Raw genomic sequence first — 72,089 nt, forward strand, 5'->3', positions numbered from 1 at the left:
ATATAAAAAATTATATTCCAAATTATTGTATTATTCAGTACAAAATATATTGCTTTTAGTTGTCTCATAATGTCCCTAAATAGGACATCTGACTGTACAAGGACAGCTACCATATCTCTTCCTCAGACTGAATTTGCCCTGCTCTGCTTCAGGAAAATAACTTTCCACCTTGAAGCTTCCCCAGCCACCTAACTTATATTCCCACCATCATGTATGGGCCATTCACTCACTGGCGTTCAAGGTGTCAGAACACTTCTTTTCTAGAATTTTTGTATTCTGACCTATGTGATTCTGACCTATGTGTTTATTCCTCAAAGTTGTGAGTGCATCTCCTGGAGACATGTTCAGTCTTGCTTTAAGCTAAACCAAATCTGTCTTAACTGAATCAACAGAATTAGTTAGGCAGGTGTACTTGGGAACACTGTTCTGTCATGAGAATGACACGTGCTGATATCCTGGTGTGCTGCACCCCAGGAATGTTACTAGAGGGGCAGCTCAGGGGAGCATAGCTTGTGTCCTTAGAACCATGGAGTAGAATTATAGAATAGAATCATAAAATCATTAAGGTTGGAAAAGACCTCCAAGATGGAGTCCTCCTCATGGAGTCTAACCTTTGAACACCACCATGCCAAGTAGACCATAGCACTAAGTGGTACATCCAGGCATTTCCTGAATGCTTCCAGTGATGCCACCACCTCCCTGGGCAGCCCATTCCAATGTCTAACCTCTCTTTCTGTGACAAAATTCTGCCCAGCCTGAACCTCCCCTGGCTCAGCTTGGTGCTATGTTCTCTTGACCTGTTGGTGACTGCCTGGAAGAAGAGGCTGAGCCCTGTCTTGCCACAATCTCCTTTCAGGCAGTTGTAGAGAGGGATAAGGTCCCTGAGCCTCTTCTTTTCCAGACTAAACACCTCCAGATCCCTCATCTGCTCCTCATAGGACTTGTGCTCCAGACCCTTCACCACCTCCTTTGCCCTTCTCTGGACACCCTCCAGCACCTCAATGTCTTTCTAGCAGTGAAGGCTCAAGAACTAAACACAGCACTCAAAATGTGCCCTCACCAGTGCTGAGTACAGGGGGACAATCACTGCCCTGGTCCTGCTGGCCACACCATTGCTGATACAGGCCAGGATGCCATTGGCCTTCTTGGCCACCTGGGCACACACTGCCTCATGCTCAGCCAGCTCTTGACCAGCACCCCCAGATCCTTTTCCACCAGGCAGCTTTCCAGCCACTCTGCCCCAAGCCTGTAGCACTGCATGGGGAGGGCAGGCACAAGGGCAGGCAGTGCCAGTGGCACCCTACAGCTGCCTTCCCTGACCAAGTACAGACCACGTGTGCCTTCTTGCTGCCTCTGTTTCAGCAGCCTCATAATTCACCGCAGCCTTTTGGGTTGCAGAAGGGACAGAAAAGGCTTCTGGGTCCTGAATGTAGCTCACTTGTTTTCTCTTATTCAAGTTATCACCCTTGAATAGCTGCCCCTATGAATACTAGTCACCTTCAGCTTAAATCCTGCTGGTTTACAGAAACCTTCTTTAGACTTTATTTTTGGTTATCTTAAAATCGTTGGTTCATGGTGAATGAAGGATATCTACATATTTGCACTCTGTTAGCATCAGGAAGCCTAACACAGCACCTATAATTTCTGAATGTTTAACATTACCACAAAAAGAAGGCAGAGGAACATTGTACTGGAAAGAGGTGATCCTGAAAAACCTTACTGTGTTTCATATAACTTTCGACTGTTTAAACAGCTCTCCAACATTTCTCCATAAAATGAGGAGCTGTGTTCAACATGATTATCATGAAAGAAATCTTGCCCTGAAGAGGAGCTCATGCTTATCCAACTGAAGTCTTCTCTTAGGGCTGATATATGAAGTTGATGTTTGACAAGTTAAGCTGTAGCCTTGGCACAGCCTTTTGCTGGTTTTTAAATTCAGCTTTTCTACTCCAATAGAAATATAGAAACAGAATTATCCTGAACATTTAGTTTGTGGAATACTCATTCAGGTTCTCTGAAATGATTGTCCTCTCAACTTGGTTGCTTCGCCATTTCCTCCTTGTCTGTATTTACCACAGATTTACTTATTTAAACTGTTTATTGGAACCACCAACATGCATAACGCTCCTACTCTATCACATTGCTATTTTTGTTAAATTCATAATTCTTCTGCCTGTGTTATTTATTTAGGACTTTTAAACTCTCTTTTAAATCATGGACTATCCAAAAAATGGCTCATGTACCCAGCTTGCTAAGGATTAAGGGCTGTGAAAATTACTGTACAGACTTGTTATCTGAAGAAAAAAAAAAAATTGAAATCACAGATTTTAGGAAGATCTGCAATGAAGGAAGAGTAATAGGGGCACCAGACAGTTCCTTTTCCATTCCAAATACTTTTTAACTGTTACTACAGCCACTATTTTATTCCCTCTACCTTAAAGAGAAAATGGGTGTGAATAAAACCCACAATCAGACATTTCTGGTGTCTAGTAACAGTCATTTCCCTTCTGCGGGTAAACACAGCACCACTAAAACTGCCTAGCCTGTTGTCCCAACAAAACCAATCTGCTATTCTCCTTTGTTAACAGCTTGTCACAAGCTGCCTCTTATAGGTCAAATACCAAACAGGTCCCCAGCCATGCACTCTGTTAGTGAAAATAACATTTGCACTAATAAGTAGTAATTTATCTGGTGGTCAAGTGTAATTGCCTCATTTTTCCTGTGCACAACTGGCATTGTACATGTAAATAAGAACAAGAGCAATGTTGACAACACAAAATCAGAAACAATCTGAAGAATGGTCACTCGTAGTTCAAATTCTTTCCTCCAGAGATGCAACCCCATGTGGCCTAAAATCACTGTCAGAGCCTCTGTCAGGAAGAAAGGTGATATCTCCATCCTCCCAAGGCTAGTATTCACAATAAAAATATGGAGGTATTTAGTAAGCACCGTAGTGAATGAACCAATTCCCCTCTTTAAAGTAGCTTTATTTTCCTTAATTCTTCAATAAAAAAGCCATCATAATGTACTGCATTTTCTTGGACGAAAAGAATACAGAATTTCAGAATTCTTAATCCTCCCTATTTTTCAGCCTTACAATAAGAAAGCAGTCCAGAATAATAAGATATATACTGGATAGCTTCTGCTGCAAACCCATGACACTCTAGAAGGAAGTTCAGTGTCTGACTTACATAAAGAAAGAACTGAACTATGGATTGAAAAAGAAGAAGTATGCATATTTCTCATTCAGGCCCTGAAAGTCTCAGGTCTAGGATTCAAGGTCGTATCTGAGATAAAAAAAGCTCTTGACACTACTGGTAGTTCACAAGTGCTTAGTGGCATCCTAGGCACACGGAGGAATGGAACCAACACTCAAGATGCCCTCCAACCCCAGGTACGTGCCCAAAGGTGTCTGAGACCTGTGAGCAGGCAGCTGAAGTCCATGCTTAGGAATGGAAACTTCAAATACCATGGGATACAGGCTGCTATGGTTGCTCCCAAACTGTTTTTCAAGAGGGCAGGTTGTTAGTGGGTATCATCCAAGTGACTTTGAAAATGCAGCTCTAGGACCTCCGGACTATTCAGGCATCAAACTCCTTCAAACTTCACTCAGATCCCTAATTCCTTATTCCTATTTTCATGTTGCTGCAGTAGAGCTTGAAGGGACTGGGGTAAGGACGAGCTGAAAACTGATACCCAGATTGAGGTATGGTACTGGAAACCTACAAAAGAGGAAATGTATGTAGAGAGGAAAGACAGGTTGGGCATTTTTCCTCTGAAGGATGGAGTACTCTGGGTACTTGCACCCAATGTACTGTTCACAGGTAAGTCAACAAAGGCTATGTTTATACAGTAAATATCCAAGTGTGTGACTCACCATGGATCAGAGTAGAAATAATATAAGAGAAAAACCACAAAAACCTAATGTAATATGAAAACAAGCTTTTTCTTTCAGTACAATACCAATTATTTACCTGAGGCAGAAATGATTAGAGGAAGCAATTATCAACATCCTTTAACACAATATAGATACAAAAGAAATGTCAATACAACACTGATTTTACTCTCTTCAAGAAGATCTCGATGTTGTATTGGAGAAGGATATTCTCCATCAAGTAGAACTTGCTACTATTTATAGTATTGCAGTTTTACATTTCAGTTTGATCACAAACACCTTTCCCAGGCACTGCTGGAGGCTAAGAAATGACTCAAAGGAAATTTTTGAAGCTGATCCTCTGCAGGCTGTCAGCGCACACTGTAGTGTTTTGAAATGTGCATGTGTGAGCACAAATGGACATGTGGTTATCGGTGTGAATATCATTCCTTGCAATGCCTCTCTCTTCTTCTAAAGCTATCTGACAAAGGACAGACACACTTAATAATAACTTTTGTTGCCAACATCATTTTACACCTCTTCTATTTCAGGGTATGCACAACGTGTTGCTGTTATGCTGCCTGATGGATTTCAGAATGGTTCCACTTTGGAAAAGAGGCAAAAGAAACAAAACCACTTTACTACTTTCACTTGGCTGCCAGAGGGTATTTTGAGACATTTTGTAACCAGATAGTCTAGGAGGTTTCAATGAGGGCAAGAAAGAAAATAGATCTTTAGTGAAATGTAAGGATTGAAATATCATTCAGGGTGCTTCATACATCGACTTAGTTCCTACGCACAGGTGACTGAAAAAGTCATTAAAAAGGGGCCTCAACTGCAATATGAAGTCGATTTTTTTTTCTGTCCATATGTTTTTGAAGATAATAACAGGATTTTCACTGTGGTTTCAATTCTCTCCAGCTGGGTAATTTGTGTGACACACTTTCAAGGCACCTACCAGCTAAATAGCTGTAACTTCTGGGTTTTACTGCATCCATCACAGTTTATGTGCTAGAGCTGGAGAAAAATATTTTCATTTGACAAATTAGGCACTGCCTCCTCAAAACAATCTAGTATTTATAGACATTCTGACAGATTAATGAATAGATAGATACATTTGCATAGAAGGACAAGTACTAGCTTCTAGATGAAAGAACAGAGCGGTGTGATAAAATGTTAAAGACAGACAAATATGTCATGTAGGTTTTGATTATACCATCTGACTGTCAGGAGAAAAAGCAGTAACTTGCTAGCCACATCTCAAGAAGACAATTCAGCAAGCAAAAAGGCTTTGAACATTTCACCACAGCTTGAAGAATTTTGATTTTTGGACTCTGTTGGTACTAGTTATATTTTGTTGCTGTTGGAATGGTACCTTTGAAATGATCTCTGAAAACTATCTGCATGTATCCAAGTAATCTAGCATCCCTGGACGAGGGCAATACATTTTAAACAGTAGCAAAGAAGGATATCTAACATCTTATCTTTGCTATATTATTACATAGAAGAAATCTGACCTTATTTTTTATTCAGCAGGCTCATCATTCCACCCCACATCACACACATTTTTACTGTCATCATCAACAGGAAACTAGTAGAATGGAAACTGTAAGAAGAGATAATTTAGTTTTTAAAAATCCATCATCTAATCAGTAGTAAATAAATAATGGAATATTTTAAAGTCTGGCAGGGTACTGTGAGGACTAAGGCATCACTATGTTTATGTGACGTGAGTTAGAACAACTTTTTTACTGATAGATCTTTTTATGAGCTCTAAAAAAATACAACAAAGTGAAAATAACTTCATAGAGAATATGTCTATAAGATGCCTTGGGGACCCTGGCTGTGAATAAAGATAGGAAGTATGTAGAGACAGCAGCTTAGGTATTTGGTCTGTAGGGATCCCAAAGGGTTTTGATTAGCACCATAAATAGGAGATTCTGCCATAGATGTTATTAAGCTGTTTGAGAATCTTAAGGAACCTTGTTTATCAAAGAGAAATCACAGCTTTATAGATATGACTAGGCTATCTTTGGACAAAGATAAAAATACAACATGAAAGAGTCTTTGAAGACTATTCTGCAACCCTTACTTGCACTAAGTTGCACTTAGCCTTCAAGGAGGTCACAGTGGAGCAAACTTAATGTAAGAACATTGCAGTTGTAGAAATATGCTTAATAACACAACAAAGTAGAACAGGGGCTTCCCCCTTGGCTTAGGGCAACCATTTGGAGTTGCCAACAAAGTGGAGAGAATGAACTAGGAGAGGAGCTGGCCAGGTAATGCACTGAGCCATTACTCCTTCTCCTTAATCTCTGACAGGGGACAAAACACTAGACTAAAGCCAGTGCTTAGTTCTCAGCATGTAAGTCAGGAGTCCCGAAGGAGGGGGTGATATTATTCCCTCAGAAGTGTAGCATTCCTTAAACGCTTTGCCAACCGTAGGGAGCTGTGGAGGCACAGAGGAAGAGTATGTCAGCAGTGACTGGGTTTGCCAAGGTTATTCACCCTTACAGCTGCAGTGGAAGGGAGATATATCTGGCCCAGTCAGGTCTCAGAGTAGAGCAGAACTTTAACGCAGCCCCTAGAGCCGACTCGCACTTCCAAGAATAGAAAGCAATTCTGTCTTGATGGCAAGATAGGGTATTGCTCATATAACACACAGAATCACAAGAAAATAATACAGCAATTATTTGCTTTAAATTACCAGGACAGATGCTGCACATACAATGCTTTCCCCATGAGTATCTTAGGCCAGAAGAGCATGGGACATCCCTAGGAGAGAAGTGGGAGCTAGCACCAGACTGCCCTTCCACAAGAGTATGGAGCAAGTGTTATACTTAGGGACTGACCTGTGCTTGCTACATGCATTTGAATGAAAATCATCCTGCAGACTTGTTCTTAGACTATCCCAGTGACTCAGTGTCTCTGGACTTCCCTTTAGTGAAGCCCTCACTTTCCTGTACTGCTGACTGAAGTTTTTCTGGTGCTTATCATGGGCTCACCACGTGAACAGCCCCAGCACAACTTCTGAGTTACTGACATAATTCACTCTCTTTCTTATTCTTTTCCCCATAGTGAACTTTACAGAAAATAGTATAAACATCTCTTCAATTACTAGTTTGTTAATACACCCTCCTACATTGTCTATCTTGCTATTTTACCTATACTTTATCTTCTCTTCCTGGTTAATCTCTTATCTGCCTAAAACATCCCTGAGACCTTCTGCCTCTCAAGCACAGGCTCTATCGCTGGAGCTTTTGTAATTAGACCTTATCTGTTAACTAAGACAGGATTTATGGTTGAATATTCTTGAGCAGCTCAAACATCCAGAGATCACAGAGGTGCATTACTGGCTTTCACTTCCAGAGGCTCTTCAGTAGAATTACCTTCTGAATTGAATTTCCAGAACAAGTGAAGATGGAGATGAGCACCTCTGAGATGCCAGCAATTTAAAATACCAGCAAAAGAGAAGAGCAGAAAAAGAAGGTGTTTGATTTTTCCAACTTTGCTGTTGTTGATGTAACTTTGTAGCAAAACAGAACTGAGATCCATGTGTAAATATTACACTGAATAAGTTATGGGAGTCACTGTGACTTTCAAGAGTGGAGAGTACTGCAGGTCTGAAGAGGAGGCAGGGCATCATTCTGGACATAGTTCCTTCCCACTCGTATAGATATTCATTGCAAAGACACTACAGACATACTAAAGCAGAACATGACACTAGGTTATGGGTGACAAAGGTTCTGGCTTCAGCACAGAAGATTCCTTTCAAATTCAAGAACTGAAAACTCCTCCAAACCTGGCCTGCCAGCTTTTATTTAATTACTGCTCTACATTTTGAAAATCCATATCTCTACTCTCCTATTCCAAATAATTTAATTGTTTTCAGCTTGCTACTTATTTTAGTTTATTACATCCTTCAAGACTGGTAAAGTGATCAGAAGTCCAAGCCAGAAAAAGGTCATGGATACAATTAGCCTCGATGTTCTGTGGAAGAAAGAGCTGGCCTTGCTCCAGAAAAAAACTCCACATTTACTTCACCTTCTTAGCTACACAACAAGCAAAACACCGTAAGTGTAGGGCCTACAGTAAACTGTGGTGCTGGCAGGGCTGACATGGGGGCAAGCATTTCATCCTGCCCCTCAAAACCTCCTTAGCTCCCAGACTGTCAAATTGCCTGTATCAGCCTAAACTATTGCCTGTCTGAAGCTCCTCTTCCATCCCTGTCAGTTGTATTCAATCCTCCACTGATGTGAAGAGTATGAACAGATCTGGAAACTAATTGGATAAGAAGTGAATCATATTTTCTTTCTCTGTATACTTGAGGATTTTTGCGTCTGCCTTTTGGCCTTCATTTTCTCCGAAACCCAGAGGAAAAAAAAATAAATCAGTAGAATAGCAAGTACAATGGAAATCTAAATTGCTTAACTCGAAATTTGACACATATTAATGTCTTGACAGAAGTTTCACACCACTACAACTCAGGATATAGAAATAAATATCACATACACACAAACAGGTCTTGAATGCCTGCCAAAATATTGGTTATCTTGCAGATTCAAAAACTTCTGGGAACAATCCTGTGAATGCTGACTGAGGTCAGTGTCTCAGCACACAGAGGGCAGTTTGTAACTCAGCCAAGAACCAGCACTACAGGACTGGAGCGAGTTTTTAATTACTCTCTATAGGCACCCCTTTGAATCCTGAGAGCTGTTTGGCTGCAGCCTCAAAGCACCCCTGGTCAGGCAGGGCCTTTTGGGTCTGCCTGAGCCTTATTTTTGATTTGGGTCTTCTCTATTTCTGGTGATGTGGGCATAGCCCACATACACAATGTTGCTTGCAAGCATGAGGTAAGCCTCCATGTAGTTGCCTTCCTCTCCCATGGGTGTAGCAACATCTTCTTGAAGACAAAGGCAGCAGATCAAGGTGGGATGAGCTTGGGATCACCCTCTCTCTCACCCCACACTGGGTCCTTAAGGAATTTTCATCTTTCCTTAGGCGTATAGGTAGTGTCTCCTGGATCACTGTGTTCATGGCAGCATTTCGGGGGCAAAACTTAGCTTCCATGCATGTGGCTTAGTACCCAAAAGCTACACCCTTTCATCAAAATCTCCAAATTCTCAAGAAAAATTGGTCAGCTAAGTAGCACCAAGTGAATCTGTTTCTCTAGCACAGGGTGAACACATGGTTGTTACAATCCCAAGATGATATCTCATATTCCATCTCAAACACAATGGGTTTGAGACCAATATGCAGTGCTGTGTTCTGATTATAAACACACAGGCAACAACTAACCTACTAATTAGCCTTTCTATAGCTTTAATTTAATATCTAGCATATAAGGTTGAGCTTGTGAACATGCTGTTCTTAGGAGGAGCCACAGATGCAAAAGCCTGCAAGGCTACATCATCAGATGCTATTCCAATATTGCTGCTGACCCTAAGTGATTCATTGTCTTTGACAGTACAAAATGCATACAAGCTATAAGCTCCAAGAAAGAATCTGCTTATTTCTGTAAAAATCTCCAGCAACTCTGCATATGTTAAAAAGAAACAAAAAACCCCAAAACCCAACAAAACAAAAGTACTTTAAGAGGTTGCATACACATCTTTGGAAGTAGGTTGGCAAAAAGCAAGAAAATATCTACTTTGGCTTTTATGTTGAAAATGCAACTATCCCTCAAATCACTCTCTTCTGATTCAGCATACAACTTTGTTTGAATAAAGACTGGTTAATTAGTCCTGGTGATTAATTTAAAAATCTGCCATTATCACACATATAGAGAACTTCAGAACTAAATGAACTATCATTCTGGAGTAAATATCCCATTTCTCACATGTACATGATACCCAATCCTGTCTTCAGGGGGTGCTGACAGATCCCAAGGACATTTTACAAAACTTTATTAAATTCTGAAGAAAACAAGGTTGCAAAGTGTTCATTCTCCACTATAAAATAGCATAGTCTTTAGCAAAGATGAGACAGGCATCTCACCATTATTTTTTTCCCTTAAGCAAACTTTAGTATTTTTTAATAAATTAATTGTTAATTAAGGATTAAGATCACTGTCTTTCATGAGGCACCTCAGCTGCTAGCAGATATGTCCCTAAATCTAGATGTATTTGGTGAACTGACCTGTTCATTGTAAACTTTTCCCTAATTTTTGTGTATATTGCATTAATTCCTACCACTTAGGATTTCTGTTGCTCTGCAGTTTAAACTCATGAGATTTTGTAAGTTCCTGCTGAATTTCAAGCTGGCAAAAAGAACAAAATTATCCATTATGAGCAGTATATAAGACATACATTACATATGTAAATATCACTCCATAAAGATAGAAACAACACCCACATTTATGAAGAGATGCTGATGATAGTTATTAATGATACAGCCAGTTGACACTCAATCTGACTGCCTTCTATGGACTCATAAGAATTTGAAAAGAGCAAGGCAGACTGAAACAAACTCTGTGGCTATTTTAGCATTTTAAATAATTGTTTATCAAAAAACCCAAATAAGTTTCATTGTCTGGCTGGATTAAATGTTTGGGATGTTTGGGTTCACTTTCCAGGTTGTGTGCTTGCTTTAAACCCCTATAGGAGCCAAAGTAATATCACAGATGGAACTGGTGGTGAAAAAAGTAAGGATTCACAGGCAATCTGTTGGAAATGAGACGTTTCAAGAGAGTCAGCCCATCATTATTGCAGAAAGCAGGTGACCAAAAGAAAAAAAAAGGCTCATGACAGGGCTGTGAACAGGAAATTTGCTGAGGTAAAAGAGGTAAGTACACAGGCTTCTTTCATAGGAACACAAGAGAATAACTTCCACATTCTTTTCTTGATGCTATTAAATGCATTTAAGGTAGCCGTACAGACAATTAGTAAGAACCCAAACCAGAATGCAGAGAGCTCAGCCAAGCTGACTGCACACAGACTGTGGGTAGCTTGCATAGAGCTGCTTGTGGAAAACAAAAGTCAAAGTAAGGCAAACATTGCTCTATTTTAGCATGAAGGTTGCAAAAATTGAAAATATAAAGCTCCTGACTCTTCATAGCTCTGTGCTACTCTAAAAAAAAACGATTTTAAAGTACTCTAAAAGTCCCCTTTTATTTCTAAAGATGAAAAGTAAAGTTACTTTTCTTATATATGGAAACACCAGCAGAGAGAGCAGAAACATGATGCCCACTGCTGACTCCCTGATATGTACCATGCTTTGGACAGGTGATGGCAGGCAAATGTTGGATGACAATAACTTCCAATTCCTAAATATGTTTCATTCCTCAAAATGATATATTGCTGTGTGCTTGTATTCCACAGTGGCCCTATACAAACATACACTGTTTGTTTTTCAACTACTTTCAAATCCCATGCACTCCAGCTAACAACACTGATACCCCAATGGACTTAGCCAACAGTACTGAATTTGTAAAATAAAAATTTATTTGTTTTCCTTTTTTCCCCCTTTTCTCTCACTCTCTTTTTTCTACCCTCTTCCTCAGGAGGCAGATATGAGAGTCTGCATTTTTAAATTCTAAATGAAGAACTCAATTTTCACACTGAAACCATTTTTCATGCTGAGGTTTTGTATTCACTTCAGTAGCTGTGTTGAGTATAAAATAGAAGATCAAAGTAGAAGAATCAGTAGAGTACAGCAGTAAGTCTGAGTTCAGTTCACAGGGATGGAGCTACAAGACTCTGACAAACCCACCCATAAAAGCAGAGTTTTTCTGCCCTATGACCATGACATTACAGTGAAACATTTTAACAGACCCCTGAGAATATCTCAGATGTGCAACTCTGTCAGAGTGCCCTGATGGGAGCCAAAACATACATTGGAAAACATGTATGGTCACACTCTCCTACCTTGAACAGGCCTCATAGAGATTTGCTTTCCAAAAATATGAGAATATACTTCTCCAAACCAACAAGTAATAGAAAATTGAAGCAGAAAATAGTGTGAAGTAAGATAATGTTGTGCTTTCTCTTGACCCAAGGCAAGATCACCTGCACCTATGTCACCTCGACAGGTAGAATGGAGTCAGGAATGCTAGACAGATTTGTAAGAAGTATTTCGTAAGAATAATGGAAATAATAGGGAATACTGGGTGAATAATTATTCTTAATAATGAGAATAATTGTGTGGGTGCACCACTATTTTCTCATCTGAAAAGTAAAAAAAAATCACACAATTTCTCATTGAGTATATGCAGCATCAAAATCTTAAGGATTACCAATGCTTTTTTCCTGATTAATTAAAGAACAGTCTTTAGTTTGTCATCGATTATTTTACCTTGTTTTGGACAAACCAAAAAGCTGAAGCCTCTCTAATCTCCCACAATATGATTTCTGTGGAGGAAAAGCATACTTGCAGCTTGTCACCTCCCCACCGTTGCTGGTATATCTTGCATAGCAGAACAACGGACAGAAGAAAGGATGAGAGGCAAATGCTGCATCTGTCCCTGGGGCACAGTTTAGTGAAGCAGTGAAGCCTCCAGTTCCCTGGCCTTAGCAATATTCACGGTACAAGTGGCATCATTCCCTCTCAAGTTTTGTGCCTAACTGCACTTAGATGAATCATCTCTCACAGGATCATCCTTTGACTCCCTGGTCAGGTGTTACACTGGTTCCCTATGAGGCAGCATTGAAGGACTCCTGGGATAAAAGGGAGGAGAGAGGAAGAAGAGAACAACATTTACACTTTTTCTCTCTTTTTCTTCTCTCCAATTTTTTATCCTGGTTTACTTTCTTGTGCTCACAGTGCCCTTCATTTCACTTCCCAGATGGATATTTCCCTTCACCACTGTCTGACATGAATTCAGTCTGTTGGCCTCCAAAGTAGAAACAAAATTAACTGCTTAAAATTCTAAGGATTACCTTGGAGCTCCTGGGACTGTGAAAAATATCCTTTTCCAAAGCAGTGCTTTCAGTGAGACCCTCAGCCCTCCGCCAGGAATAGCAAATTACTTAAAGTCTGGATACGGGGTTCACTGTCAGAGGTAATTAAATCTGAGTCTCAGCTAAATTCTCTCCATGGATCTGGAAATGAATAAATGTAGCATCAAAATGAAGTATGTGTTGTGCCTGCTCACACTTTGCGCCTCTTCTGTGAAGTAGCAGAAGGAGCCCGCCCCAATCCATGCACTTTCATAGGACACAAGTAAGAATACAACATTAACTTTGACAAAAAGGCACAAATTACAGGGGGCCTTCAGGTCTTTCTAATGTTGAAGTTACTGATAAGTGCTACATCCATATGCAAAAGGCATACAAGTCCCCTGCACTGAGCCTGAAGACCTGACTAAACCCAGACAACTAAGTGGCTCCTCTCTACTGTGCTGCTACAGCAGACGAGGGGTGGAGGGAAAGGAGGTTTGGAGAACTCCTCTTCTGGCATGAAAAACCTAATTAAGACCCTACTGCAAAACTATCTTATTTGCTAGGAATTATTTACTGGGAGCTGTTCCAAGTGTACTGTATGCTTGCTTTCTTTTATAGCTGCAGTGCTGATGTACTAAAGGAAGTGATAGAAATTTTGTGCTTCAAAATGAAGGAGTTGGTTTAACCCTGATTTCTTTTCTTCACCATTTCGAAAGTTGAGGATTTTGTTTCTTAGAGAACTTGGAGAAGGAAAATAACACCTATCTTATTAAAAAAAAATTTTAAAATCATCCATTTGGATTTTGTTTTAATCAAATTAGGCCAGTATATAGACCTTTTAATACATGACTGAAATTTTGCCATCTTTTTTTTCCATTAAGTTTCTTCTCGTGTGTCTCTACACAGCTACACACAGCAGAAGCACCATTCAGTAAATTTTACATCCTTTTAGGAATGCAAAGCATATAAACAAATTGCATGCTCAGATTTTATTTTGTTTTTAAACATAATTTTGGGGAGTGATTGTCTACAGGATAAAATTCATCTCTAAGCAGATCCTAAGGGAAGCCATAGATAGAACTTTAATGGGGTGGCTATATTTAGCTGGAGCTGTAATACGTTCATGTGGCAAGCAGCTTTATCATTATTCACGGTCTCACATGTAACTCTGTGAATCCAGCTCACCCAGGATTAAAATTTAATAGTAAATCATTATTCTCGTACTTCAGTCCATGCCTTCAGCTGCAGTGGTCACCCAGGTCAGGACCGTGTGCAGCACTGTGAGATACGGGCAGCTCACCAGCCTTGCCCGAATTATGGAATGAGAAGCACAGCAAGTAACGGAGCCTGGTGCCAAGATCCCTGTGCTGGTGCCAGCGGGGCTCCTTCCAGGTGTGGAACAGGTAAGGCAAGTACACGACTTTGGGGACCTGTGCTAGCCTGGTCTCATGGTGTCACACTGTGCCACATGGACACCGCTCACTGCTTGGAGGCAGCTTGGGGATTTCTAACACGGTGCTGCCCTGCTTCATGGAGTCATGATTGTGTCACCCGAAACTTGGCCATTTAAATGCAAAAAGCAAAAGAAAGGGAATTAAAAATATCGACACCAACTCCTGCCACAAACAGATGCTTTCTCAATTAGAAGTGTATATATTTGTAAATTGCTATTCTCTTGTTGAGAAAAAGCATAAATATCTTATCATCTACCTTGATTTTACGTGGGTTTTCTGGAAAGGTTTTGAATTCATACGTTAATAAGTGCAGCTCTGATATTTATACTCACAACAGAACAGACTTATCAGTTCTGTCAGACATGATTTAGTTATGAATTACTGGACTCCACACTGGTTATTTACAGTTGCAGCCCAAAGAAGGTGACCTTTCCCTTCCCTGGGAAATGCTCTGTTCCTGTGAGAAGTGCATGAAGAGCTGCATTCCTTATCAAATCTAACCACACATATGGACAGAAGAATCTTCCACAGAAGATAATTTGTCACCTTCTGCACCTTTTTTGACTCAGAGTATGCCAGAACTGGGTAAAAACATACAATAAATGTGTATTTCCCCCAGGTTTTAGACATAATTGATCTATACTTTCAATTAAAATCAAATCAATACCTCATTTTCAGTATTCCTTATATTTGCCCATAGATAGATTTAAAGCTGCGGAATCACCGGTGTTTTCCATTCATGAAAACTGCTTTTCTCCTGGAGAGGTAGAATTTGTCCCCAACTGAGAGAGTAGCCATCCAGCATAGCCTAATCATCAAGTTGCTTTACTCCCTCTGTAGTCAAAGGCCAGTCATGGAGCCAAGCCCTTCAGAAGACAAACCATCTGAGCTGCTCACCTTGGAACAGGGTGACTTGCCTTGGGGAGGATGCAGGATGGCTGGTTAAAATCAACTGTTTAAACTCAGGAAAGATCAATGTCAACAATCAACAATATCCAATATTCCATGATTGCAAGAGAAACGAAGCAACAATGAAGTAAATGTGGCCCAAAGGTAAAAGTGAAATCAGGTATTAAAAAAAATTCCAAATATTCCTGCATGTAAGTTATTTTCAGTGACTGTTGATTTCTGATGCCAAATGTGAAGGGGGGAAAACATTAACTAGGCTTTCCAGGATTAAACCCCACTGCAGATTTATGCAGTATAAGGTTCATCCTGTGGAGCACTCGAAAGCTACATTGCTCAGAAAAAAATAATACTAGTCAGCAAAAAATGCACCAAAGTAATATCTTGGCAACCATGACAGCAAGCGGAGAGTAGCACCAGACCCCCTTTGGCACCTGCTCAGGTGTGGAGCATGCTTACCATCATGACAGAGAAAAATCCACAAGTATGATAGGGCCCTTGACCACACTTGCAGGTTTGATGTTCGTTTGCAATCACTGTTTGTTTTTCTTTCAGTAAATTAGCTTCTCACCAGTTTCCTGGCAGACAATCAAATCGCTGTGTATATGATGCTCTGAGGGAGAGATCTGAGGCATTGAGGAGTTTAGGAAAAGAAAAAAAAAACAACTAAGTAATTTGAACTTCTCTGGGGAGGGGACAAACCATCTTCCACTCATCCATGTAGCCACTGTGCTTCTTTATATAGAAAAATTCCATATATATTGAGTCACCCCCAGGATGTTACACCTATGGATAGCAGAAGGCATCCTCTATTTGATCCTATTTTTCACAGCTCTTATCTTTCATAAGTGTTTATGGGATAAGATTTCTCACAATTGGTTTCAGCCTTCAAGCTACTTGTTGTTGAGTAGTTGTTTTTATGTTTGAGGTAAACTGTGCAAAACATTTTGTTGCCTAGATATTATTTTCCTTTCTGAGCAGAAGCCAAATTTAGCAGTATGGACTCTGCACTGGGAATCAAGTAACATGATTTCTCTTCAGCAATAAATTCTGATGGGCAGCAGCAATGGCTTGGGCTGGCATGTAAGCAGATCCAGTTATTTTTCCAGCAAAATTGTTTCTCAAGACTCACTTTCACTTGTTATAACCTGTTTTTTCACACAACTGTATATAGCTGGTTGGCAAAACAGGACAAAACCCATCAAGTAAAGCGAAAACAACAAAAAGGCAAAGAAACGAGAATATTCTAGTGAGGGAATTTTATTAGCTGTATCATTTTCAACAGAAGCTGGCCAAAATTTAAAATTTAGGGAAGGATTAGTCATTTCCACATTCAGCTTCATTATTTCTCTAAATTCTTAATGGTTAAGGCTTAGCTTATCCCTATGCCTGGTTTCCCTTTTGGGCCTGTTTTCCAAATGATGAGTAACAGTTTAGAAGTGAGTTTCATTCAAATTTCCTCACCCAATTTGCACTCTCAATTGGATCTAAAAATATTTTTAGTGGAAAGTGCTCTATAAAAGTCTCAGTCAGAGAAAGTGCCTTGATTTAACCCCAGCTGGTGACGAAGCACCTCACAGCCGCTTGCTCGCTCCCCCTACACACTCCCAACAGGATGAGGGAGAGAATCAGAAGAGTGAAAGTGAGAAAACTTTTGGGTTGAGATAAAGACAGTTTAATGGGACAGAAGGGGAAGAAAATAATAATAATGATAGTAAAAGAAGTAGAATATACGAAACAAGTGAAGCACAATGCAATTCCTCACCACTTGCCAACTGGTACCCAACCAGTTCCCAAGCAGCTGCTCCCAGCAAATTTTCTCCCCAGTTTATATACTGGGCATGATGTCATATGATATGGAATATTCTTTTGGCCAGTTTGGGTCTGTTGTCCTGGCTGTGTCCCCTCCCAGTTTCTTGTGCCCCTCCAGCCTTCTCGCTGGCAGGACAGGAGAAGCTGAGAAGTCCCTGACTTAGAATAAACACAGCTTAGCAACAACTAAAACATCAGTGTGTTATTATTATTCTCATACTGAATCCAAAGCACAGCACTGTAGCAGCTACTAGGAAGAAAATTAGCACTATCCCAACCAAACCCAGGAGACAGTGACCAGCATTATCTACCTTAAGTGTAAGATTAAACTGTTTGAAATGTTCTGCCCCAAGAACAATGGCTTCCCTTCTGAAACAGAACCAACACTGCATCTGTGGAAAATCCACCTTCCAAGTGGTCTTGGAGTCATAACATCTAGAAACCTAGATTGATGCAGTCCTGGATAGGCAAGCACAATGAAGAACTAGATTTCATTAGAATGTCACGAGATCAGATTGTTTCCAATTAAAATTTTAAGTCTGAAAAATTGGAAATTCCTTCTTTAAAAAAAAAAGCAAAAATCCCTCCCTCTCCCCTACCCACCATCAGCTCTAGCAATTTTGTTTGGGCTTTACAGAATTTTGGTGATGTTGGAAACCAGCCATTTATTCAAACAATTTTGCACATCAGAATTTTTCTGGTGCCTCATACAAATTTAGTTCGCACTCTTATCACTGCTTAATTTCCTTAATAGCCTCTTATGATGGATATGCCAATGAAATTAAAGTCAAGAACTTCAGAGCAGCTTTTGTTACTATTTTCTAAAAGATTCAAGAGCATTTGTAGACCCTGTGATGTAATAAAGTGTACAGCTGGTTCGTGATTAAAATCAGAAATAAAAGAAATACAAACATGGTGGTTATCTGATAGCCTGTTCTCTTATTAAATTTTTTTAATCTAGATATAACATAAATCCTAGTCCTTGAATATTCTCCAAGCTAACAAGAAGGCTTTACAGTGTTATGCTTTCCCATATGCCATGCAAAGAACTCAAAGAAGCAGTATCTAAACACAGAATGATGAGCGTATGAAGAGATAATATGCAGCTGATACCTTCTGCCCCCAGTTTTGGGACTCCAAGGACATGAGAGGAGGACATGAACCCAAACTCAGCAAATTAAGTGTGTCTACTAATATTCTGTCTATCCTCTTATGCCATGCCTTTAATAAACTTAAAATTCAGCCATTTGGAGCCAGCTAATGGCTTCAAAGGAAGATGAATCAACCAAGGGGAACTCTGTCTGCACATTGGCTTTAGCCATACCCTTTTGACTGTAGGAACAGCCTGGGAGGGATTTGCTGTACAGGCTGACCATGATTCCCTAACATGCAGCAGGTCTTTTGCTCCACCAAGAAAAAGAAAGCAATTAACAGAGGGTCTGAGGCACCTCAGGCTTCAGCAAAAGAAATCTCCTTCGTACAAAAAATACCTTCTGCACTTATCTATGATCTGGAAGGAAAACCTCCTGCTTGTGTCAGAAGAGCTCAAGTATGTTGGTGAATTGTTTTATCAGAGATGTATCTCTCGACCTTTGAAATTACAAATAACTGAATCTTGCAATTAGGGAAGACAGTACCAACTCACCTACAACTGAGTGTTTTATAGCCCACATCAGCAAAAGTATTTTTAGATCAAATTGGAAGTGCAGTGGGAGCCTGAAGCTGACCAGAATCATAATGCAATGGAAAACCTTACACAGACACCTGTTTCAAAGAGATTTCTGACTCAATTGGCAGATCAGAGTGTCAGCTACTGCTGATAAGCTCAGATAAGTCCCTGGAATCCTGGATGCTTCGCAGACCCCAAACCTCTTAGCATGAGAGGCTCACTTATCAGAGTTTCTTTGGGGTCTCCTGGAATTAACTGACAAAATTTCACAGTGTATAAAAGAGGTTAGCTTGGGAATGAGCACTGCATTCCTTTCTCCCCAGGCCAGTATGCTCCCCTGTCACAGGTTCATCTCCCAAGTGCTCAGTGAAGTAAATTAGAGAGTAAATTGAATGGTGGTTCTTATTTTTATTTCCCCAAGAATTAGTGGAACACACATCTGTGTCTGTGTGTATTAGAATACACACAGACACAGATGGCTAGAATGAGTATAACTTTTCTGTGAAGCAATTTCTCTCTCTCTTTATCTGTCACATACACGTACTCTATTTCCTCTTCTGATGACAAGACTGACCAGGGTGCTGATCAGCCGCGTCGCTGATATTGACAATGACAAATCCCTTCCACAGCTCAGGAGAACCTTAAATAAATTCTCCCAAGACACTGGCAGACGTTCTCCTCCTTGCCCTGTCACTCATGGTGAAGGCTGAAAGGCTGATTAGAAATTATGCAGGGGCATTCTAGAATGGAAAGAATCTCCTTGATGGGGAATAAGTCAAGACTATAAAATGCATTTAATTCCTTCTCTTTCCTCCTTCAGTTTTAATTAGGATTAAATATCTCTTCCAGATATTTTGGAATTACTTTCATTTTCTTACACTATGCATGAGCTTATCTGCTTGACATTATCCTGAAAAATACTGGGGAATTAACCACTAGAAATAAAATAGTTGGAAGGCAGACACATGCCAGCATAAAAATACAAGTCTCTATTCATTTTCCCACCCCCTCCAGAACATACGTACATCAAAAGTTTGTGGCAAAAAACCAGCCCTAACATCCACATCCTTTCCTGCAAATGTATTTTCATTTGATTGTAACAAAGCCCTGTTTCTGGCGCAAGTGACAAGCAAAAGTGTTGGCAAGAAGTAGAAGCTTGAGTGGTCAGGGCTTGTCAGAATTTTATAGATTGCATTCAGCACTTCTCAGAGCTAGGTGCATCATCTCCCAATAATATCTCATGCTTTATAAATATTACAGAAAAAAAGAGAACAAAAATCAGGTCACCACAAAGAAGAACTAAGTCCACACTCAACCTAAAGCTCACAGTGTTTTTCCTTGCACAGCCATTCATCTCTCCCTGCCACACTTACATTTTCTGTTCCTCTCCTAACAGACTGCTCAGCCATTGGTACTTTTCACATTATGTAGATCGAGGGCATCATTTAAGACCTGAAACTTTGGGCCACAACCCTGAAATACCAAGCAGCCATGTTGGAGTCTAGCAACAAACAGGACAAACCTAGAGGAGCTGTGGTGTGAGCCACCAGCAGCCACAAGCACCTCTCCACACAGCAGAGCACTAGGGTTATGATGAAATAGAAGTGCTCCCCTTCCATAAGGAAAAGCTTGAAAGTAACAGACTATGTTTGCATAAGGGAAGAAAGAATAATTTCATTATAAATCTGTGGGATTTTGGTTTAGATAGCCTTCAGAGCTGGGTGTATCTGTTTGATGCTGACAGCACCTTCCATTAACTCCAGGAGAGTACAAGGCTGTAGAGAAGATTAATATTTACCTTTAGGGGCTTTTACTCTGCCATTGTTACACAAATAACCACAGTAGGAACAGTTGTCGTGGTGGACCCTGTAAAGAAGGCTGGGACTGTCACTCAGGCCAGCCTTGCACGCTGGATGGATTCCATGCCTGACTGTGCAGCATCCCCTCCAAAGCACAGGCATCTCCACGTGTCCCAGTCAGCCAGGACATGTGCATCCTGTCCTGTCTGAAGGGCCATATGTTTAGTGGGCAGGACTCAATCGAGGGGTGGAAGTTACATCAAGGGAAGCGCTGCTGGTGGATTTCTGCAGGATGAATGCTTACAAGGAGTCAGTATAACAATGGTTATGAAGCAGCACAGGCAAAGACAACTCTATAGTCCTCTCAGAGAGGGCTCCAAAAGTATTTGAGACACCTTCACACTCGAGGGTGTTCAATAAACTTGTTTAGTGAGATGAGGCCAGGCACAACAGGTTTATAGAGTCTGATGATATGCTATGACACAAGATGCTAAACCAAATGGAGAAATGAGTCTACTCCAATATGACAACTTACATGTTCCTCTATGTTAATCATTTTAGTAAGAAAGGTTAACTTTTCAAAGCACATTGTTCAGAATTTGTCATAATGACTGATGATGCTTCTGTTAATTTCATAACAAATTTTGCATTTTAAAAGCATTTTATAATCTTTTGTGCCAAATCTGGAGCTATACATCTACCTATCTAGCTACACCTAATTTTCAGGCAGATGTAACCCCAAGAACACTCATAGAGTTGAATTATTTTGAAAATACATCCCCACATTTGTGGACAAACTGGATCTCCTGACTGAATTGTCTCCCTTCTTGTGAAGCTCAGGTTGGTCCAAGTCTTTCTGTGAGGAACATCTTCGAACAAACAGAAGGAAAGAGGCAGGGAATATTCAGTGTTTACCTTTTCAGGTAATGAGTAGAAAGCTTTTTAATTGATAAAACTTCCATTATAAGTAGATAGAGAATATATTATTAGTGTTGGATTTAAGATCCAGCTTACTTTTGTGCAGGAAGATTTTGCTCCTTGACAAACAGTCACACCACCTGCTTTTTTTTTCCTCCCAGTAAGAAAACGTTAAAGCTGCAGAAATCCATTTTCCTAAATATTGCACAAGACTCAAAACTCTGGAAGACAGAAAGGGAGACTGTGAGACAATGAAATAAGGTGTCCTGAGGTAGGAGAGAGGCAAAAATATTACAAATAATTAATATTTATACAGCAGAGGTGGATTTCCTCAGACCTTCTCTTAATTGTAAAATAACCTGTTAAGCAGAAATGTGGATTCTGGACTGTTGATCTCATTTGGTCTGAATAATCCTAGTACAACTACATAACAGCTCTTTAATTACTCACTACAGCTGATTCTGGCAAAAGTTCAAGCACTGAAAAACCCAAACAAGATGCTTTTTGATCTCTCCACTCGTGTTTTCCACAGGTGATTATCTCCGATACGTTCACAGTGAAAAATTCATTGCCCAGATGCTAGCAGGAGGGGTCTGTTTGGAAGCTTTTGGCACATTGGGTGTTCTTCTCACAGTAGAAAATTTCCAGTTGCAAACCTGCTGCCAGTACTACTTAAAAACATCATCACTGCTGTCTGTATGCCAGGTTGAGCTCTCTTGTCCCTAGGTCCTCTTCCTAGCCAGTGAGGGCATCACAAACAAGACATTTGCTGTGGAATTCAAACACAGACCTGGAGGAAAGCAACTTGCCAAAAGGTTTCTGAAGCTCTTGACTTCAAGCTCTTTATGAGGATTACACTTTACTCACCTTAAAATGAAAGAAACCAGTAACTATATGTTAGGATGTTCTTAATTCATTGTTCTATGTATATTTTAACCAAAGTGTGAAACTACTTCCTATAAGTTGAGAACAAACCTTAATTCAGACAGGTCAAGACTTTAATGTCCAATGGCTCCAGGGTTTTTAGTGCCTGGTGAAAGATTCTTACAGTTCAGCCTTCAAAGTTTGGATAGCTGGTACTGTAGGGCATATCCAGGGAGGCATAGCCAGCCTTCCTAACCCCAAAGCATCTTTCTAGCTACTCAGTCACATTGTCTCAAATATTAGGTGATATTTTTCCCTCTGGCAGCAGTCCTGGCTTCTGCCTTACCTACACATTATTCACTCCAATTTCCATTGCAAAGTCATCACGGGATTGACATTTTGCTCTTATTAGCACAGAAAAACTAAGGTAAAGCACGGAGTACCTGAAATCCTTACAGATTTAGTAATAGATTATTAAAGTTGGCAGGCGTGCCATGGAAATTGTCAGAATACTTAGCCTCTTTTGTAAACCAAAGGCTAATATATGACCCAAACAATTATAGTCTGTGAACCTTCACAGACAGCCTAAAGGCAGCTGTAGCAGGTGAGACAGAGCAACAATTTGGAAAGAGCAGCAGGCAGTCAAGCGTTGTCTGTCAGGATAAAGCTTCTCTTAGTTCATTAGGATCAAGAGGGAATCAGATAATTGGAATGCACTTGCACATGCACTCAGCTTTTGAAAACACATTTGAGCAAATGTTTTCTCCTAGACACAGTATCACACTGCTAAAACAAATCTTTTCTTTCTTCTTGTTCAAGTGAGGTAGGAAAGAAGGAAGAGGAGGTAAGTTATCCCTTATAAAATATCAACCCACCTGCACCAAAAAGAGTCCTAAGGACCTTGAATGAGAAGTGTCTGGGTTTGCATTTAGCTCTGCTCAGCATTTGCAAAACAAGGGGAAAAAAGAGAAAATAATTAAAAGCAACAGCGTCTAGGGAAGGAGAAGGCAAAAAAACTGTGACAGGAACACAGAAAAGGGTGGGCAAAACCACCTCAGACTTCAGTAAGAGTTTCTGATGCAGCACAATGTCTGTGAAGGACTTTCTGGCAAATGCACCATGTCATTTCTGTAATAGTGAAAAAAAAAAGTTACTTTAAAAAAAAAAGAAGGGAAAAAGAAAAAAAAGCAGTCTTTACAATTAAGTGAAGCCAGACTTGAATAAACAAGTAGAACAATAGCGTGATTCCTTCCAAAGAGAATTTGCTGTCTCTTTTTTATCCTCTCTCTGCTGTTTTACTGAGGCTTAGGAAAAACAGAAAGTTGAAAGCTAGCTTATCTGCTGGTCTGTTTGTCTCACAAATATGGGGGACAAAGAATGGGTTTCTGAACTTAACCTAGAAGGGAGGGGAGGGGGAAGGGAAGGTAAGCAGCAGCTCCCCCAGACCACTAACAAGGATGAGGGAGATCTTAACCCAGACAGAATCAGTGTCATGAGAAAGCACTTGCTAATTCATTTTAGAAATCTGGTGCTGACACACAGTGCTCATGTTGACACACACCAAACCAAATGAGGGAGACTGGGAAAGCAAATGTGGGGAAAGTGAAAAAAAAGTACACGTTAACAAATACTTTTTTTATTTTAAAATAATATATGTACTGTTATAATTTAATAAAATTATTTATGTACTTTTAAAAAAGGAATAGAATATTACTCTTCTTCCTGTGGGTCTCTTCTCTTGCTTGCTTTGCCTCATGAGAGGCAGGACTCTGATTCTATATTGGGTTTATCCCAGTGAAAGATCACCACAGAAGTATCTGAATCAGGAGATGCTGTTAGTCATCCTGATAACTCACTGAATCAGTCTGCAATCCCAGACCAAAAAAATCCCATTTCACTAGAAAGGGTTCTACTGAATTAAACTGAACTTCTGAAAAGTCAAAGGAGATTTTATTTTTATAAACATATATGTATATGCATACATACACACACATATACAAAGCAGATGGTTTCACCTCACTGCCTCCTGTCCCTGAAGAGATATTCTATGGTAACCAATGCACACAATCTTCCCCAGAATATAATATCAGTGATACACTGATTCACACTCTCAGATTACTCAGCACAGAATATTCACTGAAAAGATTCTTTCACTAATCTCCCACACAACTTTAGTTACAGGCACAATAGTTACAGGCAATAAATAAATAATACACTTTGTTGACATTAATGAGCTAAAATATTTTCTTACCTACATGGTCTCTAACACAAGTCCTTTAAAAAATATAAAATGATTGTTTCCCCAGTAGCCTTAACCAACCAAAATAATGATGAATTCTTCAAATTTATACAATATAAATCTTTACCATCCTCTGCCAGATATTTCTGGATAAATAAGTCTTTATTTCTTCAGTTCAGAAATAGTCAAGGCAGTGCAACATCATTGCGTATAAATGCCTATTTCTAGCACATAAAACTGTGAATTTATATGATAAGTTCAGAATATCATTACAAAAAGGGAGCCATGGGACACATCCTGCTATCAGCTGCAGCATTTTAAGCCTGCAATGAGCCTGAATGGAGCTTCTCCAGATTTACACAGGATTAACATAGGTGGTGTATGGCTCATTTTGTTGATAGGATTTCCATGTGGTGAAATGAGTACAGAGCAGTTTAGGCAAAAGTCATGCATAACAAATTGCCTTTTTATTTTTTCCATCAAGAGAAATATTTTTTTCCATCTCTATAAAGAAAAGAGTACATTTTATATACTGTATTAGCCTGGGTGAAATTAGTAGTTTAACTGAAGAGTAATTGTGTAAGATAACAGTAAAATACAGATGTATTCTCAGGCCGGCATTTCAAAGGGATCTAATAACAGTCTATGGAGAGAGCTTGCTCTTACAGCCCATGTCCCACTGGACTTGAGAATCATTCCTGGAGGTTGCTTTTCTTAGCTTTTGTACACTCCTGTTGTTGCTAGCCTTCAGCTACATGCACAAGGATTTCCACAACACCCAAAAATATTTGAATGTCTGGAGTATAAACACATTGAAAACGGAATCAAGAGATGGGCTGAGTTTCCACTTCTGCCACAGGTAGCTGTGTGATCTTCACCAAGTCACTTCTGTTTCTGGTTCCCCTTCCATTTCAACCATCAATGAGGTCAAGAAAATGAGTCCTCATGATCATTCAATAGGAAGTGGAAGATCCCAGCGCTCAATCTGCCGTTTGCACACGGAGCTACCTGCACTAAATGCATTCCTCAACACTTAGCCTGGGTGTGAGAGTGCAGGGCCGACAGGAATCACCAGAGAATAAGGATCTATGAGGATGGTCATGTTCACACGGTCATGTGAAAATACAGGGTAGATGGATCTTAATATCCGAGTAAATTTACATTTTGCTTATTGGTGGGGGAAAAGCATTTACAGTAGGAGGGTTTTGTAAGCAGCATCACTTGAATTATGAAAACAGATACATTGTTTGGTACAGATTTATTTCTATCTTTACTATTAATGCTTCAGGGCCACTGCCATAGAAATGTGTTTATCAACCATTCATTAATGCAGATCATTAGTATAAAATGATGCACTTGTGCTCTGTTAAATCATTACTTAGTGGTTCATCAGCATTCTCTCACATGCGCTTTAAATCAGGTTGTTGAAAATACTTGTAATAAATTCCTAAACCATGAGTGGTCATAAAGTCGTTTACACACACACAGCCTATTTTACTGTGTCTGGTCCTCTAAATCATCAGACCATATTTCTTGAACCCTAGAAAAAATACTTGTTAGTATTAGTTGTAAAGTGTGCCCAGTGGATACATGTCATTTCAGCTTTAAAATAACCTAATCCATTATGGTGACAACATATATATTATTTCTAACAGGCTGAAAAGAAATCTGAAAATGATTTAATTAGAGGCTTCTGAATTAAAACATCAGAAGTGTAGTAAGAGACTGAAAGTGCCTGTGGTTCACATAAATGCTGGATAAAAATATGGAAAAACCTCTTTGACACTTGAATAGATAATAAGAACATTAAGAAAGCTTCCCTTGTATGTTTTCATGCTGTTGCTGAAAGGGTTTCCCAGTTAGGAGAAAAAGCTTCATTTAATTAAAATTCAGTCTAATTGTCCTGTTTATTTTTAGCTGTAAAGGTTTTGCACTATTAAGACAAACGCAGTCTACTATTATCAAAACCAACTGCTTTATAATTTATAAATGGAGGGTGAGAATAGGTAGATGTACTCAGAACATTGTGTTTCCAATGTATTGCTGTGTTTTAAGGCCATAAAAGAATAATCTGGTATTCAAGCTGTCCAAAAAGTAATTTGCAATTCAGTACATTGTATTCTAATCAATAACTAATCATGAAGAGAGGAGGGCATGATATCTCATGTAACTAGCCACTGCTGGGTTTCAGGGAACAGCTCCCTTTCATGGATGCTGAATATAAAAAAAAACCAGAAAACATAAACCACCAAGAGCTTTGCAGTGTGAATGTTATCCCACTGTTTTGAGGTGAGGCTTTGAATTACATGGGGGAAAAAAAGAAAAAAAGTAAAAACAAAAAGAAAAAAGATAGAAAGAACCTTTTAATCGTTTTCTGATAAATTTTATGGTAAACTTTTATCTTAGAATCACACCATGCTCTGAATTGGAAGGGATCCACAAGGATCATAGAGTTCAACTCCTGGCCCTGCACAGAACAATCCCCAGGAGTCACATCATGTGCCTGAGAGTGTTGTGCAAATGCTTCTTGAACTCTGCCAGGCTTGGTGCTGTGGCCACTTCCCTGGGGAGCCTGTTCCAGTGCCCAACAATCCTCCTGGTGAAAAACCTTTTTTTAATAACCAACCTAAATCTTTCCTGACACAGCTTCAGGCCATTCCCTCAGGTCCTGTCACTGGTCACTACAGGGGAGATATCAGTGTCTGCCCCTCTTCTCCCCTCATTAGACAGCTGTAAAGTGCAGCACATCTCCCCTTGGTCTCCTCCAGTGAGGAGGACAAGCCAAATGTCCTCAGCCACTCTTCATATATCTTCCCCTCCAGACCCTTCACCATCTTTGTTGCCCTCCTTTGGATGTCCTCTAATAGCTTATTATCTTTCTTACATTGTGTCACCCAAAACTGCCCCCAGCACTCGAGGTGAGGCTGCCCCAGTGCAGAGCAGAGCGGGACAATCCCCTCCCTTGCCCGGCTGGCGATGCTGTGCCTGATGCACCCCAGGACACTCTTGGCCCTCCTGGCTGCCAGGGCACTGCTGACTCAACTTGCCATGAACCAGGACCCTCAGGTCCCTTTCCCCAGCACTGCTCTCCAGCCTCTCATTCTCCGCTCTGTCTGTACATCCAAGGTTGCCCCATCCCAGGTGCAGAATTCCTTTTCTTTGTTGAGTGTCACATGGTTGATGATAGCCCAGCCCTCTAATTTGTTGAGGTTTCTCTGCAGGGCCTCTCTGTCTTTGAGGGAGTCAATAGCTCCATCCAATTTTGTATCAACAGCAAATTTACTTAGTATTTCTTCTGGTCCTGCATCCAAATTGTTTATGAAGATGTTGAATAGCACTGGGCCTAAGATGGGGCCCTGAAGAACCCCACTGTTGAGAGGAAAATAAAAGCCATATTTGTTTACTCTTACTATACTGTCAGCTTCAGCCATTTCCTACACACAAGCTATTTCCAAACTGCTAATCAGCTCAAGGAATTACTTTTCTCTTGTAAAATAGTCTTATTTAATCACTGCATGTATTTGTGCCATATCAGTCCGTGCCTTCAAACACTTGCATGCCAAGAACAAGTTAGTCTTGCCTCACTGGTGCTACAGAGACAAAAAGCACTGTGGGAAAAAGGAGAACCACCTGTACACCCAGGCACAGCCATCAATATAACGTCCTTTAAATGAGAAAACACCCTCCCAGAAAGTTGCTCCCCTTGTTTCATTCAACCCCAGTCAACTAAAACAGATAGCTCTGCTTTTCCTGGCAGTGTTGCCATGGTAGTCCCAGGCTCCCTGCAGTACTGAAACATATCCAGGAGGATGTGGAAGTGCTTACACAGGTAAGCTGGAGCACAGAGAGTGATCCTGCTGCAGCTTCCCTTAAGCTTGTGCAGAAGTACCCAGTATGGTGATACCAAAGCTTGTTTGAGAAAAGGTTCTCTGCACCACCTACTTCCCAGCCATATCTGAACTGAGCCTTGGCCACCTAGCTCTCACCAATCCACCTGACAGCTCCCTGCAAGTTCCAAGCCATCTCTGTACCTCCAGCAACAGCAGGCTGAAGGGACTGTGCATCATGGAAAGAGTCCTCACTGAGCTGGCCTCAGTGGCAAGATTTCAGCAGAGCCTGCATTTCACCCCTGCTCACGGATGAGAGGTGGAAGGATGGAATGGGTTGCAGGGCAGGTGAGTAGCTACCAACAGTGACTCTCTGGGCCTCCCACGTGGAAAAGCAGCAAAGCTGCTAGGAGGAGATTCCATCTGCTCCTGGTAGGGAGCACAAACATAAATAACACCGGATGGCTAGTGTTATCCAAGGCAGCTGTTGGATCTAAAAGAATCCTAATACTACACTATCTGGCAGTCTGCACAGAATATTTTAGAAGGTCTTAAAGAATTCTAAATTTAGTTTTTAAGCTAATGTAAATGTGAATATTTTCTATGCAAATATAGAAGTAGGAAAAAGCTATTGCAACACTTTGTAAAAAAATCCCTGTTTGGTATCACTGAGCAGTAGCATTTTACCAGAATAGACCCAAATATCTCTATACAGGCAGATTGGTTTAAGTCGGTAGCAGAGGGCATTTCCCTCATGCACTTCAGATTCAGCCTTGTCACATAATAACCTGTTTGCCACTGTACTCAAAACAACCTGTGTAAAGAATCTGGATGATGGCTGAGAATTAAAAATCAGCTTTGATAATTTCCTAGCTCCTGAGCTAGAGGAAAACAACCTGTATCATGCAAATACTGTTCCCTTGGAACCACATTTATTTAGCTGCTGAAGAGCAAAGAAAGTCCTGTCCTTTCCTGGTTTTGTATGAAGTAGCACAAATCCTGTGCTACAATTCTTCCTGAAGCTGTGTCAAGTGATGGGATAACCATTTGCTCCCAACAATATGAATGATGAAATGGGGGTACACCAAACCAAAAGCAGAAAGAGAAAAAAAACCCAAAAAAACCAGCAGTTCTCCATTTAAAAAGGAACAAATCATCATATTTATGTGTACAAAAATATCTTAACACAAAGATCACTTCTAGAAGTTTTATAAAAATCTGATAAACACTGCTTCATGTTTTCCCATCCAGAGAAGCATTACATGTCAGTTTCTAAACCACACTTAGAAAGACCTTCTAATATAGGCTTTGATTTAGCAGAGCTGTTCAGCATGCAGGAGACCATAAGTGTATACATAGTGTGGGTTTATTACTGAAGATGAAAAGGGCATACAAACAAGTGCTTAGCTGAACTGCAGCTGTAGTGAATCCTTTTCAGAAACTGCTGCCTAACAAGAACATTAAGTGGGTCATCTGTTTCTCTCCATCTTCTCCCCTCCATTTCATCAGGCTGTATCAACTTTGATTAGAAATGAGTGACAAATATTTCTTTGATAGATCTAAACTTTTGCTTTACATGACTAGTTTGTATACAGCTTCTGCTGTAGTTCTAAAAGACACCCATTATTCTTTATCCCTGTGCAGGAAAAGAGAAGACTAAAAGATCTGACTTTCCTGACTTCTACCAATCTATTCCTTAACTGCAACTACCAGAAAGAGTTGTGCAAACAATCATTCATGCCACCGATTTTTCAAAACTTTTTTGCTCTGGGGTTTGACACACAGCATGAGTGATTTCCAATTAACTCAAAGGATCTTTTTTCTTCGTAAGTGTATGAATGAAGCCCATGGGAAGGAGAAGAACCTTCATAGCTATTGAACTGTAACTGTTAAGTACTATTGGTTGTTGTGTCTATTCCAGCAACCAAAGATGACAATAAAATAAGGTATGCTGTCAAGTGTGTCCAAATGTTTTGTCATGCTTGACATGCCATTAGATGGTTTAAGAAACACACAGAATCTGCAAGTGATGCAGTATAGATCTGCTAACTTTCCAGGAGAAGATCTGGGAACATACCATTGAGGCAGTTGTAGACTCAGAATTCCAAATTTTCTCTTATTGATGTTCATTTCCATTATGTGGTATTTCTTTTTTGTTGCTGTTGTTATCTGTCAAAGCAAACAAACAAAACAAACAAAAAGAAACCCCAAAAAACCCCAACCAACAAAAAAAAACCCAACCAACCAACCAAAGAAACCCCCAATCAACAAACCAAAAATGAAAAAAACCACAAAAAAATCACCACCCAACCCCCCCCCCCAAAAAACTCCAGAAAAACAAACAAATTTAAGATCAAGAGGGGTTTCATCACTCTCCTGATAGCTATTTTCTGGTAAATTTTACCCCCGACCTCCTGTATTCCAGTATAGAGCTAATGACAGACACAAATAGAAGTGTGTATTTCTATTTTATTTTGAAGTAATTTCAGTTTGTGATGCAATGTTCCATTATTGCCTTCCCCCATTGTTCCTCTCCTCAGTGTGTGATTTTCATTCTTTCCTGTAATGGCCAAGGACAGCAGTGTAGTTTCTTTTGTTCTTTTTCATTTCCTTCATAAAATATACCAGTTGAATTGCAGTAATTCACCATGTGAAATGTTTATTTTTAGTGCTGACCCCTTTAGGGGGAGAACATTTGCTCAGACACAATCAAGAAAACACAGGTGATGATGATACACTCAAGACCTGTAATGGAAGTACCTGTTTATACGATGGCACATCACAATTTAAAGGCACATCGAGAGTAATTTGTCACCCAGGGTCATTCACTACAACAAGAGGGCTAGAGAAGAGCAAGGACCAAAATCTAGTCTATGAGGCTTTTCTAGAGGAAACACTACCAATAATAATAAACATTAAATCTTCTAAAATACGTCATTGAGTTACCCGATTTGGATCTCTGGTGCATTAGAAATTGAGTCAGTGCTAACAGAAGGAGCAGGCATCTCATTGTCTACAGACACCACTGTCGGAAAAGGTACACATATTTGGAAGGAAACCAGCAGCCAATCAGACATCCTGATTTAGACAGAGCCTCTGAATGAGTGCTTGAATGAGAAGACTTAGAATGAACTTCTGGAAGAGACAGCTAAGTTGCCATTAGCTGCCCAGATCACTTTCTGAAATTCTCTGACCCGCTGAAGCAGCTCAGTTACGCCTGGAAGTAAAATAGCCCAGTCTTCCCCCAAACCACCTGTCATTCAGCTCCCAGGTTCATTAGCACAAGCAAGGAAAATTTGCACTTCATCGAGGCAAATTTCAGTTTGGCTGAGACATATCCACCAACAGATGCAGGAGCAGCATCTCACAGCTCCTAAAAGCTCTGCTCAGTATTTATTGGTCAACTATTTATGCAGTTATAACACACAAGGGCTTGGTGAAGTACTTACAGCCACTTGAATATCTTTATAAGTTAATCAGATGTCATCAGAATGAAAGCAAAGGAAATGATGGAAGCTTTCACTGAGGGATTTTGTCTTACCTTTCCTATCCTCTCAAACATCTTGAAAAATGCTTGACAAACTCTCATGTTATACTAAGCTTCTTCCTTCTGATGATACCATCAGAAGGATTAAACCCCAAAAGTAACTGTCCAATTTTATCTCCTTCAGATTATTAAAGTTGAGATCTATTTTCGGCTTCAGCTTTTTAAGTTAAAAGAGGCTTTTAGGAAGCTTCCTGTGTGAGCTTCTCCATCTGAAATATTCAATAAGTTTCTGTTATTTTTTTTTCTCTTGGTCTCTTTTTTCAGCTACAACAATGGCTTCGCTAGAGCTAAATGAGTTTCCCAGGAATTATTCCACATTCACAAGCAGGCTTCCCCTGGCAAGGCTGCCACGTGCCGTTGGTTTCCCAGACACAGCCTCTCTTTTCACTCTTCTAATCCCAGGTCCACCTGTTTTCCCAGACAAAGAGGTGCAAGCAAAATATCCATAAGTGCGGCCTGGTGGATCTCAAAGTGCCATCTGGAATGGGATATTTTACAAAGAAAACAAAAATTAAAGGAAAACATCACAAAAGAGGACTTTAATTTCTGGTACCCTGATATGACACCTGTTCTCAGCTTGACCTGAGAGAAATATTACAGTGGTTATATTACAGATTTTTAATTTTTTTTTAAATACATTTCAATAAAACCTCCAGCAAGCATAAAATCATTTATGATTTTCTGGCATCTAACTTAAGCCTCATTTTCTTCTCTTGCTGTGGCCACCAAGGTGGGCTGTTGGGGTGCCCTGCATTGCCAAGGCACAGCAGCTGGCAACCTGCACTTTGAGCAGCTGGTCCCCAGCCCAGCAAGCCACAGGCTCTGGCGAACTCCCCCTTTCATATTCACCAAAACTGCAAATAAAATCACACATTCCCTTTAGCCATTACAAAAATGGGCTCAGGAATCTCCAGCGAAGGACAGCCCAGAGGCAGCAACACTTCAAAGCACAGCACTCCACACCATGAATGTGAGTCAGAGTCTGCAGAGGGCGGTCATAACAAGCCAACTCACTCTGGAAGATTTTCCCTACTTTTGTCACAATATGAGTTTTGATTTAGGAGAATCTACACAGAATGATATGTGAGCTGCTCAATTTCCACCCTCCCAAAAACATTAACTGTCTATCCAGTGTGGTTTCCCAGCACTGTTTTCTGCAGGAAACATCCTCTGATGCAGCATCATGGTTCCTCTGCTACTGTTCTTGGCCAAATAACTTGAAGTACAGAAGGCAAAATGAGATTAACAAAAAGAAAGAAGGTCAAACCTTTCATCAAGTTCAAGAGTTCTGTTTTGCAGTTGAGTGAAGTAATGTCTCATTCTCACTTAAATTCATTCCTCCAGCACTAAAGCTTACTAAATAATTATACTAAAGCCAACCTTGATTAAATCTTTTGTACTTTTAGAATTAGAACATCAATTAAATTAAACAAGGATTGCAAAATACTGAATCTTCTCTGTATCCTTCCTACCAGAAAAAAAGTGATCTCCATTTCAAAAACAAATTCAGCGAGTTCTCTCTGAAAAGCAAAATCTTTCTCCCACTTATGCTCCTGTGACTTTTGGTGGCTTGGTCCTTACTGTAAAATAGGTATACCACAGTAAAAAAAAAGAAAAAATGGAAAAAAAATCAGAAGTGTAATTTTCATTGATGGAATCAAAGCCTTAATGAAAGATCAAGGAATTCAGACTCACAGTTCCTAAAGAAGTGTTGCTAAAGCATAGCAATCATCCTCTTCAGCAGGCATTTCTCAGTTGACATTACAATGTAAAAGTCACATAAGAAGGGCAAAAATGTCTTGGCATGTCTCCTCTTTTTCTCTTTTTTTTTACTCAAAGCAAATAAAACGCTAATTTCAAGACATAACTACAAAATTATTCAGAGCAGTTGCTATACTTTTCCAGCTAAGATTTTTGTTCACTTTATTTTTAACCAGTTAAGAAATGAAAATGATTGAGTTCTTATTCAAAGCTAACATTTCTCTTGCCTCTGGTACCCACATGCATTTGCATGTGAGTCTTCAGATTAGACTGGTACAATTTAAGTACTAGCCTCTCATTAACGTGCAAGTGGTAGCTCCAGCATTCAGATTCTCTGCAGAGCTATTCAAGTGAGGAAAAGTAGGCATTTCTTTATTTTCTTTTTCAGAAGCACCTCATTTATATAGTAAGTAGGACATGCCCAAAGAGGATGTCCCCAATTACAAAGCATTATACTCCCATCAACAAATTCACGCTTAGAAAATAACCCAAGTCCACCAGTATACGAATTCTGCCTGATGTAATTTATAGCAGCTGTTTCAAAGGCACACTTGCATTAGAGTGGACAGTAGCACAGGTCTTCTAGCTAAATGCACTTAGTTCATCACTCACTACAGCACCAAACATTTAATACACTGAGGGATGGGGTTTTGCTTCACTGTTACCAGCCCTCATTACAACAGCAGGATCCTTGAATTACATGCTGCAAGTACACAGAAGTGCCAAAGCCATTAATCCGAAGACAGGTTTCCTCAGAGCCAACACTTACTTCTGGTGGGTATTTATTTGGCTTATACACCCACTTCAGATTAACTTTGCTCATTATGATGGTTGGAACTGGCCTTTAAGACATGGCTTCTTAACACAGGGAGTTATGTGAAGACAAGCTGTTGCATTTTGCCATTATTGAACTGTAAATAAAGAATAAAGTGGTGCAGAAGAAGGAACAAGTTGGTCTGCATTCAGCTACAAGACCTTCTAAGATGCACTTTTTTACTCATTCAGGAGAAGCTTTTGTATTCCTAAATCCCCCACCCAGAATCAAATGCATACCACCAAGGAACTCTACAGAATTATCATAGCTTGCCTTCCTCTGGTAACAAAGAGCTAGTTTATGAGGCCAGAAAGGTGGTGTTTTAAAGATGTGCAGCATTTGGAATTTATGGTGTAATTAGCACGTAGTAGTCATGGGCCCAGTCTGTGGTATATCAGTATAATGCAAGCTGTTCACTAACTTGCCTCAGCTGCTGTTGTGAGGGGGCATCTGAGACAGGGTTCAAACTATCCATTGGATAGGAGCATTTTTGCTTGCAACAGCAAACCTGTCCTTTTTAAAAAACCCTTCTATTTGACTTTCAAGGCCTATTTACATTCTGCACCTAAAAGAATCTTATTCCTAGAGATGGTCACAAAGAATACCCACCATCACCACTGCTTTGCATGCAAATTTAGATTATAGTCTTAGCCTTGGAGAGAAGAAGTTAATGTTATGGATACACTGCTACTCAGGGATTACACTCCATGCTCTTGAAGCAAAAAAATACTTTAAATTCCAGTCATTCCACACTAAAATTTGAAAACATTAGAAGCCTCCATACGCTTTTCAGGGATCAGGTGAAAATAAATTGAGTAACAGGTCCCATAAGTTCTTTTGAGCAATCAGAAATGAAAATTATGCATTTGCTCTGCAGCATTCCAGTGTGTATTTTGATGCAGTGTAAATTAATTGTCTCTGCTAATTTACTCCAGTTACTTCACAGTCTTGTTAATTAGGCAGCTCTGTGCAACATTATTGTGTTCCAATTCCTTCAGAACTACAGCTTACTTTGCTGTTGTTTTTTAACTCATTGAGCATATAGATATATACAACATGTCAAGACGCAAATGCTTGTGGGAACTAATCCATCAATATCTTATTTAAAGACAAGATTTGCTTCTTGCTCATCCCCCAGAATGATTCCATCAACAGCCTGGAAGGGACTGCCTACCCAACAGACCTCTCATCCTACAGCTGCTTCCCTTCTTTCTGTGTCCCTGTCCAGAAACAGAGTCAGGAATCTGTGGTTGCACTTCTTTCTCTCTCCAGGCTGGGGTGAAGAAAGGAATCCCCATTTCTACATCTATATCCAAGACAGGAGGGAAGGAAAGAGAAGCAGGAGTTCCCCACCAAGTCAAGCATAGGCAAAGTATGTTCCTGAGCCAGCAAGCAGGAGGCTTCCATGAAAAGCCTGCTGCAATAGCAGTAAGTATTTTAACTGAGCTGCGTCCAAACCAGCCTGCTTTAACTGTGTGTATGTTATCAACATTATCCCCATACCAAATCCAAAACACAGCACTGTACCAGCTGTTTAGAAGAAAGTTAACGCTATCTTAGCCAAAACCAGGACAGTACCTAAGTTAGCCCACCAGTCCTCACAACTTTATGTGCTACTCAGTTTAACGTGTGCTTTAGCTGTGTCTTTAGTACAAGCACTATTGCATTTGTGGCATGAGTAAACCTGCCCCACCTTCACAGGATCCATACAAGTTAATACAACAACCACTTTCAAGTTATATTTCTGCAATACACAATAATGAAAAGCATTCTAAAGTTTTATTTCAAAACATAGTGGGAAATAAGAAGATTGCTCATAAACCTTAGCCCCCATCTAGAACAAAGAGACGTAAAGACACAGAGTTATTCTGTTCAGTCTTGAGAAGAAAATGCCAAGCAGTCCTCAGTAAAAACTTTAAAGAAAGAAAATGCTTTCTCCTCTCCCTTTTAGCCAAGGAAATTGGAGAGGAAAGAAACTAAAACAGGCTTTGATTTGTCCCTATTAACTTTTGTCTGCACAATAGTTCTCCTCACCTCCAAAGGGTAATAAAAAAGAAAGCAGCTTCCCTACCTGGCTCAGAAGTAGCATCCAAAGAGCAGGGCAGCACCCTGTAGAGGAGATAGCTCACCCTGGAGGGCTGATTTCCTCCAAGCAGCTGAGCTAAATGGAGGCATGCGAGCCCTAATTAAGGAGGTTCGTCTAACTTCTGCTTTAGTTAGCATGGGGCAGCAAGTGTATTAGCATATAAACTTTGGAATGGGTAAAAAGCAGCTGTCACAAAAAATGGATGTCTGTCACATACAAAAGAGTAGAACAGAGTCAAGAATTGAATTAAAGGGAAATAACCGAAAACAGAAGGTCCTCTACCAACTGAAGCTCACTCACAAGTATTTCTTCTTGTTAATTGTGTGTAAACTCCTCTTGCCCTAATGAATCTGTGCAGACTCTAGACAAGACCTATATGGACTACAGGAAAGAAAAAGAAAATTATTTTCTGGAGGGAAGTTGTCACAGTGAGTTAAAGAGTTAGCAAAATAAGCTGTGGAGGAGACAGTCTCTTCCACATGCAAAGCTGGAAGGGCAGAGATTCCTTACAGAGAGGGTCCACCCAGGGAGAACAAGTGGTGCCATGATAAAGAGAAGAATAGCTGGGGCAAATGTCTGTCAGCTTTCAGCAGAAATACCAGCTTTCTAACTCTGTAGAGAGATGCAAAAGAGGTACCTGTGTAAGTGTTTGCTGCTCAAGACCTCCTTCCACCTTCCTTTTGTGCACAGGCAGAAAAATGCATGGGAAGCTGTAATACATTTAAGCACTAATTTTACGTATTTATGTGGGTTTTATACATATATGTGTTGGGTTTTTTATCATGGAAAGGTCTTATAGTTTATGTTCATGCAAAGTCTGTAGTTACCTCTGCTGCATTATGCCACCTCTGCATGTCACCAGTAATGATAATTACCAGTGGCAAAATGATAGAGCAAGACTTTGTCAAGGTTACAAGATACTTGTGGTGTTGGACCACTCCGGTCCTCAGTGCTCGCACACTTAGTTTTCAGATGGAATCATACAGGGGTTTTATGTATAAACAAGAAGGTAAATGTGGAAGGATCATCTTTACAGTAGCAAAGAACTATAAATATCAATCAAATCCAACTATCCTAAAAGAATATATGCCTTACCGTAAACAATACCATACAGCTGCAGATCTTTTAAGTGAAGCTTTTCCTTGGCTGGAACTACCTTACAAGACCGAAATTTCATCATGTGTTTATTTGTGGGTTACTCTGTGCTACACTTGTGGTAAATTTGCTATGTAATTAGCAGGGAAAATTCTTTCATTGTACAACTGGTTTAGAGTTGGTGTTGCAAGTTATAAAATAACATCTACTACATCTCCAAAAGTATTCTTCTAAATATTTCTGGCAGATAGGTTGCAGGAACCGAAACCTCAGCACAAACAGATTTTACGCCTCTCCTCTTTTCTTGCCTGATAAAGACCTTGGTATATCTAAACCCTACTTTAAGGTTATAGAGCCATAATAAGGTTGTAATAATACAGTGGTGCGAAAAAACTGCTACCTGCCAAACATACAGCAAAATATATATGCCAAACAGGAGAGTCTGCTATATCAAACATAACCCCATTTGAAAAAAATACCCAAATAACAGAACCAGAACTAGCCTTTATTGGTTTCAGGCTGAATATGTTTTAATGCTTTAGAATAACTGACAAAATATTGCCAAAGGAAAAAAAAACCAAAAAGATGACCCTGCAGACATTTTATTCTTCCTGTGTTGGGGGAGATCTGATATTTATTTCAACAGAATGACTAATTAACAATTCACTTTATCAGGGCAGGACTCCTGGGGACAGCACCACTGGCCTTTCATGCTGTCTTTGTCTGTGAGGGTCTTCAGTTCCACTTGAAGTCAGCAAGGGTCTCTCAGTAAGCTTATTTGTGCACAGAGTCTCCCTAAAAGTCAGCGCCTCCCAGAAAAAAGAGGAATAAGTGAAGTCCCCATCCAAATCAGAGGTAGATTGCAGGTAGAATGTATTGACCCAGTATTTTCATTATGGTTCCAACCCACAGCCTTGTTCAGAGTACTTCCAGGGCACAATCTCTAGGTCAGGGGTCTGTGTGGGTGGCTCTGTCAACAGATCACCAGCAGCGCAAAGGAGCAATGTCATTGGAGTACACCTCCTCAAAACATATCAGAATGTCAAGAAGAGTCAGAGGAAGACTAAAGGAAGAAAAAGGAGTAAAGAGCTAGCAAGTGTCAAGGAAAGCAACTGCAAAATCAAGAAATGTGCCCCATGCAAATTTCTCACTTTAGTGTCAGAAATTATGGCAGTCCCACATGTTATGATCTCCAGCTCTATGGCAACCTTAGTAAAGTCATTGCATTGATATGTGAACACGTCATTTTATAATTACTCTAATTTTATTTTAGAAAATAAAGTTCCTCATTATGCACTAATCAGACTTCTAATCCCTCAGCACTCCCTACTCTTCCCTCCTTAGGGAAGCCACAGAGACTTATCAAATATGCCACCTTCTTTTTTTAATGTGCTCATAAGAAGTCATCAGATAAGAGACACTCCGGCATCAGGAAAGTGATTAAGCTATTTATAGTGAATATATCCACAAATGAAGATACTATTAATTCAATAAGAACTATATTAAAAGATCTACTTTTGAATAACAAAGCCTCCTTCTCAATTATTTTAAAATCTAGGCATTATGCATTGACTACAAAAGTTACTCTCACACTACTTCCATGCAAGGATGTAATAATAAACAGAAAGCAAAAGTTTTGTTCCAGATGAATGTAAGAACAGACATTATGGGTCTAATTAAAGGTGTCTTCTCCACAGCACTGAAGCAAGTGTATGGGCTCAGATATACCATCCAGCTTTTGGCAGTCAGCTCAGGAGCCTGGTAAGCTGGGAGGTTTATCATGTCTTATAAGCCACAAACTTGAAAAAAATATAAAAATGTGACTGTTTGTCACATCAGCCCTGGCCACCCATGCCAGAAATAGATTCTTGTGTTGAGGCACACAAAACCTAGACTGAGGCAACTGATAGCTGGTAATATCTGGCTCATCTACCTACGATTCAGGAAAAATTCTGAAGCTGTATATACAAGTCCAACTCTCCTGCAAGCTGCACGTTATCATAATGTTGAGTAAAGCATGTGTCAAAAGGTTGTCCTGGGAAGGGATGTCCTTAAAAAAAAAACCCCCAAATTATTTTGCCTCTCTGACTAAAATCTGGATTTCTTTTTTCTTTCTTTTTTTTTTTCCCCCTTCACATTCAGGTAATTGTAATAAAAATCTCTTCAGAGCTTTGTAGCAATAGTTTTCCAAATTATTGGTCAAAATATAAGCCCTTTTTGGATTTGCAGCTTTTAAATTTCATTGGGTAACAATTACTTGTTCCTGCACCTTCTGGAGAGTGAACAGAAAGGGAAACACGTCCTTTATTTTTTGTTGATTGTGTCCTGGGGATATTGTTATTTCTCACTTTTAATCTTTTCCTCTTTTCTTTCTCTTAATCTATGAAAGTTTCCCATGCAGCTAAGGCTGCTTGCTTTCCTGAATGTCTTTTATTTCAAAGAAACCCTTTCTGAGACACAGCAGTAGAACTGTACCTGCTGTTCTATGTGAGGCTGTCAGTGACATGTTCAATTTACATTATGGCTTTCTCATATTTTCAGTATTGTTTCTCATCTTATTCTTCTTTATCGTCCAGCTATTTCAGTTTCCTTACATCAATTTATTCTTTTTCTTGCTTGTGCTGCTGCTGAAAAATATTGAGCTGGGATGCTTTTTCTGATAACCACTCAGTATTGCACCAGGGTCTTTCAGTGAGGGTTTATAGTTAATTTAGTGATCACAATGGATTTTTCCATTATCCTTCGTAAAGTGTGTACCTCACACAGATGAAGATTATTTTCTACATAAACAAAGGTCATATTTCTAGCTTACAGAAGACACTACATCTTAAACTTGCCACAAATCAAATACAAAATATAATTCATCCTATATTTCTGACCAATGTAATTTCAGGAGTACATAGGTTTGGGGAAGGAAGGTAAGAAGAAACATTTCTTATCACTATTTAGGCAATTATGGAATTTTCAATCACGGGTTTTGGAGTGCTCCAGCACTCCAGCAACTAACTGTTTTTTAACAGGCAAACAACAGCCACAGGAACCATTTCCCAAATTTAACTCACTTTTGCTGTGTAAAACGCTCATAATACATTAATTTACACATTTTCTAACTCTTCAGCAAGTCTCTTTCTCCACACGTATGCAAACAAAATCATCCATAAAGTACTCTCAGACACACAAAGCGCAGCACATTTCTCATATGAACTGCTGTCCACAGCAGCAACCCTTTAAAGATTGATTTTCTGTGACTTCCTGTTGCTCTATTCTAAGACCACACAAATTTTGCCTTTTCTGTATGGAATGACAGATAAGACAGTATGCCTAGATTCAAACAATACTAATTTCTTCAGGGCAAAATAATAATCTTGACCTTCTCCATGAACCCTATTCAAGATGGCAAAGCCTCTGTATTATGCAGTCTTGTTAAGACAAGGTGCAGTGGTTTGGTTTAACCTCATCAACTGATGGTCCAAGGATTAATTTTCAAAGAGGATTTTATAGTGCTCAGTATAATACATAATACATAATACATAATCTAGCAGTGGTTCTTGTTCTCTCCATCTTCAATTAAGAATGCATCTGTTTGTCTGAATTAATCTGAAAAATAGGAGCGTGGTTCAAAACAGTCACGTAAGTCCAAGATAATTAATTTAATGTGCCTTTGGTGCTGAGTGACAAAAATTAGTGGCCAACTGCAAGGCAGGTCCCTTTCAGCTCACACTGGCCATGCTGGTGTGGAGTGCAGACATGGGAAGTAGAGGAGGGTTTAGCTCTGGCAGAAAGCAGTGAATCATGGATAATACTTAAGCTTTTCTGGTTTATTATAGAAAGTGTCAGGCAATGTTATATGAAGGAAGAAAGCAAAGGGTAAGAACGATAATTACCACGAAATTCATTGCCCGAAGTGTCAGACAAAGTAATAACTGGGATTCTTTGTATTAGGAGAACAGGTAAAATTGGCAACATGAGCAAAGACTTTATGAGAGTTCTAAGGTCCAAGTGAAAATATATTAGACAAATGTAAAACTTTAGTGTTTCAACATAGAAAGGTTGCTATGAACACTGGATTTTACTGCACCACTCTCAGCCAAGAGACATATTGAGGCTTGGAGCAGGGCTGTTTGGAAGTTAAATCCTGTTCATACGTGGGTAGGCAGCACCATGAAATAAAGCATAGCAGGACAGTTATGCATTAAAAGCAAATAACAAAAGTAAATCACATCTTGTACCTTTAGAGGCTAAATCATGTAAATTATCCAGTCCTGAAGTAGGTATTCAAGGGCAAAATAGGCCTGTCTCTCTTCAGCCTGCTCTGTAGCACTCACCAGGGGGATGTAGCACTGCAAAGCAAGTAACTGTACTACGGGTTTTTCAAGTTTCTTCTAACAATTGCCCCAGAGCTTCCATGAAGACCACAGCAACATCCAGTTTGCACCCTGACATACCTGGCCTCAAGCACTGTTTTGGGTGCCCACTCAAAACATCCTATGGATCAGACCTACTGGTTCCCTCCACGACTGAGGATTTCCAGGCCCAGGTAAGCACTCTGCAGATTCCCACAGAGAGGATTGTCCAGGTACAAAAAGGTGGGCTAGCACCTGATGGCAGGGGAAAAGAGAGCTTTAAGAGGTGAGACCATTAAAACAATGGCTCTCATTTCCAGAATGGCAAGAAGCATTTCTGCTTCCTTGGGATGGGAGAGGGGTTTGACACTCAGAGTTCTGAGATTTATATTTTCAAACATCCTTTTCTCTGATTGCTGTGGTTGTCTCTGGAAAGTCAATATATACCAACGATGAACATGATCACCCTCAGGATTAAACAGATGATGTGCTTTAACAGGTATCAGAAGACTTCCTTCTGATGTGATGAAGGGGTCTTCACTTCAGAAAGCATTTTTCACAATATCACATACTCAAGGTTAATACCAAAATCTGAGGTGTGGGAATCATGAAACAAATGGAAAGGTGGCCTAGAAAATTCAGAAGTGTTACATGAAGCACAGGGAAAGGACTAAAAAAGCAGCTGCATCTTGCATGAATGATAGAAACACTGAAAGAATGGTTAACAAAGGAAACCAGATGCAACAGAGAGATGTTGAAAGGCTTTGATCATTCAAAGGCTTAAACCTGACTGTACTTAATGCTGATGGACAGATATGAAACGAGGATGATAAAAAGAATGAGATGCTAAGCAATAGCATTCTGCTTCATGAAGAATGAAAAGTGAAAAGGGACAAAAGAGTCAAAGAATCAAGCAAAACTAATCCTGTCTGGTATAAACACCTAATGGAAATAGGCCCTGTAGAGGAAAAGACAGCATGGAGGAAAAAGATCCTAACCAAAACCCCTCAGCATTAGCATCATACATCAGGAGGTTGTAGAATATGACCCAGTGGGAGCAAAAATGCTCCTAAAGGTGCAGCCAGATCATGGAAAAGCAAAGGAATTTGCTTCTCATGTGTTCCCTGCCTAAAGAACACTGAAACTTTTATTGCTCTTTTCAACCACACACCAAAGGAACAGCCTTGGAAACCACCCTTGGAGATGTAATATTGTTGCTGCATTGCATTTGCTTTCACATTATTTCTATAACTGTGTAAAATTTGTCACACTTATAAGTCAGAGATATTGTCAGATTCATAGCAGCAGGAATTAGTTGAAAATAAGGATTTTCTGAAGGACAGGCATGTGGAATTTGAGGGTTTTTTACAATTCAGTAGGGGTTTTCTTCCTAAAGAAGGTTTGTGAAAAAAATTCAAACCAGGAATTTTGTCTGGTTTTCAGTTTTCTTGCAAGAAATCGTTCTTCTTCCATGCCCAGGTAACTCCCATGGTCACATTCTTGGAGCATTGCAATACCCTCTACTGTTAGTTTAAAATTTGCTATTTTAGCAGTATTCCTGACAGTAGACTCCTTACTTTGAATATTCATGAACAGGAAAAAAAACAAAGGAGTGCAAACAAATACAAAAATATTCAATTTTTAAAATGTAACCAGAGTTTCAGAAATTGGAGTGCATCCATGAGCTACATTTAACAAGGAATGCCAACATCTCGCAGAGGGAACACATGTTAATGGTTTAAAACTATTACCTTGTGTCATGCATCATATCTGGTGACTCACAACTTGATGAAAAATCAGCTTACCTGAACTGCATAAATACTAACGAGGAAAACCATCTGTATTGCAGCTTGAAATGCATGGTTTTCCATATAATCACAGAGTAAGTCTGTCTCTGATTTTGGACATTAGACTGGTTCAGAATCAGACAAATCATTGTTTCATCACTCTAAAGTTAATTGCCAAGATTTAGGTCTGCCAAAAAACCAAAATGCAAGAGAAGACATCACTGCTCCCATTGTGGCTTGAAAGGTTAAGACTATTTTACCAAAGTTCAAAAGAATTAGTCTGTCTTTAATTTTGATGAGTGTGAACATAGACACCAGTAAGGGACCTGAAACCTAATTACTGGCCTGCTTACTCAGCAGCTGAGCTACAAATCTCTGAAGGCTGCTCTCAGCAAAAGTGACTCCACAGAGCTGGGCCATCCCTGCCAGTGAGTTTCTCCTGCTCCAAAGTCCAGCATCCTGTGCTTAAATTTAGCCTTTGTCTCATCAAATTTGTGCAGGGAGCAGTTGCAGACAAGAAGTCTTCCTTAATGGCTGCTCTGAAATTTCATGTTTTTAAGAAGTCAGATTTTATTTAAATCTTTTAACTCTTATCTGTGCCTCACCACAGAAATTGTAGATTTTAAGGGGTCACTTGGTATGGTCACAACCCAAACCTTCCCTTTCAGGTGTGAAACTCAAGCCTTTTTACTGCTTAAGGCAAACTCACTGGAGCCAGAAGTACTTTGACAAACTTTTTTATTGCTGTTGTTGTGTTCAGAACTTTTCATTTCACTAAGGTTAATTAAAAAAAAAAATTCAGATGGATAAAAAATTGCTGCTGTTTGGCAACAATAGAGGGTTACTAATTTTTGTAGGTAAGAAAAAGACAGAGTACTGCCTGAGAAAACTGTGCTCCATAGCAGAAATAATAATATTGAATAGACCATTCTGAAGTCATTTTGAGGGGGGAAGAAAGGGGAGAAAGGGAGGGGACTCACATTTATTTTGCTATTTTGGAATTTACTTAGCAGCAGTTGGTGAATATTTATCCCTACATAAAAGCTCTGCTATTCTACTTGTTAATTTCCCTAGTTATTTTCTGGAAGAGGAAAAGCCCAGAGTTGAAATATTAGTATCACTTAAAATCCTGCCGACAAGAGCAATGTGTAAGCAACATTTTCCCATCCACACACAGAGACACACACATCACAAAGAATGCATGGATTTCTTCCTGTAAATGAATGCTCCAATTAACAGCCCTTTGGGGACACTAACAGGGGTCTCTGTCTGACCACAGGCTGTAACAGGCTCACAGTGTACCATAGCTTTGGAAAAATATCTGAGACTACTCTTAATTTATATGTAATTTCATTAAAAATTAATTCATTTTTGCATGTTGATTAATTTCAATCCTTCTGATTACCTTCCCAAGGGCTCAGCTTATTTTCAGGCTAATAACCATACTGTGCTACAAGGGCTGAGGGTAGAAAAATCCCTTTTGTAACCTGGAAATGGAACAATGTGTTTATAGGAAAACTAAGTGAGGCTGATAGACTTGTTAAAAGATCAAAAGAATTTTTGGGCTGAGTCCCTCAAAAGTAAATTGTTATAGCTGTACCAGCTCTTGGAAACATCAGCTATTCCTGGCACTGCTGGTACAAGCTTCCTAATACCACCAGCGTGCCTGTTAACTTTGGCTTCCAAAGGGTAAATTTCCCTCCCCAACATTTGTAAAAGCAGCTCTCAGGCCAGCTTGCACAGTTAAGCAGAAATGCCTTGGCTCACTCTTCAGAGAAAATGGATTATAGTACTGGTCACTGCCAATGTATTTTAACTTGGTAAGGATCGCTGCTGCCATAGAGAGGCATTTTTTTGCATCAGGTTTTCAAGACTGAGCTTTACAACTAAGAATAAAATATTTGAGGATAAAACAATATCTAGATTTGTTATGATGAAATACACACTCAGAAGACAGGATAACAAATGTACTAAAAAGTTTTTTGAGAAAGTGGAATTTCCTTATGTGCTCGAGCACCTCAGCTGGCTTCTGAGTTCAGTTCAATAGTTCCTGAAGCAAGAGGGCTGGGCAGTTCCTCCTTTTAACTTCCAACTTCCCCTTCTCTATTTTCCATTTCAGTTTAACTGCCTGTTCTTCCCTGCCATTTGCCACTGAGGAAACAGGACTTTCAGAGGTTTGCAGAGGGCTTCTTTCTCCCCATCCCATGTTACTTTTCTTTTGCATGCCTTTATTCATATAGACTTAAAGCTGCCTTCTCTGGCTTCTGGCCACCTGATAATACAGCACTGAGGCTGCATAAATTGCATCTCTTGGGCAGTAGGAGTGGTGTGTCTGGAGTGAGCATGTTTACTCTGTTATGTTGTTCATTTACAGCTTGTCTTGACATGTAAGCATTAAAAAAACTTGTGAAAGACGGGCGCAGATCCTACCTTACATCTCATAAAATTCTGAAGAATTGTATTACAAGCATATTTTCATTCTCTGATGACCCATTTCGCAGGTGAAACAGGAAAAATGGCTTTTTACATTGTCTTCCTATCATGCTTGTTTACAAAGATGGGCAATGTTTCCACAGGAAGACTCAGCACTGCTCTGGGCTCAGAAAATCAGTTTCCCTGGCGCTGCTGCCTGTGCACTGTAACACATGCACACAAGAACCATAACATGTGACCTCTGAGGACAGCTGTTTCTCTTTCTCCCAGACACCAGTCCTGCCTGCCTTACCTTAGTGGCTCTTACGCCCTTCCCTCTCTCCATATATAGTGATTTTATATCACTGCACACACAGACCACACATGCACATACGCCCATCTGAGCATTCGAGTTCAACAACGTGCATGAAAGCTGTGTACAATAAAGCCTTAACTATATTTACTTTTCAGAAGCCTCTTGTCCTAGTTTTGGCTGGGATAGACATAGTTTTCTTCTTAGTAGATAGTACACTGTTGTGATCTGGATTCAGTATGAGAATAATGTTGATAAAACACTGACTTGCTAAGTAGTGTTTACCCGAATTAAAGGGCTTTTCAGGACTTCTCCCATGCTCTGCCAGTGAGGAGATGCACAAGAAACTGGCAGGGAGCATAGCCAGGAGAGCTGATCCAACTGGGCAAAAGGGTATTCCATACCATAGAATGCCATGCCTGGTGTACAGACTGGGGTGAGATAGCCAGGAGCTGCTGAACACTGCTTGGGGACTGGCTGGGCATCAGTCAGCAGGTGGTGAGCAGCTGTCGTGAGCATCACTTATTTCTCTTGGATTTTATTTCCTGCTCTCTCTTTCTCTTTTCCATTAAAAATAGTAATACTATTATTAGCATTAATAGAGTACAGTGTATTTTATTTTCTTTCAATTGTTAAACTGTTCTTATATCAAACCAAGGGTTTTTACTTTTTTTTTCCAATTTTCCTCTGCATCCTGCCAAGGGGATGGGGCATTGAATAAGCAATGGCACTGTGCTTAGTTACCAGCTGGGGTTAAACTGCAACACCCTTTAATTACTTATTTTATTTAAGAAGCTCAGCCTTGTGAGAGTATATTGGAATTTTTCAGCACCTTTTTTGCATGTTAACTTTTATCATAATTATGCACTTGAAAATTAAATGATAGTTCCATTGCATCAGAAGCCATTCTGTGGGGCAAGGTATCATGCCCCAGCTTGTGCTCTTACACAAACAAACCCAAGTTTGATCCATTGTCCACTTTGCCAGAAGGAACACAGTGATTTCGAAACCTTTAGATAACTGCAAGTTGTTCTCACACCAGTGTGAGGGCCAGATGAACACAAGGTACTCAAGGTTAGCCAAGAAAATTACACAGTGATTGAATGGATAGAAGTGTGCAAGGTCACACTTGTAATAAGTCATCATTTATAGGTACTGTGGGTCATTGGCAAGGATTGTGGTGACTTCTCCTTAACTATAAATTTCTTAGTTTAGATGTATTTTCTACAAGGCATGGCATTGCACTCGAAACAGTACAAGACAAAGAGACCTGAGTTATGCAAGAGGCCAGAAATTATCACAAAGAATTCTTCTTAATATGATAGAAATTATCACAAATATTTCTTCTTACCTCCAGATTCAAGTAAGAGATTATAGGGGTTTTTTTAACTGTTACACAAGTGAAAATAAGGCAATTAATTGTGTTGGGCAAAGGAATGTTGAAAAGGCAGTGAGATCTATGAGGAAACTGAAAGCAAATCCTTAACGAGTCAGGCAGCTCTCGTCTGGGACCCCCAGCAGCCAGCCTGCCATGCCGTCCTTGTGTTCCACAACTTCACAACTTCTCCACCCTGCTGCTTCTGCTGCCCTGCTGTACATGGGCCATGGAAACAAACACCTCTTTCTCTGATGATGCCAGCTGGCTACCAGCTGGTTATACACTGATCATTAATGCAGTGCAGAAGCCAAATCTACACGAAACCACAATTACTTTTATTCCTATATCCAGTATTTGGCTTCTAGTTTTATTTCAATGAAATACATTTTCCAGCTGTGCAGAATTGCTGCAAAGAATGCAATTAATGTTTTTCACACATCTTGAGAATCCTGACGCACTGATGTCATTAGATAATCTCTCACCAACATCAGTAAGATCATAACTTCCTCCTCCACCAGTGATGTACCATGTTAAAAAGCACAGATTGCTTCAGTAAAATTAAAAAGCAGGAAGGGTGCTCTGGAACTACCTGCCACATACTTCCACAATCTCCAAGGCCACCAGGATTGAAACATCACATATTTACTTTCACTGTAATCTGTGTATTTGTAAATGAAGAAGCACAAACTGATTTGCTATCTGGGATAGAAAAGGTGTGATTCTGTTTGTAAAGTCATCACACAGTCAGTGTGTGAAACTTTTTCTACATAAAGTTTTGACCAGGTTTAGAAAAATATCCCAGGATAAAAGAACTATAAAAATGCAAATTTTAATTTGCTGTTGCAAAATTCATGAGTGGGTCTTTTTAAGGGGATATCTCCAAATGCTATTCTCAATTGTTAAAAATTAAATTTACAGCTGTCTATATCCATGGGACGAGGGAGTGCAAACATAAAGGAAAATTGGCAAGCCCATAGGTGCATTGCCCTTGTCTGTCCTTTCCCTGGAAAAATTAGGCTAAAACATTCTAACACTTAAAGGAGCTTTCAGGAAAGTTTAATGGCTGAGTTAGAATTCTCTGCCTCATAGTTATGCATTGGAAGACCACATCAAATCACGGCGCAATGTAAATACTTCTATAGAGGATCAATGAAATAAGCCAGGCATCACTCTGCCATTAGTGCACAAGCCAAGGTGCTGCTGCTTTCACAAGGAGACACTACAAAATATACATTTAGGATAGTGCTAAACAACCTACCAAGGAGGGAGCTCTGAAGCAATGTCATTTTATCTTTTCAGTTATCGTTTTCCTGGTGTTTCCGAAATGATGTGTTAAAATTAACCAGGCACAAAAGGAATTGAATAAATGATTCTTAAAAGGCATACGATTGTAAAAAACACTGTATTTTGAAGGAAGATAATATTAAATGTATTAACTGCTCAACAGCTGATATAAATGTTGTCAAGAACAGCAGAATAGAAGGAATATATGTGTGGCAGTCACAAAGTTGGGACTCCACACAGAACTAAACTAAGAAACAAGACACTTCCCTGGGAAAAACCAAGCAATTTCTTCTTATTGCCAAAAACAAATCATGAGTGACATAAACCAACAAAATTTTTATAGTAGAACTGGATCTAAGTTTTAGACAACAGGTGTGCAACTCAAAGCTGTTCTTAGCAAATAAAACTCCATTTCAAACACTCACTCTAAAACACTTTGGAAAACTAAAAGCGAGGTTGTTTGTATCATCCACAGTGTGTCAGCAACATAATTCTTCTCCAGGATATAGTATACATATATCTCCTATGGCAAATAAATTTCTGACTTATAGTATTAGACCTACATTTTCAAAAATGACTAGCCATTCTTAGTCCTCTTTAGCTTCTGATGCCTCAAAATAACATGAACTTCAGAAATGCAGGTACTTAAATCTCTATAAAATGTGTTCCCCCAACACACCCGAAATAGACGTCTCAAAAATGGTATTTTTTAGGTTTAAATTGAGGAAGTTCATGAAGGGTTCAGACTGAAATCTCCAGGATTTTCACAGGAGATTTAACAGCACAGGCAGCCACAGAACAAGTTTCACATTTTTTACAGTCATCCAGACTGATGTGGCAGGATCAGTTCTAAGTATCAGGAGACAATTTAAGCTTCAAACACCTTTAGTTCATGGCTTCTAGCTACAGTTGCTGGAGGAATAATATTTAAATTGAAATCTGGAGTTGTTAATAATTTTTAGTAATTTATTTACCACATTTTCAGGTCTCTGTTTCCAGTGTGGTTTAGTGATCATATCACGTCAAAAAGTTCCTCCCACAGGAGGTAAGTGGTAGCATTTACTTGAGTGACTAAACTGTATTTCATTTAACTGAATCATACTATGTTTAAATACTTTACATACTTTAACATTTACTATGTTAAATTAAATGCATTGCAAAAGAACCAGAACACACATGCACTACTTTGCACGTCTGAAAAGACTTTTAGGCAGTTACTGGCCTTTGAAGCCTGATACTACAATTCTTTTTTCATTAATGTCTTGGGGTCCAATCTGACCCCTTTTGAAAGCAGAGCTAGTCCTTCAGTGGAACTGAGCTCTAATTTATAGGTAGGCAGAGAAAAAATGCAGCTTTCTAAACTTTAATTTAGACTCCTCATTTATGGGAATCCTTTTATATGAATTCTATATATTCTTCTTTTGAAATATTCACCACCTTCTTTTGAAATATTCAGTTCAGACACCAATTTTATTGTAAATGATAGGATTCTCTCTAGAAATAGCCCATATAATTCAACGATTTTTTTCCAAACTTCTGAATATATTTTAAGTAATTTGAATAATTTTAGATATAAGAACATTCATAAATTCTAGAACTCAAGTTCTCCTTCACTTTGTGATTCCAAAGGTTGACGAGGTCTGCAAGTCCTCTTCAGTCCATGTGAATGGTCCATAATTTTGAAACTCATAGAAAGATTTCTCTGCTTCATCCAAAGTTAATAGACTTAAAAGACTGAAGCCATACAATTTATTACTACAGAGCTAGAAAACTTCAGAGACAAAAGGTTGTTTGGAGATTATTTCATGCTGGATGAAGTATTTGACTTTCCTTGAATGTTCAGTTAATATATTTAAGTTTCAGTTGCATGGTAAAAATAAATTTAGCTCTCATTCCCAATATAAAGCTCAATGGAAAAAGAAATCACTACCTTTCAGATCTGAAATAATTATTTTATGGGTGAAGTCTTACAGAAAAAAAGATTTTATGACAGTCTCCAAGTGTTTTATTTTTCTATTTCAAGTGTATCCATGCGGTTTGCAGGGAAATACTGGGCATTTTTCATTCTTTAACTGGTTTTTCTTGCTCCTGCATTTTTTCCCTGAAAAATTATTTCTCTGTTTATCTTCTGAAATATCTCTCTAGTGACGTCTTGAAAATGAGCATCTTACCTGTGATGCATTCTATTGATGTGCTCTTGAATAGGAAAGGGAATGAAAGATCTTCACATCGAGGCTCATCTGCCTACAATTCATTATGCTGCTTTTAGTGGCCCCCACCTTCTGCAGTGCCACGACTGGAATCTCTCAAAGATGGTGTAGCTTGGGGATGCACTACTGAGGCATCATTCACATGAAACACTTACAGGCAGTGTGCAGTAAGTGTTGCACAAGAAGAATATTGCAGAAGCTGGGAAGACCGCTGCCATGGTGAGCTGGTGTCATGATCCAGCTATTGAGATGCCTCTGCCCAAATTAAGGTGCATATACCAAAGTCAACAGAATGGAATTTTATTTAGTTAGGTAGATAGAAAGGAATAGAAAAGAGAGGGTCAGGGGGTGGGGGAGGAGAGAGAGAGCATGATCAAGCAGTAGAGAGTCACCACCCATGGATCCAGCAGCAATTTGTTGGTCCTTCTTCACCCTGGGCTTCTTGGTGGTGGAGGTCCCGAGGTCATTCAAAACTTTTCATTATTTATACATTTGAGCAAACAAAGGAATTAATTCTTATTGGCTACTCAGTTCTGTTGGTTAAATGATTCCCTCACCTCTAATGCTAATTAGTCCCATGCTCAGTTTTTCTCTCCTGAGTCAGTGGATTTCTTGGGTTGATGGTCCGTGAGTTGGTGGTTGTAGTCTCCCCCTGCCAGAATTACCTTTTACTTGGTCTGAGCTGATTTCAGAACAGCTGCTGAGCTGGCTTTCCTTGTGGCCCATGAATTCTGCCACTATCAGTGATACATTCTTGTCCCCCAGCTTTGATAACCTCACCCTAGGTCTGAGATAAAATAAAGGTGGCACTATTGTCTGAGTGTTATCTCAAGTTCCCACTATGGTGGTTTAACTTGCAGTCCAAGTTCCAGGTATCCACAGAGGAATATTCTGTGGGGGCTTCAGTGGCTGCTGGTAGTCACAGGTGCCATCTGTCCCATGACTTTGGGTGATCCTTTTTTGATGGGTGAGGTGCTTATGAGCTTCTTTACACAGTTTTCCACAGTGGGAATTTTTGTCTGGATGCATTACCCAGGATGTGCTACCCAGATCTCAGCTCTGCCAGGCTTGGGGTTAGTGCCATCCTGCTGCTCTGTTCTGTGCTTATCTCATGGCAAAGTCCATCTGTGGCCTTAGCAGTGTTTGAGACAGGCAACTGTGATCTCTAAGTCCTTGCAGCTGGCTTAATGAGCTACACTGACAGTTTCACAGAAGAATTTACCTTCCAGATTGCAGCACATAATTTAACATACTAAACTGCACATATTTTAACATGCTAAACTGTTGTCTTGAGCACATGGAGTTTTTTTTTATTTTTTAAGAAAAAGACATGATAATACCCATACAGATTGACTTATATCCTGTCAGCTGCAGAGAGTTCTTTCCTCCCCACTGTTTTTCTCCAAATAAAACATTCTGAGTAACTGAAATTTGAGACCAGCATGCCAAACCCAAATATCTCAGATATTTTTCAGCTTTCTCTATGAAAAACAATATCCATGTAACTTTAGAAAACTGCCAGAATATTTTTAAACCCAGACTCCTGACTCATTCCCTCTTCTCATGTTTAGATAGATGTGATTTGGTGGCAAACACGTCCTCAGTAATGTTATTCTTCCATTAAATACAGCACATTGAAGAAACAAATGTGATCATAATTATATTGAAAATGAGGTCAAAAGTTCAGTGAGAAAGCTCAGGAGAAACCCTGGCATAGGTCGATCTCAAAGCTGTCTCCCAGGAAGATATCTCCACCTCCACTGATTTGTACATGACAGGTTCATGGCGTGAATTGTATCAGCTGAGAGTCCTACTGAGGCATTCATCATTGTCCTGAATTTGTCTTGAAATGGAGGCCTATTGCATTAAATTGACTGGGATGTTGTTTCTATGTACAACTAATTTATATCATTATGAAGTCCCTCTGTATCTTATCCTTTCACCAGTCTTTGGGCAGCTCACTTGCTACAAAATCCTTTTTCCTGTCAGATCAGGCTCCCAGGTCAGACACAGGCACAGCATTCACAATTTTCAGTAACATGTAACAAAAATACATTCATAGGAGATAAATAACCCCTGCTATCATGTTGCCCAATCCTAAACCTTGGCTTTTATCGGCTAAGTTGCAACATTAAATCAAGATTTCTCCAGTGGATTCTTATTCCTAGAACTGGAAAGGCTCCCAGATGGCTGAATGTTAGGATTGGGAGGGTTATTGATGTAGTAATTTCTCTCTCTTTTACTAATAAATGTATAAAATAATCTGCTATAGTGTCAGGAAATTTCATCCCTGATTGCTATTACCTCTTTCTGAATAGATACAAAGGAAAAAAAAAAAAAAACAAAAAACAAACCATAAACCAAATGATCTCTTCAGTTACCTAATGATCTTTTAATTTCAAGTATGAAGAAAAGAATATATGACCTTCAGCCCCTGTCAAGTCATTGAAAAAGTTGGAATTATCTTTTTACCATGTCTTTACATAAAAACTAATAGGATTCGCTTTGATTTTTTGAGGCTGAATTTGATACAAATACACAAAAGGATAAAGACAGGAGAATGTGGGAAAAAAGACAAATCAGTCTCTCCATCCCCATGTATCTTTCACCATGAAAACCATTTCTTAAAATATATTCACTTGTATGTATTCTTTCTCCTGAAATTCTCCTGGAGTTCTAAGATGGATGTCTTAAATTTTAAGATGGATTTTTTTAAATTATCCATCTTAAAATTCATGTAAAACAAAAAGAAAAAACAAACACTATAGCATTCCCCCTCTACAAGGTGAGTAAAACACATCTTCAGAATAATTTTGGCAGCATTCCCTGGATTTAGCTCCCCATATGCCAATATGGGGTTGCCAATATACATTGCACAAATGTCTCTCTGTCATATCAGTTCCCACTTATTCATTTGTGAAATGGTTTTATGGCAGTGAACAAGACAGGACTGTAAAAACAAGCCAAGTGTTGCATGGGCATTCCCTAGCTCTGTCAAAGTGTACTCCTCCAGTAAGTTTGCCCAGCCTCTCCCATCCTCAGCAGCTTTAGCAAAGCCCTATCAGCTCACGTAAGAATTCTCCCAGAGTGCTGAAAGCCGTAACAGAAATTGTACCAAATGGCCAAAACCTAACTGCCCAGAAAAGGCCATTTCCCCCTTCTGTCTCTCAATTCTGCTCAGGGAACAGACATACACATAACAGCTCCTGAGAGGCAAATTGAGGAGCTCTCACTACACACAGGAAGAAAAGCTTTCTCTAGCGATACTTCTCTCTTCGCACATGTAGAGAGGAACGCATTTTCCTCTCTTATGGAGCCACTGTCCACCAGCAGCATGATCTCCTTTCCCCACTCCCTGGAAAATGGAAACACCAACCTCGTTTTCTCAAGGGAGTTTTTTCCATATTTCTCTGTATCCCAAAACCAGTGGGCAGAAGGATTGTTCATGCAGAAGGCAGAAGGGAGAAGCCCAGACAGGAGCCCTTCCTCTTGCCACAGTCCATATGAACAGTCTGCAGCAAGGTGTGGTGAGCATTCCTCTCCTCACATATGAAGCAGAGCTTCCTCTTGGGCTTGGCCAGACCTGAGAGGACCTGGGGCTTGTTCTCCAGGGAAGCACACCGTAGACAAGGGCAGCTGCTGACAAATCACAACACCAAGTGTTTTGACACTATGTTGGACACAAAGTTGTCTTCTTAGATGTCTCCCCAGACCTTAAGTCCTGGTTAAAATAGAGCCAGTAGGAAAAAAAAATTACCTACTTACCGGAGAATGATAGGACATAAGTGTTTCCTAAGCTTCCTTCACCGAGTAGGATATTCAAGTGAGTATTTCAGGATGTGGTTTATCACACTTAAACCCTCAGAGGGTTCAGAATAAGGTAGTTTCTGATGCTCACCCTTATGCCACTCGTACTAGGGCCAGACCAAATGTTTTGACACTTGTTCATTCAGAAACATAGTACAGAAAATGTCAACAATGAAAATCAAAACCTTATAGAAAAAGCTACTTCATAAGTCCATCATGGCTGAGGCCCTGGGTTTCTTAACAGCAAGTTTGACCTAAATTCTCACTTTAGGCTTTTCAATGCTGAAAATTCAAAGGCACCTCCAGTTAATTTTGAAATAAAAGTTTTATTTAATAAAATAAAAATGAATAATGCAATCACTACAGCATCTTCTCTGTTATTTAATTTGATATTTATGTCAATTATTTTATACTGCTACTACATTTTTAATGTTTCTGGAGTACTGTGAAATTTTATGCCAAACTATTGAATTTATCAGAGAGGACAAGAAAGGTAATTTTGAAAATGAGATTGAGGAGAACTGAGGCTTTTACGGGTATAAGAAACCATTTAGATCTGTGGAATTGCACATATTGTATCAGCTCTTAAAACATCAATACTGGCATAGAAATTAACGTTATGAAATTTCAGAACCGACTTCATCCCTGCTGATGAATGGAGCAATTCATCCCTTCCCCAGTGCCATTGGTTTAGGCGGCCTTTCTTGAAACTGTTATATCCTTGCTTAACTCAGTTCTTGATTTTAAGTGGGTAAATCACCTGTTCAAAAAACTTGTGTGGAAGCATTAGGGAGCTTGCACAGATGACAGTGCTGGTTTGAGCATTGTTCATTTTTATAAGAACTCTAAGGAATAGGGTCCACAGAAAAATGAAAGCTGAGCCTCAGAAGAAAAGTACTGCAGCAAGAGGCGACATCGGAGGCCAAGTTCTCACAGCTGGGTGACAGAAGCACAAAAGAATGGAGGTTAGTGTTTATAAAGACATCAGCATTTAAAAACAAAACTCAGGATGCTCAGAGACAGCATTCCTACCAGCAGGATGAAAGCTAGCCCACTTCTTTGGCAATATTTGTCAAAAATATTACTGTGTCAGGAGAGCAGTAATACCTATCACACATGAGCCAGTCTTTAAATGAGTTTGATTCCATTAACACTACTAATATTTGCTTTACATAGTAGCAAACAAAGGGAAATATTTTCATCTTGTTGATGGGCCAATTGTGTAACTATTTCTGTCCAGTGCTCATAGAATGACACAAGACAGCAATAAGAATGTAGTCAGGTAAAAAGAAATCAGGCATTTGAAACCATCTCAACTTTAGTCTTCAGCAACAGATATTCTGTCGTCCCAGTTTGGCGCTGAAGAGGAATTACTTTTTGATCTGTCTGGAGGTTTGCAAGCTGAGCATGGCTATTTTGCTGTCTGGCACATCAAAGCTCCAGACTAGCAGATAGTACTTATAAATATACAGTGCACCAGAGATTGCTGGAGCAAATATTATATGTCTCTCTCTCACTCTCTGGGCTGTTTCACTTACTTTCAGGGCTCAGGATTGCTGCAGAGGGATTCTATCTGTGCCTTCTTTCCAGCCTTTTCTGTTGCAACACTGACTGGGCTACAGAGGGGCAACTTGCCTGTGGCCACCATTCTACTAGGAAATAAAGGGTCACACCTGGTGTATTCTGCAGAGCTCAAATGATTCCTTTCTCCATTAACTGGAACTCAGCTGCAAGAGCTTATTTCTGTCAGACATTCCCAAATGGAAAAAAACTGCTTGTAAGCAAGAAAAGAATCAACAATAAAAGAAAAAAGAAACTCTTTCTCTTGTTCTCTTTTATATTGACTTTTTTGTCCTAATAACCATATTTACATATGTTAAATATAACAAATATCACAATATTCCATATAGTAGTGATCGTCTACAAAGACAGCTGTAACTTGTTTCAGACATAAATTGTTAACACAGTCTTACTTATGTTTCCATGCCTGATGCATATGAAATTATGTGACTTCACATGTCAATTATTTACTGGCAGAGCTCCCCATTTCTACTTTGCAGGATCTACCTTGCACATATAATACCTTAGGGAGAGGGAGAAGGAAAGAGAAAGGGAAGCAGCACTTAAGTATCTAAAGAACCTTTTATTGCTGATTCTCTTCTACTATACAAGAAATATCACAGGGTTTGTGGATAACCTCTATGCGAGATCCAGCTCCTCCTCTCAATGCCACTGGTTTGTGTATGTAGAAGTCATCATGAGCAGAGAGTAACCCACATGGTATTTGACTTCTGGCACTGGTTGGCATTTTCTTCTTCAGTAAAAGGAAAAGCATACTACTGAAAAATAGCAGTCACAAATATGTGGACATAAGGGCAAGTTTCTTTTGATGCAGAGGCTAGCCCATATCCTTAAAAGTGAGGGATTTTATAGAATTTCCAAAGTCTTGCCTGTATTTCTTAAACAAGAAAATTGCTTTAAAATACTACATTTATCTTTCTTTCTGTCTTTATCGATTGCCAGACTCCTCTGCTTGAATTCATGAAAATGTTAAAGTCCAGGCAGTAAGATTCCACTTCTTAGAGGAAAAAGCCTGGAAAAGGAAGAGGTAACACAGCTAAGAGTGCTATTAGATATTTTCTTTTGTTTGGCCTGTATGATTTATGGCAGATAATTTGTCTCATAGAAATAAATAATTCTTAAAAAGACTAGAAAAAAAAATCAAATAAGAGAGACAGAAATATAGTCAACAGAGATAATGTCTTGCTCACTAGCATGGGAATCTGAATTTTGCATTTTTCAACTTTTTTACATTTTTTTTTGGTGGTAGTATTTTGTTGCTTAGGAATTGCATACATGAAAATAGCTAAGTCTTCCATGGTATTTGAATGATGCTGAAAGTTTGGATTATCATTATGCACTCAGTGCTCACTGGAGGCTATGCTTGAGTCATAGCTCCAACATAAGCTCATGGCTCACTTTCTTAGTGGCACTAGTGGTTTATTTATTCCTACTGCTCTCTGAGCACTTTTACATTCTTTGAACTTTCTCTGAAGCCAAGATTTTGCACTTTGATCTGGTTTATACATATACCCCTCATAGTTCACTTCTGCGCAGATCTTCTATTGTACTTGAACTCCAGGGAACATATCCTGTATAACATTACAGTCTCAGTATTGGAAATAGTCATGTGAATGATATAAGATCAGATCGTAATTGGCTTTAAAAAATGGAACTTTAATCACACTTGTGAGAATTCCCACATGGAGGAGTAGATTAATTCAAAAGTGTCAAGTCTTATGAATGAAATCTGACAATGATATACAACCTCAGGAGCAGAAAGTTTGTCCTTTCTAAAAGGGAGCACTTTTGGTTAGTTGATATTTTTCGCTACTTATTACAAATGAAATCCACTTCACACAGGGAAACAGCGGCAGGATTAGCCTTAAATGTACACTTGTCAAATGTAATTCCTTCATCTGACAGAGACCGTCTATTTCCCAATAAACTCAAAACCAAGGAAAACTAAGTCACTGTTGTAGAATAATCTCCTAAGTGCACCAATAATATTTATAGGCACAGAGAAAAACCTTGAGTATTCAGCTGATGTGGAACCCTTCAGACATCAAGGGATTTTCAAAAGAAGTGAAAGAGATGCTGTCTGACAGGGTGGTAAAATTTACTGGATTCATCACCTTGAATATCTTTAACAAAAATATTGATGATGCCAGCGATTCAACAGTACCAAACTTCCACATTATCTCTGTTTGCTAATTTTAAGGTATTACTGGTATTTATTTCACATTTTTGGAATAATCTGAAGTCTAATTAAGTGGACATAAATACAAATGTTAAATTTTCATTGTGGTCAAACAATTCCCTGTTCCGTGGTGTAAAATTCCCTGCATTACTAGGCAAATGAAACCACCAATATGATTTGTTTACAGAAAGTTCTTGGATGCTACCAAGCTCTAAAACATTGTTTATATTACAACAACAACAAAAAAAAATTAAGAAATTAATAAAAATTCAGTGGTCAAAATGTAGACATATTGGAGAAACATTGAAATTTGCTTATGACAACTACTCTAGACAGAGTTCTATGTTTTGCTTTATTTTATCCATGGGCAGCATTGTCCTCAAGTAGCCTGCAACAGGAAGTTACTATAAGCAGCAATTCTTCCATCCCTGACTTCCTTAGCCAAAGTTTTCCTTAGGCCAACCTACTACCATCCTTTACAAGGTAACATTTATACAATTTCTCTGGAAGAGCTCTCAAGTAAACTTATACTAAAATATAAAGAACAGATCTAAACAAAAAAGTTAACGTTACACAAATCAGAAAACAAAGAGCCAAAACAGTAAAAATATTGTCTCCTATTTGCTGTCTTCTGATACTGGCTTTGCCTGTTCAAGAGTACCCTGACAACAAGCAGCTGAGTGCACACAGATGTTCAATGTTCCCAAAATGTTATGACTGCCAGCCCAGCCCTCATGAGACCGTGAATGATAATGAACCCACACAACATGAAATAGCAAGAAAATTCCAATCACATCCATTTCCTTAAGGAGGCAACTAACTGACAGAAAGTATAGATGTCACCACTTTTAACCACAATAAATCTTGTTCGTAGAGATGAAATACAGGACATATACAAGTCTTCTGACCTTGCTGAAAGTAACACATTCCTTCCTTCTGACTGCAGTACTGAATTTTAGACTCCCCTAATTTTCCAGGTATTCAAAAGACTAACTTTCTACTTAAAACAGCTGGTCAGGGAAAACTTAAAAGTCCCAATAAAGTCAACAAGTCTAATCTACAAAGTAGAGGGCCAGCAAATGTGGCTATATTTATCATACTCAGTGTAAAATAAATACAAGAATGACTGAGTTCCATTCAACTCACTGTAAGACCTTTTAAACCAAAATTCCTAATTTTTTTTAATAATAAAAGTCAGTTTCGTACCTTTTTTGAACTAAGCATGCTGAAATTCACACACACAAAGAATTTAATTTTGCAAATGTTTTAAGGATACTTCATCAAAACCAGCCTGCAGTCTCCTAAATAGAGTCTTCAGCTGTGTGTCAACGTACAAGGAGCTATGTACCCACGAGTTTGTTCTTTGAGCACCTCTGCACTAAAAGCACCACATGCATGTTTATGCACATGTATGTGTGTAGTGCAGGATGGGGAAGGAGGTTTGCATTTCAAATGCTGAGCAGGCAAAACAGGAGTAAATATATAAGAAAATTGAATGCCTTTGAAAATTCAGCCCATGTAAGTCAATCAATCACCTAAATATCAGTTTGGTCCCTTCTCTGCATAAGTTCATTGTTCAGTATAGCAAATTCCTCTGGTTAAATTCGTAGCCACCACAGAGTAAAAGGCAGGGTAGGAAGTGCATAACTCAGCAGGAACAGCTCAGCTGTCACAAGTAATTGCTCTTGGTTTTAAATCTAGCCTGCTGAAACCTTTTGGAACAAAGAGCACTTACACTTCTTTCAGAAATAAAAGGCAACTTAAATCTCCAAGCATTTCAGAAGACAAAAATAAATCTTGATGCAGCAAACTTCAGGGAAACATTTTTCTTCCTATTGAGACCCTATTTACTGTTCAGTGGGACTGTAGGAAATAATTGCAGCCACACATCACCGCCACACCTCATATGGTACAATCTCCATCAGTGTACTTTGGAGCACATTCCAGTCTTTTGCTGTTTTAAAGGTGTGGCTAATTCTCAGGTAAAGCATTCTCAGATTTCATGCACTGGGAAAGTATATCATTCTCAACTTTGGTACAGAAAGGTGTTCAGATGAGTAATGTGTTTTAAGGAAAATCAGGAGAGTGAAACACCAGCATTACCCTGCTTTTCCCATCATCTGTCAAAAACTTCCAGCTATTCCCACAATAGAATTATAGATAATTTTTGAATTCTTTGCTGGAAGATGAATCACTATTTATGTTAGAAGAATTTTAGTGTTTTCAGCATGTTAGCAGGTTATGAAAAAATTGCTTTAACTACACTTGGCAAAACACTGTCAGAGCACTAAAATTAAGAGGTGTATCGGGTTGACCTTGGCTGAACGCCAGGTACACATCAAGCTTTTCTATCCCTCCCCCTTCCCAGCTGGACAGGGGAGAGAAAAGATGGAAAATGACTCATAGGCTGAGATAAGGCAGTTTACTAAAGCAAAAACAAAAGTTTGCATGAACACAAGCAAACAGCTAAGAAAAGGTTTGTTCTCTTTTTCCCCATGAGCAAGTGATGTCTGGCCACTTCCCCGGAAGCTGCACTTCAGCACATGTAATGGTTGCTCCAGGGCAACCACTTGATGGGGGGAATGTTGGGGGGCCACCAGAGATGCTGTGCCAATGCTGCTCAGCACTACCCAAAACACTGGTGTGTTATCAACACCTTTCTAGCTACCAGTGGAAAGCACAGCTCTACTAGGGCTGCCGTGGGAAAATGAACTCCATCTCAGCCAGACCCCATAAAAGAGGACAATATTTCTTGCTACTCATTGTTGAGAACTAAAACACTCTGCAGATCTTCATAGCTAACAGGATTTTGGCTATTCATATTACAAACACAAAAAAGCAGCATACAACCAATACTGCTTCAGCATGTGTGCTATGTCTAGTAGCCTCTGTTGTTCTGACCAGACTAAATATGAACAAAATTTGATTTACCATTAAAATCTTGATGGTATTTGAAATGATAAATAAATGTATTGAAAAGACAACAATCAAACCGTCCAAGTAAGAAAATATGCATAATAACAGCATTAATAAGCCACAGTCTTTTAAATGATGCCTGATTTACCATTAAAATCTTGATGGTATTTGAAATGATAAATAAATGTATTGAAAAGACAACAAGCAAACCGTCCAAGTAAGAAAATATGCATAATAACAGCATTAATAAGCCACAGTCTTTTAAATGATGCCTATTAATATCTGCAATCTTTTGCTGCCTTTTAGAAGTAGGCTGTTGTAGTTAATTTTTAATCTCAGCTTTGCTCTTTCAGTGCTTGTCAAAGATTTGGTATCTCATCTTTTCGGGAAATATGTGTAAAAAGAGACCGTGTCCTTTGATATCCTTTAGCTAAATATCATAGTGTGTCTACATCCTCTGGTGAGTACCACATATTTCAGACAACTTTTTTCTCCCCAAAATTGGTTTAAAATTTATGATGTTTGAATTTAACAGGACCAATTTAAATCAGGCATGGGGGAATGAGTACTGAGAGGTTATGAAGGGCAAGAGAAGCAGTTAAGTATCACTTTGTTTGTGAAACTCTGCCTCTGAGCAAAAGCATAATTCCTGCCTTAGTTCCTAAAGGGCCAGAACAACTGTCAGACTAGAATTCATGATTTTTCTTTTCCCAGCCCAATTATATTACTGAAATTAATTCAGCGATTTGCACCAGGAGATTTACCATCTCTTTTATTTGTTGGTTCCTTAGCCAGCCACATACAAAACAGGCCTATTCCAACTCTGTGGTATCTGATCCTTATCTAAAGCCCTCCTTTAAAGAACTAGAATTAACAAGAAATAGTGTCTGGGTGGCAGAAATGGATTAAATTGCTTTTCCATTGTGTCGGTGCTTCCCCCAACAAGTACAACTATGAATGTAGGAACAGAGCAGAAAGCTGCTCTGTTCTCTCTCAGGAGTAAAAATTTGGCCTAATACAAACATGATACACACTTGTCACAGGCTGCTGCCCACTAGCTCTTCACTGCTAAAGGTTTAAGAGACCCCACCAGGTTGAGTGGATTGGGAATGCATCAAAATATCTCACTCTATTTCTTGTTTACCACAGGTATCATACACACACCAGAGAAGGTCTAAAGGGAATAGTATTAGCAGCCCATTGCACACAGATATACTGCACCAGTTTTAGCTCAGTTTCAACAGTGAATAAAGGGAAGCATGGAGAATGCTAGATACCATTTTTTTTGTTTCTGGTACCTTGTTTAATCTTATTATTATTTGATTACAAAGGCACAGATGGGATACCTGTTAGACACAGCATAGCAAACTCATGGTTGTGCCTGCGTGCACCAGCTGTATAGTGATGGTTTGAAACTCCATGCAAGACCCAGAATCTTTCAAAGCATATCCTCCAAAAAAGTTTGAGTTAAGAAATACAGACCAAAGAGTTTGGAGAGCTGGTAACAACTCCACCTCAGTAAGCATACAGCTGTGGCTGTTGGTAGTTGTTTTGGTAGGCAAATAAAATGAGGTCACAGGTCCACAGAGGAATAAGAGTTGGTATAAAGAAAGTGTTCTATAAAAAAAGTTTAAGTCACAGTCCCAAAGAATACTGAGAATAAATTTAAGCTACAAATCCAAAACGCTCGAACTTGAAAACAGACATCTGGGGAAGCAAAACAAAGAGACATTTTTTATTGTGGTGTAATGAAATAAAACACCACTTCCTAATTTTTTGTCTCTGACAATTTTACGGTAGATGTTTTAGTTCTTCCATAGTGAAGAAAAAAATGTGTTAAAACATGATTGTATAGCAGAAACCCAAGTAAAAGTATAAGCTCTTATCTTACAGTAGAACTTTTCAATTTTTTATGCACCACATAAGAAGTGCCCCAGAAGTTGTTGCGGGACTCAGTTATTAAGGCAACAGTGGGGGAAAACACAGCTAAGGAATATCAGTCTAAGCAGTAGATGTCAGCAGTCTAATTTTACACCACTGATAAGATTAAGGTCGGCTGATAAAGGCAGCAGTATTAATGAAATGCTTCTTCAAAGCTGTTGATTTGCTGGATCAAGACCATGTAATCAGGAACTAGAATGCTACAGTTAGCATGGTAACATTAAATACATTGAACACTGGATAACCAGTTTAGAAAATATAATTGCAAATAATAGATCATCAAGCATTCTTCCATGAAGCCCTGAATCTTTTTTATATGCTTGTTGATAACCTAGTGAAAAACAAAGAAAAACTGGTACTGTAGATGATGAAAAATTTAAAAGAATGGTATAAAATTATGGAGTCATATAATAAGCTGAGTTGGAGGGGACTCATCGAATCATTGAGTCCAGCTCCTGGCCCTGCACAAGACAACCCTAAGAATCACACCATGTTCCTGAGCACATTGTCCAAATATGTCTTGAACTCAGACAGGCTGGTGCTGTGACCACTTCCCTGGGGAGCCTGTTCCAGTGCCCAACCACCCTCTGGGTGAAAAACCTCTTCCTAATATTTAATCTAATTCCCCCACCTCAGCTTCATGCCATTTCCTTGGGTCCCATCACTGGCCACGAGAGTAAAGAGATCTGTACCTGCCCCTTCACTTCCCCTCATGAAAATGTTGAAGACCACGGCAAGGTCTCCCCTCAGTCTCCTCTTCTCCAAGCTGAACAGACCAAGTGACCTTGGCTGTTCTTCATTAAGATTCCCTTTGAGTCCTTCCACCACCCTCATGGCCCTCCTTTGGACACTCTCCAATAGCTTAGACTACTGATACTGAACAGACTCAACCAATGAGGACACAAATAGCCAGTGTAGAGTCTGATATCTAGGAAAGAGCCAAGACTAGGATTTCTGAGAGACTCTCAAGAAAAGTATCAACACTGAAAAAAGCAGAGGGAAAATCATAACAGACAATGAAAGACACATATCTTTTAAGTGCAGTTGAGTGGGATGTCTATCAGAATAGCTTGTCCACTTCTGTATTCCCACCTCAAGGATTATGTTAAGAAATTCAGATGATGGTGGAAAATGGTAAGAGCAAGAAAATGACTACTAGAGCTTTTCCTAAGGAGTATATCGAGTACAAAGGTACAACACGGTACCATCAGACCAGAGGTGTATGTCTGCAAGGAATTCAAAGGGCTGTTAATTATTATTGATCAAAGTACAACACAATCTACTGACCAGCACAGCAAGGTTCATTAACTTAAAGTCAAAACAACAGGTTTTTTCTGAAAAAAGGTGAAGATAATTTGTCATCACCTCTTTTACTTTGTAGCAAATGGGGTGGTATATCATTGTGATGTTTAAATTAATAGTGGCTATTTTTCCCCTCTAAAAAGTCTTCCAAGCAAGACCTACCTCAAGAAAGTTTTCTAGGTTATGTGGAAGGTCAGAATATAATACCAAAAACATTCATCCTTGTCCTATAGTCAAAGTATGAATTTATCAACATTCATAACTGAAATTAGCACAGCAATAATCTTAATCAGATTGAAAAAGTCAATTCCCAGAATTTTTAGTTTTTCAACATTTTTGGTACCAAAAATCAGGCCTGAAATTTATTCACTAGGGCATTTCAACCTACTATTTATTTGCACTTTGATTTTCAAGTGATCAGTGAATAGAACATGTCTGTCAGAGTAGATAGACAAAACGCACATTGATGAGTTTACACCCACCTTAATTTGACTGTATACCCTAAAGCAACAAATATTTTCACAAGAAGCAGAACTACTCATGAGCTGTTTCCTACAGATTTCTTACCTTGGTCATTGTTCCCAGCTCCCTCCCTGAACTGCTCCAGTTTAATCCATGGTGCTGGAGGGGACACATCACAGAAGACAAGAGAAAGCCTAGGTGTGTATTGATGGGCCCAGTGACAGGCTGGTTGGCCAGCACATAAATGCCAAACAACAGCACAGCAGCCAAGGCTGGCAGTCTCCCTCATTGTGAGCACTAATTGCATCTCTGTATTCTCCTCAGATTCTGCTTTTGACAAGATTTTAAGAACACTGTTCTAGCTGATATTTTTCCATCCACTTTTAAGTTTAGTTGCACTTGGCCAAACAGTTTAAAAGTTACTACGTAGGACTTGATAGTTGAAGAGAAAGTCAGTGTTATCATATAAGATTCATTTCCTTAGGAAACCAGGCTAAAAATGTAAATGGGGATTTGAAGCTTGATAGTGCCCTTTCAATAAAAAGAATGAAGCAAGAATATATGCTTGCTTTCCTGCCAGAGGAAATTGCTAAAACAGGCATTTCTTTTAATTTAAAGAACAGACTGCATAGAGTTGCTGTTTGCCCGGATGCTGTCAGAAAAGGCCATTGACCTGCTGGTCCAATAAAAATAAGTAAGAGAAAGCAAATTACTGTTTAGTAGAGTGATCCCACAGTATCAATCCTTAACCTTTAATTTAGTCAGCAATTAGCTTAGGTTTAATTCCTTTGTTCATCTCCTTTTTATCCTGACTTTTTGCTGTCTATTGCAAAAGCCTAATGACATTACCATTTTTATCCTCATCGCACTTTTACCCGTGGTAGTCAATCTTGCTGGGAATGCGGTATGTAGAATTCCAATAGTTCTGTCTGTTCCTGCAACTGCCTCTTGGTATCATCAAAAAGGACGTTAAATTTAATCACCATCAAGAACTTCAGTGTATGAACCCACATGGAGAAAACAAACGTGCGGAAGATCCAAAGACATATTGATCAAAAAGAGCTTCAAAGCACTGGAAAGGCCACAGGAAGCGTAATAACACAAGCAAATATGGCATCTAAGAATGCTGACCAGGGGCTCTACTATACAGTCCTTGCAGGCCAACATTTAAAAATGTCTCCTCCACTCTACACTGTTCACAGGCTCAGCTAAAATCTGGCACTGTCAAAAACAGTGACCCTAAACACACAACTCACATAGAGAAGTATTTTGTGTGCAAATCAATGGTTGTCATTCACTGGCATCCAAGTAACAAGCTACACTTCACCCCTGCAACAGCAGGGGCCAGCAGGATTAGGGCTCCTCCACAAGCAGAGATGAGCTGGGAGCCAAGGAGAATCCCAACACAAGGAGGATCTCCCCACCAGGACATTCTCCCACAGGATATGGGCAGTGTCAGGATGGCAACCAGTCCCCCTGACACCTCCAAGCAAGGTGCACTGATGAATCACACCAAAAGTCCAGTCAGGACTCCAGTACAGATTCAGAGTCCATCTAGGAGGCATGTACAAAAGGCTGAAGACAGTGTGGCTTTGGAAATCATCCAGTAAAAAAGAAAAAATCCATAAGCCAGGACAGCAGCATACAGGGACAGGCACAAATACATTTCTGATGGAGCTCAGGCCAGGTCTAAGTACTTTCTGGGTCTGAGCTTAAAGGGAGGCCTAGGGCATGGGGAGGGGTTGCAGGCAGTGGGGTCCCAGCTGAGACTACTCAAGTTAATCACAGTTTACAGGTGTCTTACAGGCCCTGACATGCACTTTGCATAAAACAGTAATGGTAGAGGGAATTCCTGCCAAAACTGTTAATTTTGCACCAAACGATAGAGGAATTGAAATACTGAATTTTTAGCCAATATCTTAAAATTGGAAGTGCATATGAAAAGCATGTTCCTTTCATGAGAGAATAAATTCCTGCTGTGAAAATGCTCTTTTAAATAGAAACTCAGTTTTCCACAGGAAGCAGTTTTTAATGGAAATCACTCTAATGGAAAAATTTTCTTTAATGGAAAAAAATCATCTCTTTTCAGTGTTGGAGGAAATGAAATCCAATTTTTCTTTTTCTAGGCTTAATCTTCCTGTTGTGCTATTGTGTTTGAATCTTTAGTACCCGCAGGGCTCATCAGTGTTAGAGGCTTGCAGTGAAGAAGATAAAGTACACATGAAAAGAGGCACTATGGAAAGGACATCTTTTTCCCCGGAATGTGATTTCCTCCCTCCCACCAGTGAGAGCCAAGATATGCTTGCTTCAGTCTCTGCCGATAAGATGGTACTTTAAGGAGGACTCGTGCAAATGAAATGATGGAGGGGAAGGATTTCCTGTGATTAGATTTATTTGGGTGCTTGGGGCATTCAAAGCTGCTGTTGAGTCAATGAAAAGTTGGATTTCCTAAATCAACAGCAAAAGAGATGTAGCACCACTCTGCTGATAAACACAATTAGACTTGTTTGCAATGCAGTTAAGGCCCCAAGGCTTTCAAGTGATTTTCTTGACATTTGTACTTTATTTGGGTCAGCTCTTAGAGGGTCTACAGCAGCTGCAGTTCCTGCTGACTTCAGTGCACACTGTGCATGCTCAATAACCTTCAGAACCTGTCCTTTAATTTAAACTTTGAGGATACTTTAGAGCAATTATGAACCAGACATGTTAGTCTGCTACCCTTTAATTTCCCCATCAGCATGATACAAGCTGAACAGCTTGCTTTGGCATCAGCGAGCTACAGAGATTTTCCTGCAGTCAGTCTCACGATGAACGACATTGCTCATTGCAGACACCTGCCTTCAACACAAAGAGTCTGTGCAGACAGGAAGACCATCATCCATCAGTGGCAAATGTTAGTTAAAAAGTTAGGTACAGGGAGAACACCTTTAGTTACACCACGGCAGCACTCCAGTGGCCACATCCTAGTTTTGTGAAACCCTCTTCCAAAGCCTGCAGCCAGCAGTCAGCTGGTTTGAACATCACAGCCTGGTCACAACAGAATTGCCTACCTGAAACACATTGTACATCTTCACATGGGATAAACAGGGATGCTTTGTGATGGAAATCAGCTCTTTAAAGCCCAAGACATAAGTTCTGCTTTGAGTTATGCATTTTAATAACAACTTGGTCAAAAAACCAAAAAATAACTAAATGTGAGGAGACAGGTTTTTGTAAGGTAGAAATTTCCATCCACAAAAAAAGTGCTCATTTTAAGAATTAAAAAATGATAAATCATAAAATGATCATTCTGAACATATAGAGCTAAGTGGAAATATTAACAATTTTCAGCGAAACACATTTTTAAATCAAAACATTCATTTTTTTAAAATGAAAACCACTCATTAATAAAGGACATTCATCATGACTAAAGCAATAATAAACAGTACTGATTACACATCATAGAATAGTTCGGGTTGGAAGGGACTTTCAAAGGACATCTCGTCCAACCCTCCATGCAATGAGCAGGAACATCTTCAACTAGATCAGGTTGCCCAGAGCACTGTCCATACAAAATTTTTTAGAATTATATTCTCTTATTTATTGATCTTAACCCTTAGTAAAAAAATGGAGCAAGATGTTTACCACCTCAAATATGCAAAAGTCTGTTGTAATTCCTGCAGATGTTAAGCAATGACTGGTAGGGTTTTCCTGTATTCGTGTCATATTCATGAACAGCTTTTCTCATACACGTATTTAGGACAAAGATTGATTCAAAACCTCTTTGCAGGCAGTAACCAATATCTATTATTTTGAACCTTTGGGTGAGCAACAGGAGCTTGTAGCTTTGGACCAGATGCTTCTGACTGTGTTGTCAAGGAGCCAAATATTTCAGAAACTACTGAATGCATGTAAAAAGTTCGTAAGAGACCATTTTGCTATGTTTAAAAAAATTTAACACCATACAGTTCTCCAAAGCCTTTCATCTTCATTTAGTTTGATAAACTTTACCTAATTAATCATAGAAATTACCCTACCTTGTTATCTGGGAGACAAGCCAACAGGGCTGAGGTTAAAGCACTTTGATGAAAAATTATGATCATTTTGTGTTTACCACTGTGATTGTTTCATGGATGCAGGCAAAAGCTGAGTTTGCAATTTGAATAGTCCATTCACTTTAAAACGGTTTATAAAAGACGGAATGAAAGGCAACTATCACTATCTATGAATTTTTTTAATAAGCTTATGAATTTTAAAAGGCATTTCATGGAAGAAAAAAGCCGAGAACAGCAAGCTTTTATGGGATATTAAGGATGAGAACTAAATACAAAAATCAAGAAATAGAAGTTAGTTTAAAAGTATGGCCTTTTTTATTCTGCTCCCATGTATTTATTGTTAAAATGGTGGTCTATCACTATAAGCTATTAGTGAATTGATACAGCACATAATGCAAATTGAATGTGAATACTGTGTAGAAGAAAAGGCAAATGGGAATGTGTGCAATTTACTTGTACACAACATGATTCACATTTCCTATTTATCTTCCATTTCACATTTAGAGTGCAAAATAAAACCTTTAAAAAGTAAACAAGATTTTGCCCTTTTTGAAGGAATAATTTTTAATTATTCTAAAAATAAACAGCAGCCACTTAATGGGTTTTATGTATGCAATTGCCACAATTCACCAGATATATAATGAAACCAGCATTAGAAGCTAATGCAAGAAAACCAAGATAAAACACTGCATTTTCTTATCCTGTGTGTTGGGAAGTGCTGCCTGCATTTTCAGGGTTTTCCAGACCAAGGAGAGCCACAGAGGGATGGCATCTCTGCTCCAACCCCTTCTGCTCCTCCCTCTGCCATCATTAACTGGCTGGCCAAACCACTGGTCCTGGAGTTTGAGGTTCACATTTATTTAGATGGAAGATGCATAAGCCACAGTTTGCTCTGCCAAAACTAGCAGGTTAAGTGAAGCCAAGGACATCAGTAGTTTTAATTTAGCTATAATTTCATTTTTGGTGTCAAAATCATACAAAGAAAATTTGTCACACCCTGTTTTAAGAATCTAATTTACAGAGACACTGACCATCTGCACTTTAGATGCTTCAATCCTTTCATACTCAAAAGCCAAGCATCTGATGTTGAACAATAGAAATTAAAGTGCACAAAAGTAGAGATGAATTTCAAAAAAGCAGCCACATCTAAAATCACAGAGTGTAAGAACAAAAATTAGCATAAGATTTTCCTAGCAAAACCTAATGGTGCTATAAATTGGCAATGAGGACAACACTTGGACATGTGTTATCACTTTTCCAAGTGATTAGAGAAGAAGCTACAGTAACTAGCAATTTTTTGAAGCTGTCACTGATTCTGTTGCATGTAATTACATGGTCATTATAGGTCTGGACAGCATAGGGTTTTCTTGATCAAATTAAATCATGTAAGTCAGACAGAAGGACTGTGTCTTTTTTTATGTTAGTATTTCAACTAAGGATAAAGAATGGATTTATGCCTCCTGAATAATGTCTTAGGTCAGAGAATGAGATATTCAAGCCACTCAGAAAAACATACTGACAAACCTTGATCTTCTCATATTCTTAAGCAGGGAAAGTCACTGTGATGATTGAGAATGCAACAACAGTCGTGGCTAGTCCAATGCAAAGTAAGAGTGAAAGACCTGGATATAAAACAATGTTGGAACATTACTCTACTGAGCAACTTAATTTTAAATAATTCAGTCAAAACCACAATAGGAATGAGTACCTCACCATGAGGGATGTTTACCATGCCATTAAAAGGGACTAATAAAATGGATTTATACAATAAACAACTAAATCATCCAGCAAAGTAAGTAGGTCCATCTGGGTATATCAGTTACTAGTGATGTTTTTAAATCAAAGATTAATCTCAATTTTTAAAGGACAAAAGCCATTAATTTGCATAGATAATATAGCTATACTAGGTGAACAGGCACTCACAAAACTGAATTAAGTTTATGTTCATTCACAATTGACAATAAGATTGGAAAACAGTGTGTTATTTACAGCAAAAACCCATAAGGAACAATTCAGTTTAAAAAGTTGCCCTCAGGAACAGTATGAAATTCCTGCTCTTTGATAAAGCACTACCAGGAAAGCATAACAGGAAACCAGCATTATTTGGATTCAAATCTCCAAGTGAGTAAGTTCTACAGAGAAGCAAAGGATTTATTGTGAGATACCCTGAAGTCCTTATACAGCTGCGTACCTGAGGAGATGAGAAATGACTTTTACTACAGGGTCAGATTTGCCAGCAGTCTTGAGAGAGAGGTGGGAGGCTTTTAGCTGACATTGTTCAAGCTTAATGACCCTCCCTTTCCTTGAAACTGGCTGCAGAGGCAGGCATGTCAAATATCTTCTCTTGCAGCTGTTGAATACCAAATCTGTTTTCGGTCACTAGAATACTGAAGTATGTTTCTAAGTATTCAATGAGTTGTCATTTTTCCTCTAAATTCCTGTAACATCTTGCTAAGTGGTGTAACTTTCCAAAAGACAGGAAGTTTTTGGCTTGAGTTTGGGACCACAGAGGAAAGATGCTGCCATTTGTAAGAAATAACTTCATCAAAACAACAATTTATTGGTAGTGGGCATGCCTGGGCCTACATTCCCAGGA

Source organism: Corvus moneduloides, chromosome 1, assembly GCF_009650955.1.
Source record: "Corvus moneduloides isolate bCorMon1 chromosome 1, bCorMon1.pri, whole genome shotgun sequence".
In the NCBI taxonomy this organism is placed as follows: domain Eukaryota; kingdom Metazoa; phylum Chordata; class Aves; order Passeriformes; family Corvidae; genus Corvus; species Corvus moneduloides.